This window comes from Cupressus sempervirens, chromosome 10, assembly GCF_028749045.1.
Source record: "Cupressus sempervirens isolate cs-2001-9-10 chromosome 10, ASM2874904v1, whole genome shotgun sequence".
NCBI lineage: Eukaryota > Viridiplantae > Streptophyta > Pinopsida > Cupressales > Cupressaceae > Cupressus > Cupressus sempervirens.
In genome coordinates, this window is record NC_143127.1 from 508,637,631 (window position 1) to 508,709,719 (window position 72,089).

At 35.0% G+C, this 72,089-nt stretch overlaps 1 protein-coding gene across 2 annotated transcripts; it reads right to left on the bottom strand.

The window, feature by feature from the left end:
* Positions 1-38,251: 38,251 nt before the first annotated feature.
* Positions 38,252-57,715, bottom strand: LUG (transcriptional corepressor LEUNIG). 2 transcript variants are annotated; one of them, XM_089807832.1, is made up of 18 exons: positions 57,498-57,715; positions 57,302-57,399; positions 57,105-57,214; positions 55,654-56,013; positions 55,414-55,499; positions 55,095-55,182; positions 54,876-54,987; positions 54,729-54,778; positions 49,815-50,132; positions 42,044-42,292; positions 41,455-41,706; positions 41,055-41,172; positions 40,768-40,877; positions 40,504-40,653; positions 39,917-40,072; positions 39,670-39,786; positions 38,923-39,129; positions 38,252-38,654 (listed from the first exon to the last, which is right to left on the bottom strand). In XM_089807832.1, the coding sequence occupies exons 1-18, from the start codon at positions 57,530-57,532 to the stop codon at positions 38,511-38,513; spliced, it is 2,760 nt and encodes a 919-aa protein (XP_089663958.1). In that variant the 5' UTR covers positions 57,533-57,715; the 3' UTR covers positions 38,252-38,510. The 2 variants fall into 2 exon arrangements, with proteins under 2 accessions (XP_089663958.1, XP_089663959.1); XM_089807833.1 differs by lacking the exon at positions 41,455-41,706.
* Between the last annotated feature and the right edge of the window lie 14,374 nt (positions 57,716-72,089).

Below are 72,089 nucleotides of genomic sequence, written 5' to 3' on the forward strand. Positions count from 1 at the left end.
AGATGTTCTATATAGACCTCTTCTTCTAATATGCCATTCAAAAATGTAGATTTAACATCCATTTGATAAAATTTGAAACCTTTGTGTGCAGAGTAAGCAAGTAGAGTTCTTACTCCTTCCTATCATGCAATAGGGGAAAATGTTTCTCCATGGTCTATCCCTTCTTCTTGTGCATACCCTTTGCAAACTAATCTTGCCTTATTTCTTGTGAATTCACCATTTTCATCTAACTTGTTTTTGTGAATTCACCATTTTCATCTAACTTGTTTCTGTGCACCCACTTGCTTCCAATCACATTATTTTCCTCTGGTCTAGGAACTATAGTCCATGTTTTGTTCTTCTCAATCTATTCAATCTCTTCTTTCATGGCTTTACTCCATTCCACATTCTCTAATGCATCTTTCACTAACTTAGGTTCATGCATGCTTAGAAAACATGTATCATTTCTTAGCTTGTTCCTTGTCATGGGTCTAGCATCTATATCTCCAATAATTTGATCAGCACAATGATGTCTTTCACATACTTTAACAATCTTGGTTCTTCTCTACTTTCCTCATTAGGTATGTCAACTTATGAATCACTGTGTACTTTCTATCAAGTAATTCAACATCTATTTCATGTACACTAATCTTAGTAGTAGAATGCATCTCAACTTCAGTCTACAACTTGGCACTTGACTGTAGCTCGGCTCCTAAATGCAACTCGGTATTCATTGTATGTGACTCAGTAGTCACTAAAACTTGTTGATTTGCAACTCGATTTACAACATCTTCATTAGCAGGCATACCTTCATTTGTATTCCTCTAGTTCCTTTATAGGTTCAGCCTCATGTGCCCCTGTGTATTCATCAAACTTCACATTTGCACTTTCCACAACTTTGTTAGTGTTAGTATTTAAACACTTGTAAGCTTTACTTCTTGTGGAATAACCGAGGAATATACCTTCTTCACTTTTAGCATCTAATTTACCATTCCTAAAATCTTTAAGAATATAGAACTTGTTTCCAAATACTTTAAAATATTTTTCATTGGGTGAGTATCCATACCATAATTCAAAAGGTGTTGAATGAGTACCTTTCTTGACTTGCACACAATTCAAGGTATAGAGAGCTATACTTACAACCTCTCTCTAGTATTTCAAAGCAACATTCTTCTCCATCATGAGTGTCCTAGCATAGTTCATTACAGAGATGCTCCTCCTTTCAGTAATTTTATTTTGTGGAGGGGTCCTAGGTGTAGATGTCTATCTTTTGATTCCTTTATCATTACAAAACATCTTAAACCATTTGATGTAAATTTTCCACCTCTATCAAATCTCAGACATTTTAGGCTTTTACCTATTTCCTTCTTAACTCTTATTAAGTACCACTTAAACATTTGAAAAGCATCATATTTATGTCTCAAAAACATAACTGTCAACATCCTAGAATAATCACCAACAAATAGCATAATGTACTTATCACCCTTGTAGCTTGGCACATTAATTGGTCTACACAAGTCACTACGAACAATCTCTGGAATTCCTTTAGAGGTTGTCTTACTCTTAAAGCTAGACTTTTTCATCTTGCCTAACTGACATTGTTTGCAAATTATATTTTCAGGTTTCTTTAGTTTAGGTAGCCATTTGACTCTTCTCATGTCATTGATACTAAGTAATTTATTAGAATTAACATGAAATAACCTCTTGTTCCATAACCACACATCATCAAATTCTACAAAAAAATAAGTAGCATTATTCATATCAAGATAAAGTAGATTACCTCTAGTTTGATCACCTTTCCTAATTACTTTCCCATCAATGTCATATATCTTAGCTATCTTGTTCTCAAACTCAACCTTGCAACCTGAACTATTTGATTGTGACACACTCAACACATTATAGTTAAGTCCTTCAACATATTAAGCATTGTCACACAAAATAATTGTTGTGAATTTGATAGAACCTTTTCCTTTTATTAGACAAGGTGCATCATCACCAAACCTTGCACTATTTCCATCATAATAATTTAGGGTAATGAACTTACTTTTATCTCCAGTCATGTGATGTGAACACTCACTATCAATGATTCATTTGTCACTCTTATTCACATAAGATACCAGTGCAGTTGCCTCATCCTCATCAGATTCATCCTTCATTGCAACATACACCACTTCATCATCATGATCATTAGATCCATCTTTGGTTTCCTTTTCTACAATATAGCAAGACTTCTTGCCTTTGTCTTTGAAATCTTTTTTGTCCTCATCTCTTCTATCTATGTCTTTTTCACCACTTATATTTTTCTTCTTTTCTAGACATATAGCAATAATATGACCAACCTCATTGCAATTAAAACACGTGATAGGTAACTTACTTTTAAATTTTCCTTTGCCTCTATGAAATCTCCTTGTTAGTAGTGCTTTAAGTTATTCTACATCCTCATCATCTATGTCACTATCACTAGAAACATATTTAACCTTTTTCTTCATCTCCTTAGGTTCCTTTAATGACAACTTATCTTTAAATGTAGATTCAACATTTTTAGGTTTGAAATTATCAAAATTAGAGAGCTCAAAGACAGTGAGCCTACCTAACAGACCTTCAAGAGTTAGATTAGAACCTAGTATACATCTCAATTCTTGTATGGAAAAAACTCTAATAGAAAAGATGGGAACCAATGTTCTTAGTACTTTACTCAAGATAGTATCATCATCAATAATACTAGTAGCTCCTCTTATAGCATTAACAACATCTTTTGTTCTATAGAAATATTGAGCAATATTCTCAGCTTCTTCCATTCCCATATCATCAAACTTACCTCTAAGACTTTCAGATTTGGCTCTTAGAACATTTTTATCTCCTCCATAAATGGTGTGAAGAGAATCCCACATCTTCTTTCTACTATAACAACCCTTGATATCATCGAACTCATAATAAATTAAGGTAGAGGTAGTCTCCAACATTGTTTGATTGTGTTCTTTCTTCTTTTTCAAATCTTCAGCAGTTAGGGCTCCAACAGGATTGACATGGTCAGTGATAATGGTAGGTTATGCATGATCTCCAAGACCTCCTAGGTGTAGCTTCATCAAACTCTTCCATGCAAGGAATTTGTCCTTGTTAAGCTTGCGTACCTCTCTTTTTGACATCTTGATATTTTGCTTCTAGTACCTTCAAACTAGTCCTCTTAAGTAGATGGCTCAAATACCAATTGTTGGAATTCTTTAGAATAACTGAGAGGGGGGGTGAATTAGTTATCCAAGGTCTAGATGTGCAAATAGAACTTTTCACAACTTAGTGAACCCATGTCCATAAAACCTTATTATGCATGCATCCATTAGATCATACAATGCTTGAACTTTGTAGGTTATTGTCCTAGGTCAAAACATCTTTGCAAAAATGTAAACATGAAACATAATAGATTCAATAACACATTTGACACATGGATTTTACATGGAAACCTAATTTGGGAAAAACTACCAGTAACATGCTACTAATTCTCACTCTTCTGAAGTGATTTCTGTAAAATTCCAACCCTGTTAAAAGTTACAATACACATTGTTAAATGTGAACTGGTTAGAGGATTTCAATCACCCTATTAAGAGTGAACCTTGTTAGAGGACTTTAGATCATTCACTTGGAATTTCACCTAGTTAAAGGATTTACAAATGACTGTTAGGTCAACCCTAATCTAAAGGATTTTCCCTAGACTAATACAATGATTAGAAAGTAACAGTAAGGCATGATCTTATAAAAAATTACAACTCACTTGCATATTATAGATTTATGTTTCAATCCTCCATTCTTCTTGGCTTTCACACACTTCAGCTCTAATAGCTTGTTCACCCTTCAAGCATCCATACTCTTAAGCCTTCTTTCTTTTCTTTCCAATAGTAGTCTTTGTTGTTCAACCACTAAATGTAGTAATACCCTAGAATCCTTGTCTTCCTTAGTTCTCGCACATGACAACATTTACTTCTGACTAGTTCTCTCTATTAATAGAGATTTTAGATCTTTTGTCATTCAACTTCAGTTGTCCATTTTAGTGTTAGGTAGGATTAGGTAGGATACAATGAATCTACCCACTTTTCTATTTGGTTCCTCTAGAAACTTCTACCTCAATACTATTTTAATTCGTCTCAAAATAGTTTAGCTCAAATTCTATGCTACCAGCTCATCATAGTTACCTTCCACATGCTTCACACAATTCAAGAAAACAAAGTAGTCAGCTCAGATTCATCAAATCTATGATTTAACATGAATACTAGCACTCGGCATCAATATGATGTTACTTGGCTTCCATATTGTTCTTCCACTCGTCTTCAACTATTTAACTTGGAAAACACTAAAGTTTATTGGTACTCAACATCAACTAAACTTTACATTGCGTAATATAAGTTCACTCAGCATACACTAAAAATTCACTTTGCTCAGCTCCAACTAATTTTCTACTCAGCTTACACTAACATTTCTTGACACCTACTATCCACTTGGTTAATCTTGGTAGACTCAATTCTTCTTATTTGTTCTTCTAGACTTAATTAGTGTATCCAAACTTTGCAGCCTTAAGTAGATAATCAATACACTATATCATCACTATCTTAAATAATCTTTGTACTCCTTTTTCATACCATAACTCAACCTTTCCTCTAAGTGCTCATGTCATCACATTCAATCAAAACCTCTTCATTAATCAAAAAAATGATAGTACTCAAATCAACTAGGTAGTTGTCTTACCAGCAAGAAGTAGGTTTGGCATCAGTGACAAAATAATGATTGAAACGTTACAATCTCATATCAATGCTACTTTGACCTCACCTCCTCCCATGGTATGGTTGAGTCCTACTTGAACTCTAGCTACTCCTAAGATATGGTCGGGTCCAATTTTGACTCTACTCTTCTAGATAGGATGTTGTTGAGTTCTATTAGGACTCTCCTTCCTCTTTTCCATTCTTTCTATCAAGCTATTGCCTATATAAACAACTTTACTTGCATATGTTGAAGTATATTATAGATCATATTCTCCATATTGGAGATATATCAAGCATATTATATTTTCCATATTAGAAATACTTGGATATTTCATATATTAGATTTTTCTCTTGATGTTTAGCATTCACATCAAGTTTATCTAATTGTGTTATTTGATTAATTTTATTTCCAATTCAGTGATTTAAATCTTTTAATTTGATTCTAGTTTTTCTATTTGTTTTAACATGTTCTAAAATGGTATCAAACCATGTTGTGAAAGATTAGATTTAGTAGTCCCTATTTTACATGTATTTTTTTTCTTGATCTAGTTGATTGCAGCAACTTGAAGTATTTGAAGAGTAGTTTATGTTATACCATTGTGTCTAGAAGGCTCGAGAAAGTTGATGAGCATTAGTTAATACATCTTTTATTCCAATTTTCAGTAACCCAAAAGACATCTTTTGAATATTAATATGTGTAAATAAGAAGACTTATATGCATTTATACTTAGATTATTGACTCTTAAAGTTAATTTTGAATTAATGAACTAATGTTGATGTAACGCCTCGCCAAGGGATCCAGAAGAAACAACCTAAAGTTTTACTAAGTTTGCCAAACCATTTTTTTTTTAAACAAGAAAGATAAATCAATCACATCAATCACATAGTAGTGGAAGCAATAACATACAATCAATTGTAAACGTACATAATAGGTTACATTCCATAAGGATCCCATGACGTTGAGTCACTTTTAAATTTAATTAATTCTAAGTCTAACAACTACCACATCCACATGAAAGAATGATGAAAAGTCCAATGTCCATAATATACATTTTGTCTGAATGCCTCTTGGCAAATAAAATCTGGGATGCTCAATCATCCACTGTACATGTCACAAGGTAAGAAAGGCTAAAAGAATATACATATAATGGTAAACCATCATCCTTGAATCCATGATACAAAGTATAATAAAGTAAATGAAACTAATAACATACATGATACATCTATCCATCATAAAGATATAACATCATAAACACAACTAACTAAGTGTGCGGTTCCTCCCAACCGTCAATAGCATCATTAGACCATCGTGGGCCCTAACCATCCCCCACGCATAACATCCCAAGTCACCAAAGAGATCATCGGTACTATAATAATCGGGACGTCACTCCTAAAACATGCTACAACATATGCGTAGAGAGATCTAACATGCTACAATAAAGCATAAGTAAACAACATCCTCTAAACATGATAAAAATTTATACCAAGAAGCTCCAGCCATGATGACTAGGGATGGATCTCAATGGTAAGAGTAAAAAGCACTACCACCCGACTGCGTGGAACCTAAATGGCCCATTCCCACCGCGTTGAGGAGATAGTCTCAAGTCCCAAATAGGAGATCAACTCACATAACACATATACTCTCTAAGTCCAAGAATCCTAAAAGTATACTAAATCAAAGGTTGCAACATAGATCAACATCTAGACCCATAGGCACACAAAGACACGTAGGTATCTACTGTGTAAGTAGGAAAGTGTCATCGCAAAAATCACGTTGGAAGTTACCCGAGCAATCCCTTAGGAATATCAGGTCCCCAGTGATCTCGGCCACTAGTATCCTCTCGTACTGACAAGGCATACCACGAAATGCAATGGCATAACCAAGTGTTCTCTCTACCCCATCCTAGTTTGTACTAGCACTCAAGGCATGGGAGAGAACATACTATTTTCTTGTTAGGTTCATTTTTCTCTCATTTAGTGTAAATGTTTTCACTTATTAAAACAACTTACAATGGGTTTCTCCTGGCAGCCTCTTAGGGCCTTGGCCCCCATTGCAAGCCACTTCTTGACACTACACATATATAACCTACCCTAGGCTCATGAAATCACAAATCAAATAATCATAATAAAATCACCTCAGTCCTATACAAGCAACTGAAAAACATCAAAAGATAAGCCACAATAATCACATCAGTTCTCCACGAGCAACTGAAAAGCATCAAATGATAATCATAGTAATAACAATAGTTCTATATCAGCAATTGAAGGCATCAATGATAAATCACAATATTTCTCAACGAGCAACCGAAAAATATCCCAAAATGAATCACAATACTAATCGAAGACTCCAAAATGGTCAAGTCGAAACATGTCACAACATGACATCATCAAGAACAAATCATCCAAAACATCTCAGTCCTCTCAAAGTGACTGGAAGGCAAATCAAATATAATTGATCAATGACTCAAAAATGGTTATCAAATATAACTGATCAAGACTCAAAAATGGTTAAGTCAGGTATCTCATATACATACACCTCAGCTTCAAACAAGGAAACTGGAAAGCAATAACAACCAGTAAATACAAACATGTCATAGAGCATACTATCACATTACCTTGGTTGGGTTTAAAAGATTGAGACCAAATCATCATAACATCACAATCACATAACCCCCGAGCCTCTGGTAACAACCTAAACTGGTCAAACTAAATCAACCCCAACACCCCAAAACATAGACAGTATATAGAAAACATTATAGTCTCATAGTTTGGATTGATTGATAAAATATTGTTGAGTTAATGAAAGGTCCTAGTTTCCAGTTAACTTATGTTTCAAGTAATTAAGTTTCATAGTTCACCCTTTTCAATTGACCCATTCTTATTTTAAATAGTTTGCGCAATTACCCCTATTTGATTTAAGTAAATTTTCCCCAAGATAACTAGTGAGTAATAGTTTATTAAATAATACCTATCGATTTCTAAATAGAATAATTCACAATTTATTAAGGTCATTCCTTTATTAATTAATCTTAGTTAAATAAAATTTTAACTAAATTAATTAATACTTTCATATCTTAAAAAGAACCATTTTAATATTATTTAACTGATTAAATAATATTAGTGAAAATACTTATTAATTATTTATAAAAATACTAAATTTTAATACAGTTTATTAATAAAATTCATTACTTACAAATTAACTAAATTCAAAACATAATTCAAAAATTTATTTAAAAACTAATTAATAATAAAAAAAAACCATTTATAACAATTAATATTAATTTAAAATAATAATTATAAATTAACATTTAAAAACTATTAACAAAACTAATAATATAAAAACTTTTAATTTAAACTATGCACTTTATTTAATATAGGTCGTCGGCCTTCTTAAAGCAAGTTGCGGCTGTATCAGTCACAGTCACTACGATTACATAGGACAGCCACTGAATCAAGAAAGATACGTGGGGTTGGGAGGTGGGTCAACCCCTCCCCACATGTATTTTATATATATATTTATTTATTATTATATATTTTAATCACACTTTATTAATGTTTAACATTTCCTTTTAAAAATATATTTTATTTTATTTTTATAAAATTTACAATTATGTAAAATTATATTAAACAATCTCTTTTTAAAATTTATTTATTTTATAAAATTTGTAAATAAATAAATTCATTAAAAATTTTACTTTTTTAATTTTATTTTTTTTAAATTGATTTCATATGTATTTTGATGGAGAAAATATTACCAACCATCCAAATTTAGAATTTCATCCTTAGATTCAACCTCTTGCCGATTAAATCCTATGTTCTTTAATTTACAAAACAAGGGTTTTTCAATTTCTTTTCTAATCCCTACGTATACAAAAGTTAATTGACAAGCATCTAATAATTTGCTATATTGAAATGTTTAAACTTTCACCACAGAGAATTCGAATTTACAATCCACAAACACGAACAAGATAGGAAAGGATAATTGTGTAGTTAATCAATAATCAAAGCACAAGACCCTACCTGAGCCTAATGCTAATACGCAATCCTTGAAAACTGTGAGAGAATTCGCTCCTCTTCAAGAACTTCTCTTTGAAAACTTTTCCTAGAATTCTCCTTTTGAAATTCACTTCCAAATTTCGTGTCCAAATTCGTCTCCAAATTCTTCATCCAAAATTCATGTGTTTCAAAAATGAACCCTCAAGTGATAATAAGGAGTTCTCTCCTCAAATCGGGCACTAATTGTGCATTCACTCGAGAGGACTCCTTGCTCACCAGAGTTAACTCTAAAATTATCTTTTATTAATCTTTCTTTATCTTTTCTTTTATCTTTTCATGCACGTTAAGTGAATTATTAAATTACTTTATTTAATTTTCATTTGACTTCTTTTTAATTTATTTATTAACTTTAATCTCATGCACATACTTATGAAATTAAAAATAACATTATTATATTCACTTATTTTATCTTTCAATTAATTTTCTTCTATTTCCAACTCATGCATGCATCATGCGATCTAGAATCTTTTTAATAATTTAATATCTTTTCACTTCTTAATTTATTTTAGAAATTTAATTGATAAAATATTTATTAACTTGAATAACAATAATATTTAGCAATTTATTTAAAAATTAACTCTAAATATATTATTATTAAATTAAATAAATATTATGACATTCTAAATTTAGACTTATAACTTTTATCTCCAATTTTAATTCTTTTTATTTAATTAATTTCTCAATTAATTAAATATAATTAAATATTAAAATGTCATAATAATTTTCTATTAAATTAAATCATTAATTTAATCTTTTAATTAGACTTAATTAATAGAAAATTTATCAAAAACTCATAAAACAACATACAAAAACCCATCATAGCAAAACACATTCTAAATCAAACAAAAGGGTTATAATCACGAATTAACGTCATTCGATGCATTCGGAAGGTACTTGACTCAGATACTTGTCCTAATTTTCAATTAGGACAAATGGCTTAAAGGTTTAGGATTTGGAATTAAGAATTTATCTCCCCTCTCTTACCATTGAGATAATGTGATAGGGTACGCTCATCCTGGCAATTCAGGGAAGTCGATACTCGGTACCTGCAACCTACATAAAATCCATGCATGTACAGACACAATATTCTAAGCTAAATAGGTAATGACAGGAAGTGGTGCATCATGTAGATCCTGACTAGCAGGTGACTACGACTCCCTTCCGTAACCACATCAAAAATGCCATACATAAAGAAAACAAACACGCACATCATACACATGCAAGGAGGGGTAAGTATCCATAAGAAGACACATAATAATTCATCTTACTAATCATCATCAATAACTGAAAACACTAAATAATCATCATACATACATGAAATATAGAGTACCAAGTAATCTCATCATATAATAAAATGAATGTAAAACAATATCTAATAATCTCAAAACAATACTACTAATCATCAAACATAAAACTGGCCTAAAAGCATTTGGCAATGGTAGCATAAATGTAACTTAGGGGCAGGCACTATAGTTGATATTTGAATGATAATTTATATTTTGTTCTTATTGATTTGAATAGATTTCATGAATCTATGACATTATTATGCATTTTACCATGTATGAGATACTCACATATTTGAAGGCAAGATATTTGGAAAGATGCCAAACTTTATGCACAAGAAGTTCCACATAAGTGAAGTTTGAATGAAAAAATTGGAAGAATAATCGGTCAACTAAAGAAGAATTATGCATTGTATGCGTAATTGGTACATATTTGATATACTCGATCCACTTGTTTCTTCTACTTCACTATTGTGAATAACAGAACTCGTAGTTTTCTTTTTTTTTCTTTTGGTCAATCCTAAACATTTGGATTGTTGTTTTCTTTTTAAAATAAGGAATATAATATATATTCCATCAGTGCTCTTTTTTAAGTATGTACAACTATAATGGTCTACTTAGTAATAGGGAGCTAGTTAAAAGTATGATAGTTTAGGAAGCTAGTTGATAGTTTTGTTATTATTTTGCAATCAGCAATTTGTTTTCAAATTCACCATTAAAGCTTGGATAATCGAAGGAATTACTTGGATCTTAATTGTATTTTGAATTCATTGAATATGGAAGTCATTATATTCATATGGATATGGATGTCAAGGTAGATTCTATTGTTGTAATTTTTAGAAAGTTAGTTATTTTCAATTTAAAAAATCATTTCAATTCTTGTTAATTCAAGATGTGTAAAAAGTAGGGATACTATTTATTTGATTAGATATTAATAGATAAAGTCATAGTTAAGAGTTAAAAGAAATTGTTTAGATTAGATTATTTGTTGTATTTTTTTTTTTATCAGTATTTGTTGTATTTGTTAAAGTAGAAGTATTTTCCTTATTAATTAGTTACGTTGTTTTGGATAGATTAAATTGAATTCATGTTGTTATTCTGTAAATTAAAATAGGAAGGGAACATGTTTTAAATCTATTCTAGGATCTTAATTGGGAGTAAGTGAGAACTTTAGAAATTATGTTATATTAGATTATAGATTAGAAGAGTTTCAAATTGCTTTGGATAACCTAAAAATAAACAAGTCAATTACTATTCATAGTGCAAAAAAGCCCCAATCATTGAGTCTCTTTGGATGATCCTTATAGAAAACAGCCTTGTACACACCCTAGTCAACATTTGAATTAAAAACTAAATGATGCAATTTTCCTATTACCAATTTTTACCCCCTTGTACAAATTGGTAGAACTAGTTGACCAGTCTCATGAAGTCAAAGGTGACAGCCACGTCAATGTACATGAATATATTCATAAGTAGATGATACTATAGGGATAGATGAAAATATTGCTTATATGTTTATATCCCTAAGTATTTTGGCCACTTTTCATATTATAATGTCATCTTTTTGAACCATTTAAGTTTTCATGTTGCCAAAATGTTTCATTTGCAACATCGTTCATTTTCTATCACTAACTGCTACAGGGGATGCAAGTGTGTGAAAACAAACATCAAGTGATGTGCACGGGTTCGCAGCTATCAAGGGAAACTATGTAGCTTATGTTGTGATGGAGCAAATTACCTTGGCCGCATGGTTGGGGGTCAATTTATACCTTAAGAAGAACCTCAAAGGGCCCACAATCCTTTTGATTGTCGAATTATAAGAAGATCTATGTCTGTCATTATGTCACTAGCATGAGCTACTTGACCTTTAGTTATGGTGGCATAACCACATGATGCCACGTGTCATGGTGGGCCAAGTTCATGGGGAATGCCTTTTCACATCGCTACAAGGGTCAAGAATATTTCATCGAATGAAATAAAATGAGTTGGATCGATTTAACTCCATCGATGTGCTTCAAAAGTTTAAGTTGCAATCATGTGAAAGTCAAACAACTCAATCAAATCCAATGCTTTTGCATAGTTGCAATGATCAAGGTTAACCCTAGGCTAGGGCATAAAAGTGGCAAGCATCTTTCTTTGCAGCGTCACATGGAGTTAGGGCTAACCTAAGGTTAGGGTGGCCATGGTGCGATTACCTTAGTCGCTCACTCTCAGGGTTAAACATCAAAGTTAAAAGTTAAGTTGTGATGGTGGTTAGCCTGACGATTTTGTAGGGTCACAAACATTTCATAACAGCCAAGATTTAAGTTGTAATAAGATGATAAAGGTAGGATAAGTAGTTTCACATAATCACATGGTTAGAAGACTATTAAGTATAAGTTGTGACAATGGTGTGAAGGGCCAGTTCTCAATGATCACAAGGTTGCAATAGTTAAAAGGATAAAGCAGAAATAAGGTGTGACGCAACGATAGGCATGAAATATAAGGTGGTCATATTTTTTTGAGGTTAGACAATTAATGAAAGAAATAAGTTGTGGAGCTATGAAAGGCAGTCAGCAGTCAACAAGAAGATAGGAAGCTCACTAGGATGGCAGAATGTTGAAAGATTATTAGGTCATGTGGCGAGGTTGATTATTCAAAAGCTTACACAACTTACTTGGCATGGCTGTGAACATGGAAACAAGAAGCTCTTTAATGGTGAGTAGGTCCTTGATTTATTACAGTTGCTTTTTGAGTGTTCTCCATGCTTATGTAATGCAGTTTCATTCCTCTTGTCACTTGGTTCATCTATCTACCCAATCAGAATGGTAATGGTCGTCATCTCTATCATTCAAAACCATATTTGCATGTAAAAGATCAAATATTCTAGTATGGGGATGTACATCTAATCATGATCTTTTCTACTCAGCAGTTATTGCTCCTCTACAATCTCAACTCTACCTGCTTGCATTTGAACCCAATGTAATATCTAAGTTATGCCTAAACTGTATAAAAGGCAGTTGTAAAAGTGTTTTAGGGGTTGGATTTTTTTTGTAAAAAGTAACCCTATTGTGACCTCTTAGGAGTCCTTCATACTTTTCTGCATATTACTTGTAACCATTGGTGGAATGTTGTTGAACTACCTTGGAAGCTAGAAATAAAGGAACTGTTCAAGGCCCTTATTGTGTTCATTTTTGTGGTATAAGCTACTGATCTAATATACTCTTGTGATTTATTTTTTAGTCCCTGAGTTTGTGTCTCAATCTTTATTTGCAAGTGAGGTTTGGAATCTTCATATAGGTTACAAGTTGTGACACTTATGCTTTCCTTTTTCAAGTTTTGTTAAACTGTAAATTTTATCATTCCCTTTAGCATCTTGTCTAAAGTTTGTCCTTCTTGTGAAATATTTATGAATGAATGATTCTAAGATCAATAGTGTGTCACCCTTGACCATTCAGGAAAGCTTCCTCGTGTCTAATCAACAACATTTTCATCTTAATGTTTAGTGCATCACCTTAGCCTTAGGTTTCAATTCTAGTAATTGTTTTATCCATTTCCCTCCCAAGTTTAATTTCATGTTTGAAGAAGCAAATAGGTGAAGAATCATAAGGAACCAACCTATAACCCAGAGATTCACTCCTACCTTTGGTACACCCCCTACCTTAAGAGTGTTTCCATGCTACTCGAAGTGACTAAATCTTAGGATCCAATTGAGGTGCCACTTTTTGCAATAACATTGACAATACAAAGATCTTGCACATCATTTTTGGCATCGTTGATGGAGAATATATGAATAGTTTGAGGGACTTAGTCAATTTAAGATATCAGTGTTTATAGGGATCCTATGTTGAAAAATTATGATGAGACAAAAAAAAATGACCTAGAGATTGATTTGGACAATGTTTGTCCCTTAGACAAAATTTAAGGGAAAAAAACAATCATACATTGAACAAAGAATATCAAGAAGAAATGCAGTTAAGAGAAGTCATTCTCCTCTCAAAAGAAGAGAAAGAAATTAAGGAAGAAAGAAGAATAAGAGATATCATGCATGCTCAGATGCTTGCAAGGGAACAAAAACTTCAACAACAAATTAAAAATTTTGAAAACCAAAATAAGTTGAAGGATGAACAATTGAACACGTTGAAAGAAGGGGTTGCTTTTGTTAAACATGATTGTACATATATCAAATTAGGATAGAAGGATCAAATACAAGAGTTGAGACAAGAATTGCAAACTACTAGGGAATTGATGGATCAACAACCATCTACCTCTACAGCTCTAGCTAGATATAGGCATCAAAATTAGGAATTATAGCAACAATTGGAGAAGACCATTAAAGAAAGGGATGAACTTGAATGTAGGGTAGAACAGGTAATACAAATTGCTTTACATCTAAACCATTTAAAGAAACCTTCAAGAATGTATTATGCCTTTCTCAGAGAGCAATTCCTACTTTGGAAAATTACTCAGATCATCCTAAAAAGGAAACTAGATTGTGAAGATGATTTTGAGTTCATGGTTGACTATACTAACAGTGTTCCAAAAGTTTGCAATAATATGTGTGAATTTTATTTGCATGCATTTTTGTTGGGTCATCATTGGTGTTCTTTTCTCAATTTATATGTTGGTGAGTTAAAACTTTGAGCATTCATTTCTTTTATACAAAATCAGAAAGAATGGGATGATAGAAATGATAAATTTCTTGTAATGCAAGCAAGGATGAGTCTTCTTGTATGGCATGAATACCCAAAAAAATTCCTTTCAAAATGGACTTCAATGAAATTGCACAAATTGGTGATATAGCTAAAATGTATAAGCATAATCTACTACAGTATGTTCGGGATTACAGAGATGCAAACAATCATCTCACACTCCAAGCCCGCAAAATATAAATATAATATTAAATTACTGTGATAATTTTATATGAAATGGAAACTTGTTTATACCAAAAAAAAATTGGTTGATTGCATTTGTTAGGGGGGTCTTTTTAATGGTTTTTATTGTGCAGGAATTTTATATATATAGAGATACATACATACATATATATACATGCATACATACATACATACATATATATATATATATATATATATATATATATATATATATATATATATATATATATATATATATATATATATATATACACACATATATATATATATATATACACATATATATATATATACATATATATATATACACATATATATATATACATATATATATATATACATACATACATACATATATATCGATATATACATATATACATACATACATACATATATATATACACATATACATACATATATATATATATATATATATATATACATACATATATATATATACATACATATATATATACATATACATACATATACATACATATATATATATATACACACATACATACATACATACATACATACATACATACATACATACATATATATATATATATATATATATATATATATATATATATATATATATTGGTGGCCAAGGGCCACCACACCCCACCTCCCTTCTCCTCTTTCTTTCCATTGGCATGGCTACGATGGTAGCCAAGGTTGTCATGCAGTTCTTAACTATCGCGGCAACCAGTTGCACAGAGGCCTAGGGCTGTGTGGCGGCTACCCCACTTTGGGGTTGGTAAGTAATTTTTTTATGGTTTTTTTAACGTATTAAATGTTAATTGTTTTATATATTTATTATTATTATTAATTAATATTATTTTATTAATATATTTTGAAAGTATTTTATTAATAATTTAATATAAAGTATTTTTATGAATAGTTAATTATTATTAAAAATTGTTATTAATTACTTTATTATTTAAAAACATAATTATAAAGTAAATATTAAAAAAATGTATTTCAATTTGGAAAATTGGTGTTTCTTTTTTTAATAAGCTCAAAGTTGTTTTTATGTTTCAATTTATATGAAAATGATTTCTAATACTAAGGAAATCTTATCATTTGAAAACCTTGTAATTTTGATACTTTGGTAATGAAAACTGAAACCCTGGATTGTAATAAAAAAGCCTATCAACTATAATATTTGAAAAATGAAAATGAAAACTTGAAAACCAATAGTTGAAACTGAGCTTTTGTGTTTTCAAAATCTAATGAATTGTGAAAGTTACTTTTGTATGTACTTTATGTGATGTGTGGTTTACTGTTGTGGGTTTGGGGTTGGCTTAGAGTGTTGACCAATCTTGGATGTCTACCAAAGGTCAGGAGTTATTATTTTGGTGATGTCATGTGATGTCATGTATATGATCTTTTATACTTGGCCATGGTGATATGTCACGTATTTTCTATGATGAGTTTGTTTAGATGTTTGTGATGCTTTCCAGTTGCTTGTATAGAACCAAAGTGAATGGTATGTTTTCCTGATGTAACCTTTGAGTTTTCGATCAGATGTCTTTTGGATGTTTTCCAGTTGCTTGCATAGGACTGAGGTGAACATTATGATTTGTTTTTAGGTGCTTTCTAGTTGCTTGTAAAGGACTAAAGTGAATACTATGTTTTATCTATAGGTGCTTTCTAGTTGCTTGTAAAGGACTGAGGTGAAAATTGTGCTTTTATAGTTGTAATTTTTATGAGCCCAGGATAGGTAATCTGTGTGTATGTTGGGAAGTGGCTTATAATGAAAGCCAGAGCCCTAAGTGGCTGCATGGGTAACCCATTGTAAGTTGTTTTAATAAGTGATAACATTTCATTGAATAGGTTTAAAATGAACTAATACAAGTCAATATTTTTCCTCACTCATGCCTTGTGTGCTAGTACAGGCTAGGATGGGATTAGAGAGGATGCTTGGTTCTGACCTTGCTTCATTAGCATGTCTTGTATGTATGAAAGGATATTGGTGCCACATAGCGACACTAGGGGGCTAGAGTCCAGAGTGGCTGTCAGGGTAACCTTAGAGTTGGCTCATGCGATGAAACTTGCCCACTTACATAGTATATTTCCTACATGTCATTTTTTCCTCTGGGATTAGATGATATTTGTGTCTTGGTACTTTTGAGATAGATTGCTTTCAAGTTTTTCTTGACCTAAATGTTGGTTATGACTTTTAGGATTGTTATCCTGTTTGGGACTTGAGACCATCTCCTCAGCATGGTGGGAGTGGACTATTTAGGTTTCATAAGGTCAGGTGGTAGTGCATTTTTCTTGTACCATTGAGATCCGACAACTAGATACCATTGTTGGAAGTGCTTGTGCAGATGTACCTTTCCTTTTGATCTTGTATTTCTATTGGATTATTACATTCTGTAGTACTATACTTGTTTACCAAAGATCTTATGAGATGATGTATTTATTTATGATGTATATTCTTTGAGCTTTTCATACCCTGTGACTTGTACAGTGGATGATTATGCATTTTGGTTATGCCAAGTGGCATCTTTTGTAATTGTATATTATTTAATTGGACTTGTACTTGTGATTATTTCATGATGTGGTTTTGGTTATGTGTTAGATTTAATATTAATAAAACTTAAATGTGATTCAATGTCATGGGACCCTTAAGAGATGTAATTTGTTTATGATGATTGTATGTATGTGAGTTATTTCTTTTGCTATAGTATCTATTGATGTTATTATCTTTTTAAAAAAAATGTTTGGCAAACTTAGTGAAACTTTAGGTTAATTTCTTTTGGGTTCTCTGGTGGGGTGTTACAAGCATAAGAGAGAGGTACAACTCTATTTCACTTAGAATTAGATGAAGAGAACTAATTTCCCCTCATAATTTTATTTGGTCACAAAAAAAAGCGAGGGAGATTCGTAATATTATTGAAGTATAATAGACTAAATGGGTTGAATGCGATTCAGACTTCCTTTGATCATTTGTCTTGCTCCCAGATTTAATTCACCAAACAAGTTAGATGGAGATAGATTGAGAGACTGGAGAAATGATATTATCATAACCAATGGTTATCAACATGCCAGAGCATATCTTGCATATAATTTTGTGGAAATGTGGCTAAGTGGCTATATGGAAGAGGAGAACAGGAACCTATCAGATCCACCATGACAAGGGCATCATCTAGCTCAGGGAGAGGAGAAATGATGAGCATTAGTTAATACATCTTTTATTCATATTTTCAATAACCCAAAAGAAATTTTTTATATATTAATATGTGTAAATAATAAGACTTATATGCATTTATACTTAGATTATTGACTCTTAAAGTTAATTTTGAATTAATGAACTAATGTTGATATTTGAATGATAATGCATATTTTGTTCTTATCCATTTAAATATATTTTTTGAATCTGTAGCATTATTATGCATTTTACCATTTATGAGATACTTACAAATTTGAAGGCAATATATTTGGAAAGATGTCAAACTTTATGCACAAGAAGTTCCATATAAGTGAAGTTTGAATGACAAAACTTGAAGAAATACAATCAGTCGACTAAAGAAGAAGTGTGCATTTCATGCATAACTGGCACGTATTTGATATACTCAATCCACTTGTTTCTTCTACTTCATTGTTGTGAATAACAAAACTCATAATTTTCTTTTCTTTTCTTTTGGTCAATCCTGAACATTTGGATTGTTGTTTTATTTTTCAAATTTCGAATACAATATGTATTCCATCATTGCTATGTTTTGAGTATGCATGACTGTAATGGTCTACTTGGTAATAGGGAGCTAGTTAAAAGTATGATAGTTTAGGAAGCTAGTTGATAGTTTTGTTAGTATTTTACGATCAGCAAGTTGTTTTCAGACTCAGCATTAAAGCTTGGATAAATGAAGGAATTACTTGGATCTTATATGTGGTTTAAATGCATTAAATAAGGAATTCCTTATGCTCATATGGATCTATATGTCAAGATAGATTCTATCACTGTAATTTTTGGAAACTTTGTTATTTTCAATTGAAGAAATTATTTCAATTCTTGTTAATTCAAGATGTGTTAAAAGTAGGGATATTATTTGTTTGAATAGTTTTTAATAGATAAAGTCATAGTTAAGAGTTAAAAGAAACTGTTTAGATTAGATTATTTGTTGCATTTGTTAAAGTGGAAGTATTTTCCTCATTAGCTAGTTAAGTTATACCATCTTTAGTGAAATATTGTTTTGGATAGATTAAATTGAATTCCTATTGTTATTCTCTAAATTATTAAATAGGAAGGGAACATGTCATAAATCTAGTCTATAATCTAAATTGGGAGTAAGTGAGAACTTTAGAAATTCTATTAATTAGATTAGATTAGAAGAGTTTTGGATTGCTCTAGATAACTTCAGAATAACATGTCAAACACTATTCATAGTGCAAACACCCCCCCCCCCCCCCAATCATTGAGTCTCTTTAGATGATCCTTATAGAGGACAACCTTGTACACACCCTGGTTGATATTTGAATTAAAAACTAAATGATGCAATTTGACAATACAACGATCTTGCACATCAAAAGTCAAGATTATCTTTCATTTCATCTATTCAGGAGATCATTTGCATAAGTTATAAACAAGGGTTTGTATCTAATATATAGAGGATAACATGCAAAGAAAGCATTGCTTGGCCTACCAATGGGGCCCACTTCTAGTAGTGCATGCCAATGAGGCTCACCTCTAGCAAGGCCCACCTCCCCTATAAAGGGATTTTTTTTTCAAATGGGCATAATTTTCACTCGAAAAGTATTTTTCTTCAAACAAGATATCATCAAAAAGATGATGATGAGCTTTATGCATTTATGGAGATTTGGATGAGTTTTTTTGCCTTTTTATCCACTTTTTGTGGATTGAAATTTGGCATCACATTTCTCCTCATTTGGCCATAACTTTCACCATGGCGTTCCATTTTTCAAAAATGAGATATCACTAGAAAGTTGGTGAAGAACACTATGCAATTATAGAGATCATTTTTCTAGATTTTATTTTTGGTTCATTTTGTACATGAATTTATAATTTCAGCCATTATGATCCTATTAAGCATTGTAAATAAAAATAGCTTTGTAAACACACTAAACTATAAAGCTCCCAACTTATAATACTTGTGGGAGTGATTTTTTATCTAGTAATGGGGGTGATCTTGTACTATTTTGATTTCATTGGTTTCTCTTTTATTGGTCTTAGTATAGTGGGGAAATTAAAAAATAAACTCATAACTCCATGTAATTGTGAACCATTAGAAAAATCAATGGAATTATTTAAGGGAAAAAGGATACACTTGATATGTACATGAATCTATTCCTATAGCTACTAATATTAATTATTTTCAAGCATGGGAGATCAATTGTAAGAAAGCTCATTGTTACAATTTTTACTAGTCTCTTTTGATATACAAATTCATCTTGAATCATTCAAGACACCTAAAGAGGCTCAAGAGGCTCTTAAAAAAATTATGGTAAAAGTAACAAGATTAAAGGTTATCAATTTGATATGATTGGATGAATCTTGATCCAAATAGTTTCAACAACTTCTAAAACTACATCTCCAAAAAAAACTAAAGGGTTGCAAGATAATTAAGGAAGATATACAAGTGATTTTCAATGTCTTATCCAAGCTTGGTTCTGAGTACTCTATATTTGTTTCTACCTTTCATACCAATAGGATTTATATGGGGTCTGCATATGTCAATCCTACTTTTGATGTATTTTCAAATCTTTTAATTCAAGAGGAAGCATAACTAATCCAAATGGAAGTCGTCCAGATATCCAAGTCACAAATATTGATTGCTAGTGAGCCTCTAGTACAGAAAGAAGCATGGAATCCTAAAAAGAAACAAAGAAGGAAAATAAGAAGGGACATAAAGAATTTGAATCTTCTTCCTAAAATAGGGAATCATTTACAAAAGAGAAGCACACATGTGCATATTTCAAGAAATATGAGCATGATGAACATCATTGATTTTGTTTTTTCAATGGTTAGTTGAAGCATCTTTTGAAACAAAATAAAATTGATTCACTTTCAAAAGATTCACAGTCTTCATCTAATACAAAGAAACAAAAGAAGAAACCACTTCTTGCAACTGCAGATCATAAATCATGGAGATGGATCCTTGGTTCTGGAACTTCAAATCATATGGCTTCATCACATAATATATTCTCTTCATTTGAAACTAATTCATCACCAAATATCCTAATGGATAACAACACATTTATGAGTGCTTAAGATCATTCAATGGCGTCTTCTATGTACCTTCATTGTCAATAAATATTCTTTCAATCTATTAGATCATACATGGTGGGGAATGGAAAAGTATCTAATTGACTCCAAATTCTATAATTATTCAAAATTTACATACTAGAGATGCTATAGTTTTTGGAGAGGTAGATCATCAATCTTGACTAAACACATCCTCATACTTTTCTGATATTGTTCCTTTGGATGATGTACACACTTAAGCATCTAGTGTAGAAACTTTTGAGAAGATTTGATATGGTAAGTGAATATTGACATTCTTTCAACTAAGATTCAAGAGAAATGTAATTGTATTACATCTCCTACATTAACTAGTGTTTCTAATTATTCTAGTACTATGACTCTATTAATTCATTACAACAAGATATTTATTCTCTTCCAGGCATAGCTTCGTTGGATGAGTACTTGACAAATTTTATTGGTCTATTTTGTGATTCCTACATTATAAATTTGGAGGAAACTATTGATGGAATTTGTGTTCTCTTCCTTCTATAGTTGTTGTGATAGAACATTTTGATCCTTATCTTCTTTCTCTACTTGACCATTCTTTCAAGATTGACATAATAGTGGATACTTAGATACAACAGTTGGAAGAGGTCACTTTATCTTCAAAGGAGACACTTGGGTCATTGACACTTTTTCTACATTCATCCTTAGGTGATCCTGACTTGTCTTGTTTAGCAGAGTCGCATAGTGCATATGATTTGGAAGACACCTTTTAGTATTAACATGGGGATAGTTGAGCAAGCTCCATAGATTCCATCCATTTTGAGGCTTCTTTCTATAGATTGGGGATGCTTCATTGATGCACCTTTGGTTTTTATTCTTCCTAAGGGGAGGAATGTTGTTCTATACTTATGGAAAGTTTTCTAAATCAAGCTTAGAGCATCTACTATAAGTGTACATTCTACATTGAGGGGTGATACTTGGTCTATCTTCCTCTTCTTCTCTCCTATATGTTAGAAATGCTTTAGAATAACTGAGAGGGGGGGTGAATCAGTTATTCAAGGCCCTAATGTCCAATTCAAACTTTTTCACTAAGTGCAGTAAGCCCATTCAACTATTCATTCATCCGAGCTTTAACTTTCCTAATCAGCAAGTTATTGTAAATCAACATGCAAGCATGACACATAAAGAATCAACACATAACACAGTGATTTACATGGAAACCCAATTTGGGAAAAACCACCAGTAACATGCTACTCAATTCTCACTCTTTTGAAGTGATGCCTTGTGAAAGGCTTGCCTTGTTAAAGGCTTACAACACACTGTTAAATGTGACCTTGTTAGAGGATTTATCCACCCTATTAAAAGTGGGTCTGGTTAGAGGACTTTAGAACATTCACTTAGAATGCCACCCTATTAAAAGATTTACAAATGGCTATTAAACTAACCTAAGTCCATAGGATTTTCATGTCTAATACAATTGCTAGAGAGTATTAGAAAATCTTTGACCTAATTTCAAAATACAACTTAACTTACAAATCTCATATCACTCTTCAGCTCTTCACATTGTATGGCCTTCAATCTCTGCAACTCTGTCAGCTTGCCCTCCTTTTAAGCTTTGTCTCCTTGAGTCTCCATGCTCAATGTACCAGTGCAATCATCTTTCTCTTACCACTTTATCGAAGCAGACCCTTTGTGCTCTTCCTTCTCCTAGATGCCTTCTCCTTGACACCCTTCTAACCTCTTTGCTATTTTGGCTCACCACCAGTAGCAGCAGCAACTCTTTGCTTCTTGGTCTATGACTCCTTAAATAGAAGTCTTGCAGTTCCTTTCTCACTTGATTCTTCCTTCTTTTAGTTTCAATTCGTATGGATTAGGTCGGATTCATTGAATCTAACCCATATTATGTTTCCTCTAGAAACTTCTTGAATAATCCTTTTGAATTCACTCAAAAATGGTTTACATAAAATTTTGTGCCACCAGATCGTCATCTTTATCCTCCAACTAGTTCACAAAATTCAAGATAACAAATATGTCGGCTCAGATTTGGCAAATCTTTGACATTTCCAATAATGCAATAGCTCAACACTTGAAATACTGGTGCTCGACACATACTGTGTTACTCAACATCAACTACATTTTTCTGATGCTCGGCACCTACTAAGTTTTTTTGATGCTTGCCACCTACTAATTTTTTCTAATGCTCGACACCTGAAGTTCACTTGGCACCTATTACTTTGCTCGGTACTTGAAGATTACTTGGCACACACTAGATTTTTCATTTGCTCGGCTTAAACTAGCTTGCTTGACACCCACTAATGAACTTAGTTTAAGCATTGCAGTCAGCCTTATTACAACTTATTCTTCCAATGTTTCTAAGTGTAGCCAACCTCTATATCTTTGAGTATGTTATCAATATGTATCATTTAACCATTGTCTTAACTGATCCTTGCACTTCATTACAATATCATAACTCAACATTTCCCTTAGGTGCTCTTGTTACATCTTGTTGATTAAATCCTCTTCATCAATCAAGTGATAGTACTTGGATCTTATAAGCAATTGTCATTCCTACAAATAGTAGGGTTGACATCAATGCCAAAACAATTATTGAAAACATTATTTTAACAATAATCTCTCTTTCAATCAATCTTCTTCATCAATGATCTTTTCAATCAGATTTCCAACACTATATGGAGATTATTTTTTGTATGTGCATGATGTATGTCATAATGGGGGAAGTCTTGACCACTCCTTCCATTCATGCATCTTTCTATCCTTGTCATCTGTCTTTTTGGGGGAGGGTTTTTCCTATGAAGTTATCCCTCTTTTCTTCATTTATGAGAGGGTACATTTTAGTTGTACATGGGTACCCAACATGGCTTTTTTTTCAAGACCCATGCAACATTATTGCACTCTCTAAGTTGCACTTGTTGGGGGGCTATTAGAGTAAATGGTTCCTTTCTATTTCACTCTTGACTTAAGCCTACTGAGGTGAACTTATTTATTAGGGGGATATTATTTATTTGGATATTATTTTAGGACAATATTGTTTGGTCCTACTTTGACTCCACCTTCTCCCATGACATGGTTGAGTCTTACTTGAACTCTAGCTCCTCTTAAGATATGGTTTCAAGTCTAACATGGACTCTACTCTTCTAGGGGGTATGTTGTTGAGTTCTTTTAGGATGCTACTTCCTCCAGGTTGAGACATATGTATCAACCTTGTATGTGCTTCCTATCATCTCTTTCCTATATAAATAGGCTAGCTTGCATATATGAAGCATATTAGAGATTGTATTATCCATATTAGAGATATATTCGGCTTATTGTATTTTCCATATTGGGAATACTTGGATATTTCATATATTGGAGTTTTCTCTTGATATTGAGCATTCACATCAAGTTTCTCTAATTGTGTTATTCAATTTATTTTATTTCTAGTACTGTTATCTAACTCTTTCAATTTAATTTTGGCTTTTATATGTATTTTAACAAATTCTAGCAGTGATTTCATCTTTTGTGGGTGATAGCTTATCTCCTCCTTATCATTGTCTCTTATTTCCTTTCCTATGTAAGAAGGCTCATTATGTACATTATTTTCATGCTCGTTAGGTCAATAATATCATTTTTGCATCTTGGTGCAATTGCCAGTCCATTTTCTTATGGAAGTTAGTTTGGTCTTTCTTTTGATCCTGAGGGTATTGTAGATTTGTTTATATAATATGGGATCAATGAAAACTAGATTCAAATATTAAACTCAAGATATTTAATGTAGAAGTTAGCCTATATTTGTAGAAATCTAGGAGAATGAAACCTTGAAGCCTAGTTTTAAAAAAATAAGGATTTGAAAATACTATAAAAAATGGCAATAAGTTGATGAGTTTTTAATCAAATCCAATTGCCCAATAATGTATATGATATCCAACATGTATTAGATGGTCAATTTTGATACGTGTGATCCTTTTATACTTGGTTTTTGTTCAAGCAAATAATTGTTTGCCAATTTAGAGGTTTGAATTTGATTCCCCATTGATTATGTATTGTTGGGTGCTTGAGGGGTCACTGAAATAGTTTGTGTCTAATAACTCAAAAATTGTATTGGATCGCTTTCGAAGCATATTTTTCTTATTCCTATTTTGTTTGAAGTGAAGTAAAAAAATTAAGCTCATCAAACTTTAGTGAAAATCTTGAGGAATGGATTTGGTTGGATGGCACTTCTCAAAATATTATAATAGCTCAAGACCTTAAGTTGCAAGGTTGGTAGAGAAGGTGAGGAACAAACTTTATAGGTTGGGATCACACCACACAAAACTATATCATTTTTATAAAATTATCTTTAAATGGTTATTTTGAATTTGTTAATGACTAACTTTTTACTTCATCGTTACATTTTTCACAAAACTATGACCACTTCCAAAAAATACATGAAGATGGAGTTGAGATCTTTATCTTTCAACAATCAAAATTTTTAAAAAAATATGAATCGATATTAACTAATAGTTTTCTAAATTAGGTGTGTGAGTGGACCGAGAGAGGCATTGATCAATTCTTAAGCTACAAATGGGCTAGAGTCTCATCTGTGACTAGAATGTCTAAAAAATTGTGTTCCCAAGATGGCTAATGAAAATAACTATATACAAACCATATTTCACGAAGATGTAATGTCTCCTTTTTTAAGTCATTTCAACATATTTGGAGACTTCAACTTTCTTGGGAGGATTGCGCTTTTGTGGAAAGGAATCCCAATAGTGTACTCATGAGAACAAAATAGGTCCATTGTTATTTTTTAAATATAACTTTGATATTTTGGATCACTCAAGCTTCTTGGTTGCCATGTGTGAAAAGCTTCAATCTTCATTAAGATAGATAACCTACAAACTTAAAAAGTTATTTTATAGGCAGAACTCATATTGTTCTTTGAAAATCATGCAAAAATATAATAAAAAATATGTATACATCAAAATTCAAATATAAGAACGGATTCAAATTTCTTTATTTTAATTTTTTAATTTTATTTTCTCAAAAAAATTACTTGTAGAAATATGTTTCTATTATAAATGTAGAATTTTAGAAAGTGTACAATTTAATAATTTTTATTTATTTTCTTACATCAAATTTCTATCCATATTTGTTAGTATCTTTGGTGTATTTAATTTTTAATAAATAAAGTCAATTTATAACATAATAAAATATAATTTTCCCATAACCTTATGAAATGATTCAAGTATATGGTATTTCCATAAATTGTTGGGAAGATTAACTGATTCTGGAGAAAGAAGTGCTGCGTTGTCATATCTATTCCAATTTATATTGAATAAAAAGTTAGAGATACAGATTTTAAAGATATTTTTGTTATAAGAAAAATGAAATCTTTCCTTATTGGTTAATGTATTTTATGCTTTTACTATTTCGACAAGTTCTTCCCACTCAGTTTTCTTAACGTAAAATGATGATCGCCACCTTGTTGGAGGACGAAGAGGGTTTAAGCCCTAAAAAAACAATTTTTGAAGGTAAAATCTGCAATTTGATGGATCAAAACAGGCATGCCAGCGCTCAGACTTAATCGAGATTGCAACAGCTACTACAGTTTGACGAGATTTCAGATCCAAGGAATAAAACAAGGCATTTTAGGCCCTAAAAATCCTCTCTGTTAACGCCGCACTGTGGAAACCCTTGTGGCAGGTTTAAAACCCTTATGTCGTTTTTATCAGTGAAAGTCGCAGGAAATTGTAACGGTGTGAGTAAGGAGTGTGTTGAACAAGCAAATCCATGACAGTTGCTAGTGGAACTGTGAGACCATTGCCCTACTGTTTGAGATTAGGGCACGATAAGCTCGGTACCACAGCCTTGTCTGCCAGATCAAAATTAGTGTTTTACGAAAAATCATGTGACCAGTTTGGAGAATTGTAAGCTTATTTCGCAAGAGAATTTTCTGCATGGGAGGTTAGAACTTTATCATTTTGCTTCTACTTAAATTTTTAGATTTTTCATAGAACATTCTGATAACAAAAAAAAATTGAATATGGTTGTCCAGCTCATTATGTTAGCAGTTCCAGATTGCAAACTTTTTTAAAATATATGTAGTGAATCTTGTGACAAGCAACTGCTTAAACACCACTTAGAAGATCCGAACAAGATATATTTGAAATCAACATTATCAAACCGATGACATTTTGTCAAACATTTATCCTATTTTGAGGAAAATTTAGCCAAAAAAGAAATTGAGTATAGAATACAACCGCAACCTCTATGCGGCATATATAATGCACCATTATTAAAGTATGTTATTGCCCCATAACAGATTATTCCCCCCTGCCCTACCATTATTTAGCACGCTCTAGTAGTTTGTTAATCTAACTCCTGGCTTTGACAGTGCAGCATAGAGAATGTCACAGTCAGGAGTCAGGGAATTAACATATTATTAAAGCATGTTTAATAATTATTCAACACATTTAATGGTGCATTATATATGTGCTGTATAGTCATACCACTGACATATTTGATATTCCTTAATACAATATACTTTTGTAATTACAATACACTCTTGTAATTCCATGTTGGAATATTCTAATGTTTCCTCTATTTATAATTAGTTATAATATCAAGTTAATATATTAGTTGATTAAATATGAAGTAGTTGTTTCTTAAAACTAACTAAAAATATTATATGATATTGGAGTCAAAATTTTAATCCAAGAGGGCAATTTACAGTTTTATTAGTTCAGTTTTAAGTTGGGAAGCAATCAATGAAGGAATGATGTCTTAAACAAGATGCTTTAGGTTCATTTAGGTCAAATTTCCAATGTTTAGTGAAGATATCATAAATGACTTTGTTGTCAAGTTGAAGAGCCACATTGATGTGTTGTAGCTGAGAGAAAGTGTGACTAGCACCCATGAATGAGTACATGCATCTACATACATTTTCTAAATTGAGAGAAGAAGACTTGGCAAATGGCAATATTTTGCTTCTTGTGACGGAAGTGGTGATAGTGTATCTTTTGGTAGATGAAAAATAGATCCATTTGCTCATTCCTAACAACATGTTCTCCTATGTTGTGAGAAGTCAACACGATCTACGGAGTTTTTTCTAATTAAAAATAGTGCAAGCAGCAATCCTAGACATTGGGTATTGCTCGACTGGTATGATATGTACCTTGGTTTCAAGAAGACTCTCTTTTGTAGTAGAAGAGATATTAATGTTGGTAGAATATGGTAGAATATATTTCATGACATGTCTAAAGTAATGGGTAGGGTATATGGGACATGTCTTGTAATGGGACATATTAAGATTGAACTTCTAAGTCAAAGTTGTTAAGTAGCAAATCAACTTTAATGACTTCTTGATGGTTATTAGTCACCAAGCCACAAAATTGTATTACTAACAAAACTATTTGTGGAAAAACAATTAAGAAGCTAGAAAGATTTTTAGATGACAATGGCAACCATCTCATATTGTTTGTAACAAAAGTGACAAAGGTCTATAACATGGTTGCATAAAAAATAAAAACTTATTTCTTTTTCTCCTTTGTGTTGTTATTGGATATTTACATCCATTATTACGAATGTTTGTTGAGTAACTCATGCTTGTCCTCAACTATATAAATTGATGATTATAGTTGGATGTGTCCCTCCTAATAATTGTTCTAAGCAAATGTGTCTTAATTCATAATTAAGGTAAAGTAGATGTTTTTGTCTCTACCCACACAGAATATATTACAAGGTAATTGGTAAATACTTGCTTATTAATAACAGAGACCGAAAGGTCAATTTATACAAAAGGAAGAGACGATGTTTCCTTAGGAAACGATCGTAAAGAATAGAAACATTCTATTCCAGAGAAAGCAAAAAATGAAAGCAAAATAAAGCTAAAGATATTTACAAGATAACCATTAACTAATAATAGACGTCTTATCTATTATTGTAATACCCTCCCTTAATGGTTAATCTATCTAACACACCAAGTTGTCCTCTGAATTTGACAAACTTATCAGGACCAAGAGGCTTGGTGAGAATGTCTGCAGTCTGATTTGAGGTAGGAACATACTGCAGATCTATAGTCCCGTCTTCAACCAGCTGTCGTATGTAATGACAATGAACATCCACATGCTTGGTTCGTTCATGGAAGACTGGATTCCGAGCTAACTTGATAACGCCTTCGTTATCAACAAACAGAGTAGTCGGTCCTGCTGGTGACATCTGCATATCCCCAAGCATCTAACAAAGCTAGACAGCTTCACATCCTGCCTTAACAGTCCCTCTGTATTCAGCCTCTGTAGAAGAGAGAGAAACTGCCTGCTGCTTCTTGCTGGTCCATGTGACTGCACCGAATCTCAAACTGAACACATATCCAAATGTTGACTTTTTATCATCAACAGAGCTTGCCCAATCTGAATCTGTGAACCCACTGAGTTTAGGATTAGAACTCCGAGAATACAGAAGTCCATAATCAAAAGTGCCTTTCACATAACGAAGCACACGCTTTGCTGCCATCCAATGATCAGCCTTAGGAGCTGTCATAAAGCGTGAAATATAGCTGACTGCGAAGCTGATATCAGGCCTAGTAGCAGATAGGTAGATGAGGCTGCCTACTAGTTGCCTATACGTAGTATCATCAACGGAAGGAGAATCAGACTTGGCTGATAACTTGAGACCTTTCTCCATAGGTGTAGATGCAGGTTTGCAATCCTGCATTCGGAATTTGTCTAACAAGGCTCTGGCATATTTGGACTGAGAGATGAATATACCAGAAGACTGTTGCCAAACTTCAACACCTAAGCAATAATGCATGAGCCCAAGGTCAGTCATATCAAAAGACTGGCATAAGTGTTGTTTGATTCCCTGAATCAAAGATGCCGAACTGCCAGTGATGATCAGATCATCCACATAGATAACCAGAAGGATGATGTCACTGTCAGTAGTCTTGATGTACAGATTTGAGTCTGAAGAACTCCTCTTGAAGCCTTGATCACTGAGGTACGTATCAATCTTGATGTACCATGCCCGAGGGGCCTGCTTCAAACCATAGAGAGCTTTTACCAATCTGAGAACCTGATGGTCTTTACCAGCAACCTTGAAACCAGGAGGCTGCGTCATGTAGACCTCTTCATGGAGATCACCATTCAGGAAAGCACTCTTTACGTCCATCTGATGGACCTTCCAGCCAAACTGTGCTGCCATGGCTAAGACTAATCTGATGGTGCTCATCTTTGCAGTAGGAGCAAAGGTCTCCTCATAATCAATGCCCTGACACTGAGAAAAGCCCTTTGCCACTAAACGAGCTTTGTACTTATCCAAAGTACCATCTGATTTGTATTTGATTTTGTAGACCCATTTGCAGCTAATGGGTTTCTTCCCTGGGGGAAGATCAGAAAGGACCCAAGTGTTGTTCTTCAGCAGGCTCTAGTGTTCAGATTGCATGGCCTGTTCCCACTCTGGAATTCCTTTAGCCTCGGAATATGTTTGAGGTTCAAACACACTGTGAATGTTGGCCATAAGAGCAAAGTTAACAGAATCTATATTTTTGCTCTTTTTCCGAGTAGTTCTCCCATCAATGAGCTCATCATCATGAAGATCAGCAAGTGTCCTAGCCCACCACTTAGGCCGGAGAGGAGAATGACCAATAGTAGTACTAGGAGATGCTTGATCAGCAGGATCCTGATCAGAAGAATCTAGATCAAACTCAGGTGAAGCATCTTCAAAACGAGGTGATCCTGCAGGAGAAGCCGGAGGTGGCTATACAGGTATCACTGGCAGGACTGGAGCTGTAGGAGCTACTGGAGCCCTCCCATCAGGTGGACCTAATGGAAGCCGAACTCCCAAATCATGAACCTGCATAGGCTGGACTGCTGGATCAAGAACAGGAGAAACAGGCATGAATGGTCCTCGCTGCTCATCAAAGACTACATCGCAGCTGTATATGAGACGAGATGTCTCAACATCAATAAGGCGGTAGGCTTTGTGAAGACTGCTATATCCAGCAAGCATCAGTTTCTGACTCTTGGCATCCAACTTAGTGCGTGAAGCATCAGGGATCCAAACAAAAGCAAGAGAGCCAAAAACCTTCAGGTGGCTGATTCTGGGCTTGCAACCTGACCAGGTCTCTTCTGGAGTTTTACCTTTGACCGCCACTGTGGGTGACCGGTTCAACAGATAAACTGCAATGTTAACTGCTTCTGCCCAAAAACGCTTCGGAACATGTCTGTGTTTGAGCATGGAACGAGCCATCTCGGTGATTGTCCTACTCCGACGTTCAACTACACTATTCTGTTGTGGCGTGTGGGGTGTGGTGAACTGGCGTTGGATGCCATGTGTATCCAAGAAGCTGGAGAAAACATTAGAACAAAATTCCCCCCCATTGTCTGATCTAAGAGTAATAATAGATTTCCCAGACTCTTTTTCAACTAAGGGTTTAAACTTCTGAAATACAATAAATGCATCAGATTTCTTTTTAAGGAAATACACCCACATTTTTCTACTGAAATCATCTACAAACAACAAAAAATACCTATATCCAAGAACAGAAGGAGTGGCCATAGGGCCGCAGATATCAGCATGAACAAGCTGAAGTACTTGAGAAGCTCGCCAAGAATCGCCACTGGGGAAAGGTGTGTGATGTTGCTTCCCAGCCTGACATGCGTCACAAACTCCAAGGTGTTGGGTTTGAATCTCTGGCAAACCAAGAACAAGCTCATCCCGAGCAAGTTGTGAGAGATAATGCACATTTAAGTGCCCATATCGCTGATGCCAAAGTGTGCTGATGGAAGATCGTCGAGCAGCCATAGCTAAGTCGTGAGAATCACCAAAATCAGTAAGTCTGAAAAGACCATGATCCTCAAGACCAACTACAATAGTATACTTAGTCGCCCGATCAGTGATGGTGCACTGATGTGAACTAAAGGTGACTGCCAAGTGTGGAGAATGTCGCAGCAACTGACTGACTGAGAGTAGATTTAGTTCCATCCCTGGAACGTAGTACACATCAAGGAATATGAGCTTCCTCCCAACAGACTGAATTTGAATGTTGCCTTTACCAACAACCGTGTACTCTTCTCCACCACTAAAGATAACAGAATCTGAATAACGCTGGTAGTCAGTAAACCAGTCTCTGCGGTGAGTGAAATGTCGAGAGGCACCTGAATCAATGTACCAGGCAGATGACTGTACATGATCTGCGAGTCTTTTAGCCATGAAGGCGTAAAAGGCAGATTCCACCTGCTCAGTGTGTTGTGCACTGTTCGCTTTGGGTTGCGAACCTGATTGCTTAGACTAGGCAGCTAAGCGTTTCCGACATGCAACCTTCATGTGACCATACTTGTGGCAATAGTTGCATTGAATGTTCTTCTTTTTGGTACCATTGGATGCTGGAGCAGAAGACTTCTATTGAGATGGTTGCTGAAACTTGCCCTTATCCTTCTGAAAGGATTTCACAGCAAAGGCTTGCTCAGTGGAGGTGGAACTGGAGCTGCTACCGAACTGTTGTTTCCACCGATCTTGCTGAAGTAGCAGGGTGCAGAGATCAGTGAACTTTAGATCAACACCAGTAGATGTGATGTTGAGAGTCTCGATAAAATGCTCATAGGAATTTGGTAAACTCCGAAGAGTGATCACCACAATATCCTCTTCCTCCATCTTGCGACCGATGGCAAGTAACTGAACACGGATTTCCTGAATCCGATTCAGGTGTGCCTGGAGCGAGGTGCGCTCATCCATGACAATAGAAAACAGAGTGTTTTTCAGAAAGAAGGCTCTGCTCTTGTCGGAAGTCTCATGAAGACCTTTTAGATGTGTCCAGATTTCGGCCGCTGTCTTGCCAGATGGAATCTGAGAAAGCTGGTCATCAGCTACGGAGAGTTTGAGAAGCATTACTGCCTCTCGATTGTTCAAATCCCATGTATCTTGATTAGGACCCGGAGAAGTCGGACGCTGCTTAACACCCAGAACAAGTTGATCGGTGTTTCGATATTCGAAGATTGCGATGATGCGCTGCTTCCATGTTCCATAATTGCAACCATTGAATTTGGAATTATGCTCGAGCAGAATATTTGTCAGAGATGCCATGGCAGGTTTTTTAATGAAAATCTGTGAAAATCTGTGAAGGCACGTTCTTCGAAGCAAAAATACAGAAGACCCAGAAGAATCAGAGAATGACCCAAAGAGAGCTCGAAAAACCCAGAAGGAATCTGCTGTCGTTTTCTGAATTCGCTGGCTCAAAAATCGAGGCACCCAGAAAAAACGGACTACAACCCAGTTGAGCTCTCGAAAAACCCACCAAAAATCTGCAAACAAAAAAAAAAATTGACCCCAAAAATTAGGGTTTCGAAAAAAACGGCCCTAGCTGAAAAAAGCTTGAAAAAACTTCAGATTTCTTGATGAAAAATGGTCGAATCTGCTTCTCAGAGCACGATGACAGACTGAGACGGCTAAGAGCATGAAGATTTGATATAGAAACATGCAGATTTTCACCCAAAAAATGCGAGTCTCCAAAAAATGGCCACGATTTCCATGCGATTTGCAGACCCGTAATTCGAGAATTTCTCCAAGCAGAAAAACCCTAGGTGGGTTTTGGAGAAATTAGCTGAAATAATTTTGGAAAAATTTAAACAAATAATTTCAAGAAGAAATTATAAATTTTTTCGAAAAAATTTAAGTATTTAGCTCTGATACCATATTACAAGGTAATTGGTAAATACTTGCTTATTAATAACAGAGACCGAAAGGTCAATTTATACAAAAGGAAGAGACGATGTTTCCTTAGGAAACGATCGTAAAGAATAGAAACATTCTATTCCAGAGAAAGCAAAAAATGAAAGCAAACTAAAGCTAAAGATATTTACAAGATAACCATTAACTAATAATAGACGTCTTATCTATTATTGTAATAGAATACACTATTAGAAAATAAGAGGTGGACAACAATTCAAAAGTTTAAAATCAATTGTAAATCGCATCTAATAATGTTTATCAAATGAAAATAAAATCAACAATAACAATAGAAAAAAAAAACATCATACCATGATTATGCAGAGAAATCCCTTTGGGAGAAAACTCCACCAAAAATGAAAGAAATTCGTATTACTTTTCAAAGAACTGCAATACATAAAGATTTCTTCAATCTTGCTTTGAATTGAGCAACATATGTACCTGTAGAACATATTTTGTTGTTTCCAATTCAACTTGCCAAGATCCCATGCATACAAATTTATCTCTTGCATGACACCTAAGCTCTCATGAGAATCCCCAAAAATAGAAGATACTCTTACATGTGTCATAGACTATCAATAGCTTATCTAAGGATTCTCTTACACGTCATAGTATTTCACTCAACTCCATTTTAAGTCCTTATAATTCTCATTGAATTTGTTGTAACATTTTTTTTAAAAGAATTCCATGTTATACCACTCAATGGGCATCTTTGACAACAACTAACTTATTTTCAATGGCATCAAGATGTGGCAAAAATGTCTACTCATAAGATTTGCACCCTTTTAATGGAGCACAATTATTTAATAGCATAAATGTCAAATAACCAACTAAAAGTGAAACAATAAATAACAGATAGTCTAAAATTCATAAGTTTGAAACATCTTAATTTCCAATAGATTTATTAAAACAGAGTCTAAAATTCATAAGTTTGAAACATCTTAATTTCCAATAGATTTATTAAATTGTATCCTTTGATTGAAGTTTAATATAGTCAATCCTACAAAACAAGCGTAATGAGGCTTCTATTATTTATAGGGGTAGAAGCATGTCTTTACTCTCTTTTTTTTAACTATTTAATATTTTTATTTAGTATTGTTGGTCCACCTATCCTTATTTTAAAAATGATAGAACATTATGCTATTTAATTTGTTATAGTTTGTTAAAATATCATATCTAGATTAATATATTTTTTATGTGAATATTTGTCTGTATTAATATATTAATATTTTAGATTAAGGCCAAAAACAAGTTTTGAAGGAACCCGCAGAACCTCAAAATATAATTGTTTATATTCATGTTTTTTATTTTTAAAAAGCCAAAAACTAGGGGGCTGGCCCTTTACATCAGCGGTGGAATGACCATCAAAAACCTATTGGCAACCAACACAAAACCAAATAGTCCCCCTAATGGTTCATATCAAAAACATCATAAATAGTATACAAGAATATAGAGTTACTAGTAATCATACTTTTAAAACCAACCGAGTTGAAGTTAACAAACTGCATGTAAGTGGTCATCGCATCATACCATCTATAGCCCATAAACAAGTTTAGCACAAAAAACAAAACCATCAATAGCAGATGGCGAGAGACCAGAAGAGTACCCAAAAAACAACAAAAACCAGAAAGCTATTAACTAGCCTCTTTTTCTTTCCCTTCCTAGCCATGAGAAACTTGGCCCAGTCTCAGTGAGGGAAGGAGCTTTGTGTCCTTTCCAAGGTTCTCCTCTTCCGAGTTATTAGCCATAGCAGAAGAGTGGTAGCCACCACATGTATCACTTTGAGAGTGAACCTAGAGAAAAGTTTAAATCCCTCTTCCACTGCCATGCAGTTGTCCATCAACTCCTTGTCTTCCTTGCAAGTAAGAGGTTCATTCTCCTTGGTTTTCGGCTTTAGAGTCCTCCTACAATTTTGCTTACCCTGCACATCAAAAATATTAGCATGGCCCTTCAGACTCTCCTGACCTTCTTTTTATAAATTGGGGAGGAAACAGTTTATATTAATGTTATTAAAACAAATAGAATGATTATATATGGTGGTTAGGACAAATAGAATTGAATAAAAATAGAATTGTTTATATTAATGTTATTAAAACAAATAAAATGATTATATATGTTGGTTAGGACACATACAATTGAATAAAAATATTCACAATTTTTTCTATAAAAATTTCTTCGCAGCACTAAAAAGTGTGCCCTACAAAGTGATGAAAAAATCTGATTATAATATGTTAATAGTACATTGCAGAGGACCCTTGTGGTAAACTAGAAGTACGCTTCGATTATTGTGCATTCAACCGCCGAAAGGCATCTATAGTTATTGTTTTGCTTAAAAACTAAATTCTAAATTGATTCAAATAGATGGATTACGTATTGTAATTCAATTTGTTCCAACAGATGTGTCTTGTCATCCTTGTATCAACTTGTGAGGCGGAAAAGCACATGGATGAAACAAAATGACAAATGGATGCAAAAATGGGATATCAACATCCAAGCTTGCCCGGATAACATTAAAGAAATAAAAAAGTTTGTCAATGAAAAATTTCGCAATATTCTGTGGACAAGACACATAGGGAGGAAAAAATCTTATTACATTAAAGAATTTAATCCCACTTCTAGTCATGATGAAAAGGCCTATATAAGGGCACCTATTAATTGGAAAGCAAAAATGTTGATGGCACAAATTAGAACTAGTTCACATCAGCTGCGATGTGAAACTGGTAGATGGCAAGTTCCAAAGGAAGAGTGGGCAGACAGAACATGTTTATTTTGCAATATGGGAACAGTGGAGACAGAGGAACACTTTGTCATGGAATGCTTGGCTTACAACGACATCAGATCTGATTATACAAAAATTTTGCAGAACAAGGACTTCAACTATTTATTTGAGGAAGATCAAGTGAAGAGAACAGCAGAGTTGATTATCAAAATTCAGAGAAGAAGAGACAAGTTAACCAAAACTTTGTAACTGACTAGTTTGGCTCCTGACTCGGGAGGGCGATTGCATGGGTCCCATAGACTACTTTAGTCTCGTGGACGTCATTAAAATCTATCATATCATATCATATCAAAGGTGACTAGTGAGATGTGTCTTGTCATACTTGTATCAAAGGTGACTCGTGATATTCTTATATTGAAGCGGATTATATTGCATTCAATATGCTTGACATATATTGTTTATGTCAACCATAATATTGTATTATGCATGAAAAAAAAGGTGTTTCCATTGAAGGGTTATTAACTTGTTACAATTGAATGCATAGAACTCATACGTTAATACAAATATGCAGAAGATTCAAAAATGAGTTGTCTTCGTTGCCCTCTCTCAAAATAAGCGGAAATTCGTGTATTGCCAACATACTGTGATCATTTCCACTAACATGTAACCTTAAAATATTCATCGAATTATTGCTGCTTACAAATTTGGTGAGTTCTTCAAATTCAGATGCTGCACTAATTAATTAAAAGAAACTAAAGTTAATATTTACTCAACTGTCATGACTCCTGGTGCCCAGGACACATGTTTTAGCGAAAAAAGGGCATTGAATCCGCTAACCTAGTCAAAGCATCCGCAATTCAGACACACCTCACAATAATATGTTTTTTCAGTTTCCTGTGGTGCTCGGCGACAATTTTGACCTCCACACACGTCATATGATGTTCAGGTATATAAGATAAACAATACAAGGCACTGCATGTCGATTTGACGTCTTTTTCCCAGTTTGCTAGTTTCCCATCTTATAAAGGGAAAATATAACTATTAATTAATATTTTGTATGATGTATTTTATGGGAAATATAACTATTAATTAATATTTTGTATGAGGTATTTTATGAGCACTTTATTATTGCCGCGGCCCAAAAAAAATTAATCGATTAAAGAGCGTCACTGCCATTCAGATTCGTATTTGCCATGCACAAGCCAAGATGAACCTATTTATAAGCCTTGGGTTAATTTAAAGAAACTTTAAAACGAAAAATGGTTTATTCAATCGTAGTTATGATTTGACTAGTCAGACCATCCATAGAACGAAACCAAGGATATCCCAATTAGAAAGGTGGAGAGAAGTCAAAAACTATTTACTAAGAAAAATGTCCGTACAAGTAGCCTAATAAAACAAAACTGGAAATATGCCAATCGTCACCTGCAAACAGGACCATGCAAGGCCCGGCAAGCAAATCTATGGTAAAAAAACGAATAAGATAATGTGATTGTTTGTCCGATTGACAAAATGAAAGCAAGACAAGCTACCATTTTTCCGCTTTTTTATTTGTTTTAACTTGTTAGCAGCTACTTCCAAGTTAAAAGAATTGGAAGTAGAATATGCACTAAGTATTGATGAATCCTAAAGATGCAAGAAAGCAACTTAAGTAATGTTTAAGAGACTAAAAATGCCTAAACATATGATGCGAACTTCATTGATAAATACATATTTAAGCACATCAAATGCTCATGAAATGTTAGTGGGCTGTAGAAGCTTCACGTGTCATTCAAGAAAAAAATAGATGCACATGAATCTATAGTTCTTAATTATTGATTTTGACTGGAATAAGTTAAATTGTACAAATAGCTATTGCAAAGCTTGCCACAATTGCAAACAGTCACAGCAATGACAGAAAACCCCGAACTGTCACAATGCAGGGACTAATGTTCACTTCCATAGCTTCACACACTTGTCGTGACTTGCAGATGCAACCATGCCAGTTGCAGGCGAAACTGCCAACGCCGCAATGAGACCATCATGGGCGGGGATAGTCATACTCTTGTTCTCAGCCATATTCCAGAGCTCCAAGGACTGCAGGGCAAAGCAATATAATCAATAAAAAGCCAAAGCCCAGACAAGAAATATAACTTCTGATACTAAAAAGTAAAACCCATATAATTGTTGCATTTGGATCAATGCTGGAAATGGACGAAAGGAAGACCAAAAATTAGTATTACTAAAGGAGAATCAAAGTACACCAATAAGTAGCCAACAACAAACAGAAATTAATATAATTCAGATTCCTAATCAAAAACAAATATTGACAGCGGATATAAAGTCAACTGAAATATTGTCTGACCTGATAGCAGCCAATGACCAAGAGTGATTGATAACTAGGATGAAATACACATGAATGGAATTTATTTCCACTACAAATCAGCTCGTGTACACATTCTCCTTCACTTCCAGCACCGAAGGACCACACTCTTACTGAATCCTCACTAACAGATGCCAAATAGTTTCCAGATTGGTCCCAGCAAAGAGAATGCACAGGCTTTGTATGTCTCTGCACATAAAACACATCATTTTTAATGGCATGCTTTCAAAGAAGCCTGTCATCATCAACTAGATACCGTTCATAAGAGTCCTCAACAATATAGCACCTAGAAAAACACGCATTTATGTAGCAGTACATCAATACACAGAAAAGATCTACTAAACGGATACCTCATCTAACAAGACTAATGGTTACCGTGCAACAAGGGTGCCAATATGTTATCTAGAAGCTGTATAATGGAATAGAAATTGAGTATGCTACTGTACCATACAAGTAGCAACTTCAAATACACAACACCTATTTTGAAGGTTTCATTAAAAACAAAAGGAAATTTGCAGTGCCAAAAACATAAAATGAAACAATTGAAGGTACAACAATTGTGTAGTCCTAAATGCAGGAGCTACACAATTCTGTTATACACTACCACTTGCAATCCCTTCCCTGCTACACTATTACTTGCACATCCCCTATCTGCAATAGTTTAAAGGTAAAGGGAGCATCATGGCAAGAGTGAAATGTGACCAGTGCCAAAGTAGACAATATGCAAACCTGTAAAGAATGCACACAAACTTCACTCTCAACATCGAAGATTGAGACAACACTTTCAGCAGCTGCAGCAAGAAACTTGCCAAACCGAGGTTGGAATCGCATTTGACTCATACCACCCTTCAAAATCCCACATTTCATAGATGAAGATGGAACACAGTTAGCAAACATTCCAACTCCGAAGATCATAGTAAATGGCAGAAAACACCAATTGGCATTGTCCTTGAAAATACATTCAAGAATAAGCTACCTTAAATATTCTTGTGCAAATGCCCTGGGTAACATTCCAGTAGCGGATTTCACTGTCTCCATCACAGGAACAAATGAGATCTTCATTGCTTGGGTGGAAATCAAGTGACATAACAGATGCAGCGTGACCAGTAAATGTACGCAGCGAAAAGTTTGGCTGCAAAATTCAACCAGAATATAACATTATAATTTATCAAATGATAAAAATGGCCCAAAACTCATTATTGGACCATACATAAATCAATGAAAAAATTGGAAGACCACATACATATATACAACAATGCTTATATTCAAAAATCACGATCAATCAGCAATAATCTAGCAGAAGTAAATTGACCTGTTCATTAAACTAGTGCATTCATATCTTAATAGATTCCTGTTGCACACAACAAATATTGAAAAGAGATTTAATCATTTATAGTGCTTATAAGCTGAGGTGAGCTCTGCTGATAATTCTGTTCCCTTTTTCTTGAGAAAAAAATTTAATGATGTTTGCTGCTCTTAACATCATCAGAGCAGTATAATAATTAATTCTATTAATATGTTAATTAAGCTAAGCCGCTAAGATAAGGCATTTGTCTTACTAACATTGTCAGCATCCCAGACCCTGACTGTTCTATCAAAAGATGATGTAGCCAGGCGGGTTGAATTAGGACTGAACCGCACATCAGTGATTAGAAAGTGATGCTCTTCTAGCGAACTTTTAAGTTTCAATGTATCCATGTTCCACAGCACTGCCTACATTTCCAGAGAATGTCAAAAATATTATGGTTTCATCCATGCCTAGATATTAGACATGTTATAAAAGAGAGAGAGAAAACTATCACAGTTTCACATTTATATTCAGATTACCTTCTTCTCATGTCCAGCACTGGCTAACAACTTTCCATCGGAAGAGAAGTGGCAGCAAACAACTTTACTAGTGCTGGCTCGAAGACAGCTAACCTCAGTAAATGAAAATCCTGCAAGTTATTTATCATGTTAACACAAAATTAATTGATTCTAATTTAATTTATATAGAAGTTCAAAGAAAGCCATAAAATTCTAACTATGACAAAGGAGCATCTCTCAGCTAATCTCGTAGAACTGTGAGAGAGGCATTTAAATTTATGATGGATGGCTCTCCTCTATTATCTTACCTTGGTTTTTATCCATACAACGTCCAACTGTATCCCTTGGATCTGTATCATCATGAGACAAAAACGACTCCACATTATCATCCAGAGACCCATCCTCCACAAACCGATCTATATCAGCCTGCAAGTTAACATATATTTATAATACCTTAAAAAAAAAATGCTAGTTGTCGGAAATTGACTTCATAACTGAGAAACACAATACAACCAGTCCAGATTAACATTTATGATCAAACATCAAGATGCATGATCACTAAACTTGCCGCAAATCCAATCATGCATCATTTAAGTTGCCTGGGAAAATTGGGCCAACTTTTTGTTTCACCATGTTATAAGCATCCGAACAATCAATTGGAATGGCAAAGAATTATGTAAGAAATGAAGATCAAAGAAATTTAACTACCAGTGGATTGGATGGTGAGGCAAGGGTCCCAGTGCCATCAGCTCCATACATTATTAATGGCTTTGATGAGCTGCCACTGTGCTGCAATGCACCACCCATGGACATCACATCACCAGGGGTATGAGTTGATGGTGTTGAGGGTGCAGAACTTGGGGAGGGACCAGTAGTATTTGCAGTTCCTGAGCTATTAGCTGGACCAGACGATGACCCAGGCTGCTTTCGTTTTCTTCCATTCTGACCTTTAGAGCCAGCCTTTCACAATCGCAAAAAATCAGAAATAAGATTTCTCAACCAAACTCTACTTAAGACTCACTTGAAGGTTTCCAGCTCAGGTGCATGGGCTTTACATTTTCAGATTTCTCTAAGAACAACTTGTTCTGTTTCATAGGTCCTATAACTGTGTCAATATTCACAGTTTCACAAGAAACGAGGATATCTTTTGCAATTGGAAAAAATTTCTGAAACACAATGTACTGGGCATTAAAGAATGGAATTGCTCAAATTTAAGACACAACATTTAAACATTTTATTTATCTGCATCCAGAATGTTCAATGCAAGATATAGGATCACTACAGTTGCAACAACTACCTGATCATTTCCACGAAGTGAATTTGACATACTCCCATCAACAGTTACAGCAGCAACTCCAATTTTATCCTGCTGCTGTTGTTGATGGTTAGCAACCTGAGATTGCTGACTTGACAAAGATTGCTGTTGAAGCTGTTGTTGGCTATTGTTTTGTTGCTGTTGCTGTTGCTGCTGCTGCTGCTGCAGTTGCTGTTGCTGTTGCTGTTGTTGCTGCTGTTGCTGTTGCTGCTGGAGTTGGGCTATCTTCATCTATAAGTAAATAAATGTCAAAGCTTAAGAAGATGCATAAACAGCTATAATAAACAACATTCTATCTAATAAAAGCACAAATACAATAGTACAAAGATCAAGGTATACCGAAGGCAATAGACTAAAGGCAACCACTCAGTTAAGAAAATAGATTACATGTCTGCAATATGGAAGTCTATCCTCTTAAAACTCAACTGCAAACAGTTGTACAGAATTCTACAACAAATTGAGCTTCAGACATATTTGAACTAGTGATGCCAAGGTATTATCAGTTTCACATTCAAAAGACACCCAGCCAATAATGTGGAAATTTGTGATCATACACAAAATTTGAACCTGTTCAAGGGTTTGGGTTTGAGCCAATGTTGAAAATTAATTAAAAAGGTACTCCTCACTGTAGGTATATCAAATTTATTGTATATTGATATTAATATTTTACTTAATATGCGTAACAGCTAATTCAATTCAAAAACCTCAACAGAGTTTCCCCAAAAGCCTATTTTCATAGTTAATTGTATGGTCTAGCATACTGTAGATTTATTTGAAATTTGGCTAGGTATACCTGGAGTTACGGGTATTCATACACAGAGGTTAGAGTAAAGTAATTACCATCACACTGCAGGCTAGTCAAAACTTAAACCATGACTGGTAAAATATAAATCCAAGATAGCTAAGAAACAATTCTTTTAGTCCTACAGGTCCATCGTACAAGCAAAGGACGTGAAGCTTCATCACTAACTCACCTTGGATCTTCCTGAAATCATCAGCCGTGTACATGCCATCTTCTCTCTCATTTGTGTTATCTTCTCATGAAACCCATGCACTTGTTCAAGAATAAAAATAAAATCATCCACCACCCAATTCTAATGATAATGGAACATCAGATATGCAGATACCAAAATACTTAGAAATGGCTCACTGTTTTACTACTATGTTGTCCTGTCTAGAGCGTATGAGGAGAAAGGTGAAGTCTTCCAGGTCAGTGTCAAATGAAAATCCCTTATAGAAGCTCACAATGGTATTGTTTGCCTATTACCTTATATGTCATTAAAACCTCATGACCATGCTTGATAGTAAACTTTGCAAATACACCTACACCCAGAGGACATAAAAAACAACCATTGGACAGCATTGGATAGTCTGGGGTTTTGCTGTCTTAAACAGCGAGAAGCCCACACTTAGACCAAAAACATTATAAAAAGTTTTAAAGAGTGTTTTAGAATTTAGAGTTCATATCCACCAGGCCTCTTACTATCAGAGCTACAACATTTGGATTCTTTGCCATCTCTTCTGAATATGTTGTTGTATCTTCCAACTGATAAAATAATATTTTCATTCCTCTCATGCCCAACTTCATGTTTATTAAATTATTTACAGTATATGAACTTCCTAATAGAGCCACAAGACGCTGGAAGGGTGATTCCTGGTTATGATATTTATTCAAAAATCAAGTTAATTTGCATTGTAAGATTCAAAAGAGTCAAAAAATCAAATGAAAAATTCTGAGCAGACCTAACGATGCACAAGGAATTCAGGTTGAGGATGAAATCCAAGGTACGATTCAAGGAGACGAGGAAATTGAATCAGAAAGCAATGGCAAAAAAGCTGATAGTGAGGCTGAAAAAGAAGATTAGTCATAAAGATAGTAGCCAATAATGCACAAGAAAATCATAGAATAATATTATATTAAGCTCTCAAAAAACAAACCACAAACATATTGGGAAGTACAAATTTAAGACATTAAAGATACACCAGGACCAAAAATAGGTACATAAAGAAAGTAGCCAGTAATACACAAGAAAATCATATAATAATATTATATTAAGCTCTCAAAAACAAAACCACAAACATATTGGGAAGTACAAATTAAAAACATTGAAGACACATCATGACCAAAAATAGGCAAGAATAAGAACAAGCAAACATGATGCAAGTCATAAAAGAGGGAATTTCTAAGAGGAAACTAAGAGAAAAAATGCTTAAGTTGAGCATAGGGATAATCTTGAGCTTCAACTTTGTTATAATCAGGGCAGCCTACAAAAGATGCATCTTTTAATGGTCATCAAACCCATTGTTCATGATGAAGAAGAAGCTCAGGATCAATTCAATGCCTACATAGAGGGTGCATATCCAGATGGTTTAAATTATCATGTTTCAATTTTAGTCATTGTAAACCACGTGACAACACAAAACATTTTCCAAAGCTTAATTTGCTACAATCTCTATCTCAAAAATGCCTTTGGGTTATGTAAAACCTTCACAAACCGGAGCTCCTAAAGGAATCATCCTTGGTCCAGGAAAGATATCCATAAACGGCCTTTTGTTCTTCGAAGGATGTTGCTTGCATGGATATTCCTAAACAAAAAGATGTTTGGTACTCTAATATCAGTTTGTATCTTGAATCTACAAAGAGAATCTTCCATTCTAATAGTCATTGGGTACTCTCTTCATCTCTCCTCACTAAGGTGTGATCATTAAATCTGCCGAGAAAAGGGACCATTATTAGCAACACATTAAGACCTCTTTCCCTTTCTCTTTCGCTTCTCGGCACCAATGTGGATGACTGTGCTTAGTTCTTTTAGGTTGATGGTAGAACCATCACCATTTACAACTATCTCCAAAAAAATATGGTAGAATGGCCCAAGGAATTCCCTTGATCAAATGAGAGTTTGTCCCAGCCAGTTAGGAGTTAAGACATACCAGCTTTTATCCCACAAGGAAATCGAGTTTCTCATCTTTGTTTTCTCCATACACTAAATATTATTGAAGACCAAAAAAATAGTACTTTCAAATGCCTCATCACCATTAGATCCAACACAGATATCATTGATTATACTGTCTCAAGAGCCTCCCTAGCCATCTCCTTGCTCTGATAAGTCTTGCTGTATTTATAGATAAAGAGACCTTATCTAAAAGGAGCAATCTTTGCTTCATAACAAAGCAATTTAAAATTTCTTATAAGAAAACCATCTATAGTGATCTCAGAATGTTACGTTTGCCAACTGTAATCAAAATAGAGTTATTTCTAGAATAAAGTTCGTTTCTTAAATCGTCTTCTTTCACATCTCAAGAATTTAGACTTCAGAATTTTACAGACAAATTTTTATTTCATAATGCTGCAATTTCAGTCCAGATTTATCCAGCTCATAACAGTGGTCATCAAAGAGACAATTTCACAAGCCTGTGAATTGATATAGGTATATCAATAATAGTATCCATTCAACTACTAGTGTACAACTGACCAGAGATGTTAAAAAAATATGACCCAAACAATACAACTACTACCATACAACATGACTAAAGATTTAAGAAAAATGGCCCAAACCATACATTTACAACTGTGCAACATGGCCAAAATGAATAGACATACTTCACACAATTTCACACACAGGCCTAAAATATCACATAGCTGTCAGACTGGGTTCTACAAGAGACCCTTTGATCGAGTAGTCAGACTTTCCATTTCCTAATAAATGAATACAAGAAGAGTAGCATGTTAACTTTCAGACTGTACTAAGCAGATTCTGCACTCCAAAAATTAACTGTAACTGCAAAGTGACTAAAAATGAAATACTACAAAGAAAACAGTACGTTTGAGTATGCTAATCTACAAACATGTATCAACTGAAACTACTAACAGCCAATACTCATATATGTAGACCCTGCTACATTTAACCTATATTTAAACAGAAAATATTACTGCACTAGCTCAATAATTAAAAGTCAAAGATGCTCTCTATATGTTTTAATGGCATGCCCCAGGTCTCCTTATAGAACAAGAGAACTATTGGGTTTCTATTGAGAAATCCTTGTCTTGGTGAAGCATGTACGTTAGCAAAGAGAAACTTTATCCTAACCCTAGACCAGAAAAAGGTATTTTTTTCTAAAATGAACAGCTGTTAACTGACATAACTTGATCTAAAAATAAGAAAAGTAATTCCATGCCTTCAACAATGCGAGATGTTTTAACAAGGACCCTACCAGAAGGTTAGTGAGAGCACATAGGACCAAAGGATGATAACTTCATATTAGAGCAAATGGATTTCCACAATCCATAATATATTTAATGTTGTTTCTCGATTCAATTGTGAGAGCATTTTCCCATCAAATTTTGGATCACTCTGATCCATCATCAAGATGATACAGAGCATAAGGAAAAAAATGCACACAATTTAATCCAGAAACAACATTTAGAACTTCATATTCTATTATGAATTCAGGCATACACTGATATTGGAAAGTTGATGGACGTTGCCCCTAACTAGAAAAATAACCAGGTGTGGATCCATAAGTTTGTTCATTTTTTAGTTTAGCATGCATTTGACTACTATTGGGGAAAATTCAGTTTACATCATTACATTGGGAGGGGATTGCATGTTATTGGTGGCATCATCATGACTTGGATATTCCAGCTGCTCTCAAGGATGAGACCCTTAACAAGTATGATTCATCTTCTCTTTTCTTCTCTACATAGGGTTGAGAAATATAGACTAAAACATGCAAAAGTCTGTTGATAATTATGATCAAAATTTAATAATTTATCAATAGAGATTTTGGAAGATGCTGCATGTGTGTTCATGGATTCTAAACAGCTAGGTAATCTTACATGCTTGCAGATGGTCTGAAAGACAATTGAAGAAATGTGTTGTCTTTTAAACCAGCTGACTTGGATCATATAAAAAACTACTCAAAAGCAAGACCAAATGCAAGAAAAAATACAGAATTCCTAATAACTATCTGACCACATACAACATCTAATATCAATACAAATGGGCACCTCAAGTTGGTTTTAAGCCTATATTAATAAAGCACCTAAGATGGCCATTATTTCTTCGGCAAGAAGTGAGTTCTAGACCACAGATGTTGGTTGTGGATGGTGGATGCTACCACCTTGACTTGCAAGGATTACGTTGCCTGTGGATATTGTTGATAAGACCAATACAACTTAAGAAATTAAAGCATGAACACTGAACTGAGTATTAGTTCAGTGACCTCTGATCTTGAGATTACCTTTGGACAATACTAATATTACACACACAATGGCTTCATAGATTCTGTTAAGTCTGAAAGGAGTTGAAAGAATTGTACTTGAAACAAGTGATAAAGATATTAAGATGCTAGCCAAGTTGTACAGAAAATTATTTTCCTTGGGTGTGGTGTGTGTGTATATATATACCAAATAAATTAAAATATTCAGAATTGCAAAAACTAAATACATTTGACAGTGTGACAATCCCAAATGACAAAATGGTAGTGATAAATATAAATAATATCAAATGCCATAATGATGTTTGTATTGAGCAGATTGATGCTTTTAGGGTTGTCTCAGAGTTTTTGTATACAAATAAATATTGAAAAATGTTTTATTTTTCCACTTATTGGTGCTGAGCGCCTTTGTGTACACCTACAGTGTTCCCCGGACGCCCCAGTTTCCCTGTGGATACATGGGTGTGCACCCACAGGAAACCCAGGGCATCCAGGGCATACGTGGGCAATCCCATACTAGGATGCACCCACAATGGGTACAGAACCGGTTCTGGGCATACCCATTAACATAGGGCTTCAGCCACTTAAATGTTTCATCATATCAGCCTGTAAAATGCAAATCAGTAAAAAAGTAACCCATCTCATATTGGACGCAAACAAAGGATAGTTATTTTTAAATGTACATTGATTACCATGACTTAAATAAGAAGGCTAAAAATGATCAATTTCTTGTCTCTAGAGTTGAATAGTCAATTGATGAGTTGCATGTAGCTTCTCCAAAATTGACCTAATATCTGATTATGATCAGATCACAATGAGACCTGAGAATAGAGACAAAAAGCTATTTAGACACATTTTTGTGGTTATGAATTATTTACCATGCTTCTCTGTCTACTTCCAGACAAACTCAGTTATTTAGACCTATAAGGTATCTCGTCCGATAAGTTATTTTATCCTATAAATGTTATATAGACCTACCTATAAAGTAATTTGTCATCACCTCAGGAAAATGAATGATAGCACTTAAAGAACCATGAGATTATGCTCAATAGCATGAAGATTAACAATTTATTTACCACCAAAAAAAAGTACTTTTTGGCTAGCACATGAACTCCTATATCTGGGAAATGATATCTCTAGAGTTTGAATTATTGTTGGATGAATCAGGATTAAAGTTGTGTTGGTCGTTTCTATGACCTATATGCATTGTAGACTTTAAGTTATTTCTCTATTTGCGTAGTTCAAAAATTTCATTTTCATAATGTAATTGTGAACAGTTCAATGATGATCCACAAGATTGGTTGATCAAATTCTTTTAGTTGCTACTGCCACCCCTAGTCATCTTTTAGCATGCATCCCTTTGAATGAATGCTCTTTCCTCTTTACATGCATATCTGCTAGTTGCTTTCTTCTAAATTTTAGTAAAGAATCTTTCCACCTTTATCATTCCATTCTTATATCTAAATGTTAGCAATGTAGAATATTATTTTTTAGTTCCTACTGCCACCCCAGTCCTTTGAATGAATGCTCTTCTTCTTGACATGCATATTTGCTAGTTGCTTTCTTCTAATATAACTAAAGAATATTTCTCTATCCTTTCATTCTTATATCTAAATGCTAGCAATGTACAATGTTCAGGCTCGTATCATTTGAAGGATTCTTGAATGCCTTAACAGGGAAACAAAGCATCCACATTAAAACATTTTTGTCCAGGGGCTTAAAAAATCAATCTTGGTTACACCGAGAATCTAAGAACTCCAAGAAAGATAAGCCTTAATCCATGAATTTGCAAGGCAAACGAAGTAGAGCCTTTTCATCTTTCTAAGACTTAAATTCTGTGAAAGAAGAATATACTACAAATTGACAGTTTTAAGATGAGGATAGACACTTTAAATGGAAGAAGATGGCAGCTTTTATTCAGACATTGCAAAATAACAAAAATTTATATTATTCATTTGGAATACAACAAATATGCCATAAAGTGAATTGATTGAAATATGATGACAACCACGAGATGTTAACTAAACTTCTTGGCAGTACATCATTCATTCCAACACTCAAACTTACGACAAATCAAAGCCCTGAAGAGTTCTGTAATGCTACCAATCATCAAATGTCCTTATGACACTAACAGCATGCTTGAAGCATTAGGAACAAACTGCAACATGCAATTTGCACCATACGGAGAAACAACAGGGTGCAAAATGCCATTAGAAACTGCATGAGTAACAAAACCTTTAAAAACCACTGCAAGTTTTATCAAATGTTTTAAAAGAACTGACAACAGCTAAAATTCATAAGTGCATAGAGTTTTTCAATTAATAAGCTTTAAAAGGGGTCCACACAAAACTTACTGGAACTCATAAAGACTGTACCTCCTAGAAAAAGAAAATTTAAGAGAAAATAAGATGATTTGTAGTCTATTGAAATCTCATTCTAGATGTCATAAAAGCAGCTTATGGTCGAGCGAATATGGAAGACTAAGGAAATCACTAAGCAACAGCAAGTCTTTCCAAATACACAACACTGCATATACCTTCAACAGCATGTCAGCTTCAGGTCGTGTAGATTGCAATGGAGATCCAGCATTCTGGGTCATATCACCAACAGCATTCGGTTGACCATCCTTGCCTGCAACAGGATTCCTACTACTCAGAAGCATCCGAAGTCTTCTGCTTTCCACGTCATTAACATTTGAACCTGAAGGTGATGTCAGATTTCCTTGTGCTTGTGCTTGCAGTAACAGTTGTTGTTGCTGTGGAGTCAACATTTGAAGTTGGTGGTATTGCTGCTGTGGAGAATGAATAAATGATTTTTGTGTCTGTAGAAGACCTGGCCGAAGTTGGTCAAGACCCTGGATATAAACACAGTGGAAAAATAATGAAAGTCAAAAAATGTGCTTAAGACAGGATCTACAGAGAAAATATTTGCCAGTGAAGCAACAAACAGCATAAGAACATGAGAATTGAAGTACTGTCTAACAACCATCATATAAAATAGCCATTCAGCTTTCCAGTAACAATCTACCAAACATCATATATAATAGTAAATGATCCATTAATGGAGTCTCCATTACAAATTAGTGTGATTATATGCATATATGAAATGAAGAAGACTAACTCTCAAAGGGATTAATTAAATGACCCATTAATGGAGTCTCCATTACTAATTATTGTGATTGTATGCATACATGAAATGAAGAAGATTAACACTCAAAGGGGTCCAGTATAAGACAAAAAATCAGCTGGAAGAAAGTGAATACGAGATATCTTGGGTCTATGACAGAAAGAAAAGGATTAGTGCTCATAGAAGCTGACTTGCATTCACTTCTTCTGAATAACAACATAAGAGAGTAAATATAGGTGGTTTTTCAAATATATATAAATGGGTTCTATCAAGCAGCCCCAGCAATACTGTATCAAGAACAACAGCTAGAGGATATAAAAATAAATCAAAAACTATATAGCATATAAAAACCTTTTCAACAAAAACAGTAATAGAAACTCTAAACAAAAAATTGCTTCTACATACACCTAACCATCCAGTCAGCATACAATCAATGAGAACCATATTGCACAAACATAATCCTCCAACAATACAACAGAAAAATAACAAAAAGAATTGATAATCCTTCAGACACCACTAAGAAACGCCAACCAGACTAAACTGGCTTGCATGGCCAATTTCAGGAGGCACTGTTTTCCAGCATTCTAATACACAAGTAGCATATACACAGTTTCCAGAAACAGATGTAATTTCAAACACCAGAGCAAACAACCTTGAAGCAAGCACTGCAACATGCACCTTCATTTATTTAATTATCTTTACACTCTATACACCACCCGAGTCAACAAAAGAAGCAGCATCATAGAACCAAGGATTAACTTCAAGGTCCATAAAGAAAAGAAATGACCATGTACCACATAGACAAACAAAGATTCTAACAAAATATCTCCTAAACCTTATTATCCGCCCCTAAATCATGTACTTCTTGCAGCTGAGAAGTGAAAGCTTCATCCTAAACAAAAAGGTTGCCTATGCTTCCTACCTGGAATCTATTGCAGCTTCCCCTCAAAAATATCACCATCCTTGATTATTTTCTCTTCATTCCCTTGAGAACGGGCTCCACCAGACGTTCCTTCACATTCTCACTCACTAGAAACTTACATAGATTCTTCTTGCGTTCAGCTATTATCATAGCACACAACCAAAAGCATCCAGTGTCAACCAAATACTCAAGCCCCAAGGTGGCCTTTTACCAACAGCATTAGCTCCAAATCATCACAGTTAAAAATCTTCTATAGTCAAAGGTCCAGAACTGGTCTTTGGTGGTCTCAGGAAGACCCACCCCACTCATCATCTTAACAGAAAGCAAACTAGCACAGCCACAAGACACCGGCTACTAACCAGACTTCCCCCAAAGAACCAGCTGCATCATTTGGGCATTTGCAACACAAACAAGCAAAAGAAACCACCAGGCATAATTGTCTTACGCTTCCCCAAACTTCTTCTGCAATTTGCCACATACAAATTGCCCCACACAATTAGAGCTTTACACTTACCTAGTACACCACAATTTGACATAATAACTCACCAAGGTCTTGATAAATATTAATCAAATGCTTTTCATTAATAGAGTTCAAATTATCCCAATCATTTATAGCTTTACTCTCCGCCATATTTAGGACCTCTAAATTTGTCAATTTGCCATATAATCCACCACCTTATTTTGATTCCCAATGCAATGTGCTATCTTGAAGGAAAGGAATTTCTCATGCCAACCTCATGTGGAATCAGCTTAAACTTCCAAATACATCAAGCACCATTTTCATACTGCATTTATCACTATTTGAGAATCACCCTCCACTTCAATCACCCTATTCCCAGCCATGAATATATCCTTAGTACTTGCTAAGAAAGCTGCCCATTACACATATTACCCAGCTTGCTCCATGAACAAAAAGCCTCCCAAGACAAAGCCACCATCTTGGTTGCAAAGCACATCGTGAGCAATTCCAACCTTGCCTATATTCCCTTTGGCAGCCTCATCAAAGCTCAACTTTTAACAGGTAGTTAGCACCATGTAATAGACCAATAACATTAATTCTAAGGAATAAGCAAGATGTTGACAATGCTCGGCACCAAGAGAAAAAACACACCTTTGTTAAATGAACAGAACAGTTTGCTGGCAAAACTAGATAACATAAAACAAAAGTTTGAATGCCGAAACAAAGAGTGCAAAGCTTGATCAGGGCATAATTAAGCTCTTTTTGCAAAGCCTTAAGATTTTTTCATAGGGGAATCACCCTAGATGAGAGCAGCAATGGTAAAAATTAATTGAATGAGCATGCCTTGTGCAGCTCCAGAATATGGACTGCAGCTCAGCACGTTTTCTATTATCACCACTCACAAGCTGAAATTATCCTTCAAAGTGTAGGTATAGCAAATATCATAGACAACTTCAGCGAAGAAGCAAAGGTTGAAGTTCAAAATCAATCAAATCAAATGAAGTGCAGCAATAAGTGAATTACTTAAGTGGTCAATAGGCAAGGAGTCGAAGATAATAGTGAATCTTAATGTTCACCGTTAAGACCTAAACCTTGCACAATCTATAGTATACAAAAAACATAAGTTTCAAGAATAATTACAGCCAAGAAGATTACTCCCTGCATCCAACAAAAAGTATGGAATAATTACAGCCAAGAAGATTACTGCCTGCATCCAACAGAAAGTCGATACTATGGATCCTAAGGCTTTTCAACCTTTCAACAGGGCATATCCATCAAAATTGAAAGATTCTTATGAAGTGCAAATATTAATTCAGTTTTCATCCCATTAAATAAAATTGGATGCATGATGTAATCCACCAAAGAGCCTCTTAATTGAAAATAAGGTTGCTGGGTTAACCAGATTCATTGTCTGGCATCTGCATAGAAAATCGTACATTGGAGAGACAAGAAGATCCTTTCAATAAAAGATTGACGAATATAGTTCAGGTGGCTATCAAGATCAATGTTATTTTTTGGGAAAAGGAATTATTCTGGCCAACAGAAGATCATGATCTGAGAAGAAAGCTATGAGAAATCATCGAATTTGACAAACATCCAAACAAAACCAACAGAGATGAAGGGCAAAAATTGAGTGTTTCATGGAAACATATAATTCAGTTACTCCAAGAAAAATAATTATTCATAAGATTTATTTGGTCATACATATAGACAACTACTTGAGTGTCCTGATCATAATAAAAAATTGATCTCCACCCCTTATTTTGTACCGGTTCATCTCTGTAAGAAGCCCTTTGAGTATAATCATATCAGTCATCCTGAGAGTATAGCCCAAAAAGTTGTGAGCTGATGTGTTGATTTCTATACTTTGCTCACACTTATTACAAAGATTTATCTTCTTAAGGTTACCATTTGTTAGTTCAGTTATAATATTTAGAAACAATATTTCAAGTTATCAGAATAATCTTTCCTAACACAAACTACCCTAATATAACAGAATTTATTCTCTTTGCATATTTGTTAGGTTCTATGGGTATGCATACCCACCACCATGGGACACATATCCAAGTACCTGGGAAAGCATCATAGCTAAGGAACTTGATTAAGATTTTTTACTTTTGTTTGTGTATCACCCTATTGTTTATCAAGCTTAATTCAATACGTAATCAGTTTGATACAATACTGCATAACAGTAAACAATATCACTGTTCAAGTTAGAAGTTTATCATTTGCAACATATCATTGTTATATTATTATTACAAACATACTGCAAATCTGAAACTAAAAACAATAAATTACATCTGCAAACTTTATCACTGTTCTTGTTTTGAAAAACCATTGTCATGACTTGTATTTTCAGATTTTCTATTAAAAAAAAAAATTGATGCACCCAAGTACCCCCGTCCCCTATTCTGCAAAATAGCCATACCCAGACCCTGACCCTGAGCCTCAAAACCAAGTACCCCCATCCCCATGCAAACTTGCATTTTTGAAGTACTTCCACATATACCCTAATTTGAAGTACTTCCACATATACCCTAAGATAACAGAATTCATTATCTCTTTACATTTTTTTTGTGCTTCCACATATATTTTCCCAATTTATTAGTCAACAAAAGAAACTTTTCAAGACAGAAAGAATGCAATTAAAAAAAGGTTGCAAAGCATGATAAGATACTACTAGACAGAGAGTACATACAATACCTCAGACAGATATCTCAATATAAAGCAATCACTGGAATGTTATCTTAGAATATTAAGTAAAAGCATTTTAGTAGTATTCCTAATGTGACTCTCTTTAAATATCATTAGACATTGAAATTGGGGTGGTTGTTATCATTAATAGTGGACTCAGTATGTGAGGATTACAGCATTCTGCCTACCAATACCAAAAAAAAAAAATTATATGCTACAATTACAAGGCAAAATAACAAGGAACTTACACCCAGAGGCCAGCCTTTCAAAGGTAAATTGTTTCCTCCTTGATTAGAACCTGACAAAAGATTTTGGAATACAAGTTAAGCCATTTCTGGTCATTTTAAAAACTTGCTGGACTTGTCTTTTGGATCTAAATTTGAAAGACATCAAACCTGGGCTTAGCAAGCTCGTTTTTGAGTGACCCGCTCCTGGTACCCCAAACAATGAAGCTTCTGAGGCACCAGATCTCTGACCAAGTACTGCATTCATCTCAGTTTTGATGTCCTGTGCCATTGTATATCCTCCAATACATCAGTATCCTTGCAAAAGGGACTAATTATATAATTATATATAAAAGTTAACAGGATTGAACAAGAAAAGCATTTACACACCTGTGGGGCTACGGGCAGCTGCTGATTACGCACTTGGACCTGCTGGAGAGCAGCGGACATATTACCTCCAGTGCTATGTAAAACTTGCCTATACATGCAACATGCAAAATAACAAGGAACTAAGGCCATATATACACGGTAAGAAATACAATTTGGAAAGAAAACTCTAATCCAAATGTATAATCATCAAGCAAAAGTTTCAGCTCAAATGAAAAACCATTATACTAGAACCAAATACTAAAATTCAATTCACACTTTCCAGTTGTAAATACATGAATTAGTGTAAGTTTGACATAGGAGTTTGCTGAGAATTTAATACCCTGAAGGCTGCCCAGGCGTGTTTGCTGCCTTTAGCATCGTTGTCTGGTTTGCATCCAATAACTGACCAACATTATCTCCAAATCTCTGTGAAATCAATGTACCAGCAACCATACAACTGTCTGTTAATGATGATTTACAAAATGAAGTCACACATTTTATGTTTTTAAATTAGTACCATTGTTCATACTACGCACTAGTTTGATAAGTAATCAAATGGGTGCATAACCTAATCAAACACCTTAAGGGATCCATCATCCATGGAATCTCTCGAATGAGGTAGCTTTAGTCGTTCCTCGTACATTTTTGTTGCAATGGCATTTGCTGTCCCTGGGTTCTGCCGGAGGAGAGGATCATTACCGACCAACCCATTAGCAGAGCCATTTAACAAACCTTCTCTGCGTTGTTGTTGTTGCTGTGCTTGCCTCTGCAACATTTGCAGCTGCTGCATTTGTAGCTGTTGATGTTGCTGCTGTTGCTGTTGCTGCTGTTGTTGTTGTTGCTGCTGCTGCTGTTGCTGTTGCTGCTGAAGTTGTGGCTGTTGCTGCTGCTGCTGATGTTGTTGTTGCTGCTGCTGCTCCCGTGCCTTCAACAGCTGTGTCTGGATCAAGCACAAGCAAAGTAACCATAAGAAAATGCCTTCTATACGTCTACTGAAAAAAAAATAGTGTCAAAATGTATGATAAGAAGTACCCCAGGAACCTTATCTTGAGATGATAACTCGGTGAAGGAAACATCATGGGATGACAAAAGAACAACTACCTTTATACGATTCCAAAAGAGCTCAAAAAATAATTTGCAAGGCAAACGTTTACACATATACGATATTAACAGGTGTAAAAAATTCGAAAAGGTTGGCAAGTGCTGGGCAAAGTGGCCATTTTAGACTTGTATGTACTTACACATTGGCGTCAGAAGCGGCAAGAATTTAAAGTCTTGTCATGATTAGAGAACAGGAGGACTCTGCCGCTGAATCAAGTATCATAGTGTATTTTATCCTCATTAGTCTACGTTATATATAACTATGTAGGCATCACTAAGGATATGATCCAATGGTTCAATGACATTGTCGTTATTGCCACCAAGGATCAAACACCCACCAGCCTCTGAGCTCGGAGAATTTGCACCCCTTGCTGGGACTCTGAGTTCACAAGTTTGGATCATTCGTGTTAATGCTCGTGATGAGGTCAGCCGTTTGAAGCCTTGACAGGCTCGGGCCGGACTAAAACCTCTTGAGGTACCAAGCAAATAAAAACTAATTTGAGCATCAAATACCATTTACTATTGGCGAGTTCACCAGTCCACAGTGAAAGGGCATCCTGGCATTGCATGAGGTATCTTGTGGTACAAAATCTATCCGTAGGGCCAGATGCCTAATTTGGCATGGAAACCAGCTAATCAAACATACGGGAAGCCAACAGCAGAGCTCTATAGGGAGACTGGTTTTTAATAATTGTTGAATGAATGGTAACGACCCGATTGATAAAGAATGATTAAGGATACCACCAAGGTGTCAAATTTATTGAGGAATCATGGGTACAACCTTAAGCTGGGACCGACAATTTGTAAGCCATCTTTGCCTAGCACTGAACCATGGTGATTTACCCCAAACATTTACGTGGGCGAGAAAGGAAAGCCTCCATAGCTGTAGGAAGGAAGAAATGAGTGAGCAGAGAGAGAGAGAGTGGAGACCTCAATGTAGGAAGCAGCAACTTCGGAGTGCTTCTCGTTGGTCCTCGCAATGAAGATGTCCCAAAATACAGACCACCACTCAAACAAGAACCCCCCGGGGGCGTCTATCGCTGCAGGGTGCACGTCACCATCGTCAAATATACAACCAAAAGCAGAGGGGATAAAGCATAAGATACGAGAAAAACACAAGAGCTTACCGACTGGCTCGGAAGAGACCTTGCCCTCTGCCTGAAATGCCTTGGCCGAGGCCTGCAAATTCCTCTTCACCAAGTAATCATAAATGTACACGTCCAGCCTACAATCGCCCAAACCCCATTAACTCGGCTCATCAGAATCCAAAGTTAAAACAGTGAAGAAATTCAAAAAGCTCAAGTTTTGCATCTTGGTCCTTACATTTTGTCCGCCTCCCAGTTGTTGTTCTGCGACATAGCGGTGGAAATGGTGATCCACAGCAGAACAGAAACGTCCTGGTTCTCCCTGGCCCCTCACCTCATTCCTCGCATATCATCTGATGAATCAATCGTTGAGCAGACACGCCAAACGAATTGAGATCTACGTGGATGCAGAGCAGCTCAAGGCGTGGGCAAAATGCTTCCTCCGTCTCTCACCTCGGATTCCACCCATTTCAAAACTAGATTTGATGAAGAATTGAAGATCGTTGACGCCAGCGAATGGGGAAATCCAAAGCTAAATCCCACCCTGCCCCTCTCTAAAGCTGCTTTCGCACGTGTTCGACGTTTCGCACCTCTGCCTCGGATGCTGCCGAACCTACCAGCCCCGGGGAATTTGCATACCCACAATCGGATAACTTCTGTACGGGACGGCGTGGATGCCTTCCACCAACTGTGGAATGAATCTCGACCTTGACTGGTCCGGTTAACTCAGCTTTTCCTCCCATTCCGCTCCCCTCTTTGGGTTTTCCCAAATTGCACTCAATTGGAAGGGAAGCGTCCAATTGGTAGAATACCCACGGTTTTGTTTATTTCTTTATTTTCTCATTTTCAAGTGAAAAAGATGTTCCGCCCCTCTCGAAGTGCACCTCATCATTCCTAGGCAAGGGGGAAATTTTCATGCCCTTGCATTTTCCCATGTGTTTTGGACCACCCTCCTTTATTCTTTAGATTAATTCGAGGAGAATGATGTGAGTGGGATTTTTATTATATACAAAGAGATTGGTAGATAGTTTGAATCTTAATTAATTCTAATTTATATGGTTGAATGATTAGAGGTAGATGGTTTGTATCTTCATTAAATTTAGTTTACGAGGTAGAGATGAGATGATAGTTTGAATTGTATAGATTTTTAAAAATATTTTAGCTAGTTTAAAAGTTTGCTAAGTTTGAATCTTCGATTTTAATTAATTGATTAAGGAGTAAGGGTAGTTTATGTTGGAGGTTATAGAGATCATGTAATGAAGATCTTGGAGGACAAGTCTTGGTTAGTACAAATTCTTTTGTTTATAACGAAAACATAATACATAATTTACTTCTTTACTATTACGACTTGAATTAACATAATTTACTTATTTAATATTATGACTTGAATTAACTATTGTACATTTGATCTTTGAAATTGGTCATTGTTTTTATAATTAGTCATTGTTGGAGCAAACTTTTCCCCTTTTTTTTCGAATTAGTCATTGTTTGCTAGTTTATGCATGAAATGTTTAAATTTGTGAAGTAGAGTATTGCATAAAAGGGGGGGGGGCGGGTTTGGTGGGGTACATTACATCAATAGAGAAAGCATGAAATCAAAATACTTTTGTCCTATGTATATTACATGATTATTTGACATGTTTTTAGTCTTCTTCAAACTGTTGATTCAAAATCCAAGGGCTTGATGTAATAAGGAGATAACCATTTCAATGCATGGGGTTCATTCTTACTAGTGCAGATTTGAATCAAAGTTAAACATGGTGGATTTCTAGTTTGGTGGTGTCTTTTAATAGTGGCGAATAGCAAGACATGTCACCAAGCAATATCTACCAATAACTATTTTGTATTAAATATAGATCTACCTGTATTTGCATGTTTACTTTTATACATGTCTATAATTGTGTTTTGGTAGCACGAGTCAACTCTGGCTTAACAATTTGAGGTTATCTATTCACTCGTACTTATTTAAGGTTATTTATCTTAGAATATTAATTTATATATTTTTTGTAGATGCCTAAAATTATTCAACGTTTTCAATAAATATTTTCTAATATTCTTCTTAATTAATTGAATATCTTATGTATTAAAAAAAATTGGTCGAAGGTTTGGAGAGCCTCTTCCACTAAGAACCAAGGGATTAAAGGATTGAAGGGTATCCATCCGCCAATGCCAAAATTTACCTAGGGTACAATCCTGACCTAATCCCTTATGGTGTTAGAGACATCCACTCAATAAAATTTGATCGCTAGCTCATTCAAAACTAATCAACTTCACTAGTAGACAAAGGACGCGTTGACATCTTATGTATTTAATTATTTCTAAATCAAATTTGAAAATCAATATTTCCATCCCTTCTTATAATCAAATAATTTTAAAAGATTTAATGTTACTTAAATATTTGATTAGTTAATTAATTTATATCTTGCATTTTAATAGAATAGGTAGACAATAAAAATTGTCTCATTGCCCATGCGTGACATTTTTTACTATCTCTCATCTTAATTAATTCAATAATTTTATTATTTAATTAATCTGTTTCATGCTTTCAATTCATAGTTCAAAATTGTCATTGCCTCCAATATCCCATAATTGAATAAGTTTAATATTCAACATTCATTAAATACTTGTCTATTATTTTGAAAAAGGGGTAAAAATTTATTCAAATAAATTCAAGTTACAAAGCAAAGGCCAAAGTCCCACAATAGCATTACATATGCCTATCTTCCAATAACAGTTGATCAATAATCCCACAATATTCAGAAGGTAATTCATCCCTTCTACTAATTTCCCAACTATCCACATTCTCTGAAGCCCACTTCGCCAAACAATCTGCCACTCTATTCCATTCGTGAGGGATATAATGAAACGAAACAAAATCCAAGGAACTACGTAGACTTAAAATTTGTCTTGCCAAAGGGGCTAATTTCCAATTAACTTTCTCCAAACTCTGGTTATTCAACATATCAACAATAATCTGAGAGTCAAACTCACATATAATCTTTTTCCAGCCTAAAGAGCATCCTCTCTCAACAACAATCTTAATAGCAAGGGCCTCCATCAAATTATTAGAATGTTGACCCTTATAGATAGAGAAAACAAAAACCACCCCACCATCATTACTTCTACCTATAGCATTAATACCAGCATGACCAGGATTCCCTCGAGAAGAGCCATCTGTATTGATCTTCAAGATTCCAGCTGGGGGAGGAGTCCACCTCCCAACCCTACATGCTCGTTGCTTACCATAACAATGCCTTATTCCAAGAGTGTGTCCCTAGTTATTACCATCCAAGTTCAAATTGCTCACAATAGCTTGATCACCAGGATCTATACTTTTAGACATATCACATTTTGCAAAAATAGTCTCCTAAAGCCTACTAAGAATCTTCCTCCACAACTGAAGGCAATCTAACTTGGAGTCACAAAAGATTTTTTGATTCCTTTCCAACCAAAGGTTCCAGAGAATAAAAATTAGTCCAACCATCTAGGCAACCTGCAAGAAAGAAGCCTTCGTTGGAGGTCTACCCAAGCTATCCCAAAAGTCAATGAGAGAAGTGGCATGGACACAACCATGGCTCCAAGCCTCCCACCATCTATGCCATATTTCCCTCGAAAAAGGGTAGAGAAAAAACAAGTCAGAGATACATTCTTCATTGTGCGCACATAAGAAGCAAATAGGTCCCTAGAAGCCTCTTTTGAGAAGATTCTCCCAAGTGAGACATTTCTTTTGAGCTAACAACCACAAGAAAAAATTACATTTGGGCCAAGAAAAATTATTACAAACCTTCTTCCACTAGTGAACTTCAACTGGACCATTTAGGTTCCTGTCAAGTATAGCATAACCCTGAGCCACAGAAAATTTGCCCTTTGGACTAGGACTCCAAGCCAAAACATCCCTCCCATTGAGGGAGCTACAAAACCTATCCTTCAGCACATGAGAAAGAAGAGTGTGATCCTCTTCAGAGCCCCCAATAAGCCACTCTTGATAATCCTTCCAGCAAGTCACCTCCACTTGACCCAAATGCTTGATAGTTTTAAAGTGCTCCACCTTGAACTAGCCAGCATTAGTAAAAGTGTGACAAAGAGGTTGAAGCTAGGGATAGCTAGAGATGATGGGCGGGTGCCCATCCCAAGAGTCATGCCAAAATAGAGCATCCAATCCGTTGTTACAAATCCAAAACAGACCCTTCTTAATCAGATGGGCTCCCTTCTTAAGGGTATTCCATACACAAGAACCTTTCCCCACCAAAGCAAGATGCGACAAATTTGAGCTATCAACACTAGGAAAATACTTGTGAGTAAGAATCCTGGCCCAATCCAAATGCTAATTGTTGCACCATCTCTAATACAACTTAGCAACCAGGGCCATGACAACAAGTGCCATAGACCTAAGACCAAGGCCACCAGCATGTTTTGGCCTGCATACATACTCCTACTTAACCAAGCTCCACTTTGATGAGAGAAGGGTACCCGACCAAAGAAACTATCAAGAAAGAGCATCAAAATCCTTCACAAAGGTGGAAGGGGGAACTTGCGCACAACACCTATAAATAGGGAGAGACTGCACCACAGTCTTTAGAAGAACCACTCTCCTAGCAGAAGAAAGCCACTTGTAAGTCCAATGGCTGACTTCGCTTCGAAACTTATCCAAGATCCCTTGCCAATACACCCTATATTGAGATCCTAGAGCCAAAGGGACCCTGAGGTATATTAGGGGAAGAGAACTAATCTGAAATCAAGGATCCCAGCAATCTTGTTTTGAATAGACTGAGGGGTATTGAAGAAGTAAATGGAAGATTTGTCATCATTGATACACTGTCCTGAAGCCTTCAAATAGATTTCTAGGGCCCGCCTAAAGTTCATAGCTTCACTAACTTTGGCAATGCCCATCAACACCGTATCATCCACAAACTAAAGGTGAGAATAGGAAGGGATAGAGTTGTCCCAACTCCAAGCTTGAATAAGACCCCGCTCCACTTAAGACTTAATAAATCTTCCAAGACCCTCAACCATGATATTGAATAAATAAGGAGATAAAGGGTACCCTTGCCGAAGTCCTCGAGAGGCACTAAACAAATCTGACGGTTCCCCATTTACAAGAACTGAATAGGAAGAAGAGGTCGCACAACTAAGAATCCAATTCACCCATTCCTCAGCAAAACCAAACACCAAGAGAATGTTTTGTAAGAATTCCCAGCTCACCCGATCATAAGCTTTAGCCATGTTAAGCTTCATAAACATAGCCCTCTCCTTAGAATTAGCCATAGAATGAATAACTTCCATTGCAACCACAACACCATCCAAAATTTATCTTCCTTCAACAAAACCCCCCATGCTCCGGAGAAATCAGAGAACTGAGAAGAGGCTCAAGTCTCTCAGCAATCAGCTTAGTGATGATCTTATAAACAACATTACATAGTGCAATAGGTCTAAATTGATTCAGCTGATTAGCCCCCTCCTGTTTCGGTATGAGAGCCAAAAAAGTAGAATTCATGGACCTGAGCATCTATTTGTTCCTATGTGATTCTTGAACCACCTCAAGAAGATCAAACTTTATTATTTGCCAAAACTCCTAAAAGAACTCAATCGGAAACCCATCCGGGCTGGGAGCCTTACCTTTCTTCATGTTAAACACCACTTTCTCCAATTCAGATAGCAAAATAGGACATAAGAGAGCATCATTCATCTTCGCAAAAACTAGGTGAGGTATGCAATCCAAGATTACCCTCTCCTCCTCCCTAGCATCAAGATCCTCCTTAGAAAAGAGATCTGAAAAATAGTTGACCGTAGCCCTAGAAATATCAATATTGGAAGAAAGATGAGCCCCTTCAGGCGTGATCAAAGAGGAGAAGGAATTCCCCTGTCTCCGAGCCTTGACCAAGTTATGAAAGAACATACTGTTCCTATCCCCCTCTTGAAGCCAGTCAACACAATATTTTTGCTTCCAAAAGATCTCCTCCTGAAGCTCCCACTCTTATAATCCTTTAAGGGCCAATGACATGGCTTCACTTAAATCAAGGGTCCTCCCTTGATCCCGAATCAATCGAGTAATGTTGTTTAGCTTAGACTGAGCAACAATCCCCTAAGCCTGTAAGTTCCCAAAACATTGTTTATTCCACTTCTTAAGCCTGTACTTAACATGTTGGAGCCTCTTACAGAAGGTATACATTGTCGTCCCATGGGCAGGCATCTCGTCATACCACCAATCCACCATAAGGTCCTGCAAAGACTGATCTCTTAACCACATTAACTAAAACTTAAAAGAAGGGTTTTTGGTGATTCCATAAGCAGTAACCGAGGGCTTGATAGGCCAATGATTGGAGCCTCTCCAATCAAGAATTTTTGAGCTAGTGATCCACTTGCTATTCATCCAATAACAGGAAACCAAAAATCTATCAAGTCTTTCTGAAATAGCCTCAGCACCACATCTCCTATTATTCCATGTAAAGACAACATTATTTGGCTTCACATCAATGAGTTGCAAGGAATCTATCATATCTCTAAAAAGATTTGTAGAATGGTCCAGCCTGGTAATCCCACCACGTTTTTCATCTAAACTAGTAATAGAGTTAAAATCACCAACCAAAATCCATGGGAGAAATGGGTCTAAGGCTCAGATGCTTCTAATACGAGCTCAAAGATTTGACTTGCTCGAAATATCAGTAGGAGCATAAATATTGGATAGAAGGCACCTTTTTCTAGTATCCAAACAAGATGCAACCAAAGAGATAGAGGATCGACTAGAAATCCACTATAAGGGAAGAACTTTTCTCAGGTTCCAAAAGCAAGCAACCCCCCCTGAACTGTTTCAAGCTCCCACCCCTTGCCAATTGCCCTAGGGCCAGATGTGCGAAGCACAATTAGCTAAGTCATCAACTATAAGTTTAATTTCCTGGATAAAAACCACATCAGGTAATTGAGATTCAATTAATCTACAAACAACCTTTTATTTAGGGATGTTGTTCAACCCCCTAACATTCCATGATAGAACAATCATTTATTGGGGTGAGAGAAATGGGAATCAATGGGTCTCATAGACCTAGACTCAACCAAAGTATCTCCCATAATCTTAACCTTCTCTTGATCTGTGTTCTTGCCACTCCTTGACGGTTTATCAAGAGGCCCCTTTTTAAAGGATTCCTACTGTAAGCCTAATGTAGGATGGGCTTTATTGCCCTTAGCCGAATCTAAAGCCCCCTTAGGAGCAGGGGGATCTGGAACCACCGCAATCGAACTCATTAGAGCCTGTGACCCCTGGGGGTCCCTTGTATTTTGAATCTAAGGATGTGAATCCATATCAATCTGTACATTCTAAAGGTCCTTTGAAGATAGTAGCTGATCCTCTTTCTTTTCCCCTTCTTCCCGAACTTCATGTAGACCCTTATCTCTAGAAGAAAGCTCAACTAGAATACCTTCCTCTTGAACCAGGTCTTCAAGAACATCAAATCTATTAAAAGTACCATCATTGTGTCTATCCAGCCAGGTTCTCTTCTTACCTTTGCCTTTGTTATGAGATTTAACTTGAGTAAAGCCCTCATTATCCACAGGTTCAATTCCCCTTGTCCCCCTTAAGAGGTCCGGAAACATCTGAAGGAGCAGGCTTAAATCTGGGGCATTTGCAGAGTAAATGGCCATATTGATGGTAATTTTGACATCTAAAAGGGAGGGTCTTGTAATCTAGCTGTTGAATCCAAGAAGAGGGTCCCAAGCATATTTCCATAGAATCTGGTAGTGGATTAGTTAAATCAACTTCTACACAAATACGAGCATAAGAGATTACCTTACGATCTTGAGTTTGTGTAGTCGCTTCCACAGGCTTTCCAAGAAGTAATGAGATTGAGTGAAGGATGTCTTCCCTACAAAACTCTAGCAAAAGTCTCGGCAAAGGAACCCACATAGGTACCCGCGAGGGGATCTCCTCAGTTGAATTGAAGCCCATGTGCCAAGGCTTGATGAAAAGCTCCACATGGTTAAAGAAATAAGGGCCTCCTTCAAATGCCCTGTTCCTATCCGACATGCATGAGAAGATAACTAGAAAATAATTATTCACAGCCAGAATAATCTCCATATCACCTTTGGGATTCCAAACTCGACGAACCCAAGAATCCAACACAGGTAAGGAGAGATGAAGGCCCAAAAATTTGCAAATAAGGGCATGATTCTGCCAATATTCAACATCCTCTGAAATCTACTTAGGTTGGATGACTAAAACATGTCAATCTTCAGATCTTTCCAAACATCCATTAACTTTTTTAATTCAAGATACTCCTTTTGAGGATGAGACTCCATCTTCCAATGTAGGTTTACTCATCTGATCTTCACCATTGGCCTATGTTGAAGAAGATAGAATAGTCATCTCCATGTCCTTAGAAGCAATCTGAGATAATACTAAACCTCGATTCACCATAGGGCAAGCCCAACAACCCACCAGTAAAGGAAAATGTGATGGGAAACCCACGGTCTCCAATCCCACCAAAACCCCCGACCAAAAAACCTACTGTTACACCAATTTGCAGAATTATCCAAACCCTCGCAGCTAATCAAACGACCCCACACCCATTTGTACCCTATGAATCCGCCAGAAAAGAACCCCTTTTGTGCATCTAAATGACACCCCTACTGTCGAGCATAGAAGCTGGAGTAGAGGCTAGGGCACGCAGGCCCTAGCGCTCAATGCAAACCGGCACAGTGCCATCCCCCTAAACTTCCCAAATACTTGTCTATTATTCTCAAAATTAAATTAATTAAATTTATTAATTACCTAATTATTCTTCTAAAAAATTACCTTAACTATTAATTATTATTATTTGATTCCCTTTTCAAATTTTAATGAAATTATTTCTATTGTTTAATGAAATTAACATCCTTCTTATTTTTGTCACCCCAATTAAATAATTATTTTAATTACTTAAAAACTAAAGATTCCTTCTTTAATTGAATTTAAGAAATTATTTATTTAATTATACCTTTTTCCAATGCTAACAAAATCTTCATATATATATATATATATATATATGGTACTTTTTATTTATTCCTTTTCATGCATAATTAAATATTTTTAAAATTGTTTAGTGCTAATTAAATTCTTTTTTTCTACCCTTTCAACTTGCACTCACTAATCTAGTTTCAGGTCCTAGTGAAACTTGGTGGGACTTTCATCTTGATAATCTAGTTTTTTTGGTTTTTGTATGGGGTTTCGGGTCCCCTCAAGACCTATTTTTACCGTAATCCAAAAAAATTGCACTCACTAATACTTCATCTTTCAATCATATCAATTTTCTAATTAATGTAATTAGTTAAGCATTCAATCTTTAATTATGTAGTCAATTCTCAGTCAATCAACTAAGTTACCTCTTCAATTTATTTATATTGTATCATGCAGTCAATCAACTTTTAATTAGCTATATTAGTCCAATCTAATCACTTACAATTAATCTTTACCATTCATTGTTAGTCAATGTACCTTAATCTAAACCATCTATTGAAGTATAAAATTTTATAAAATGAGGGTAAATCGCTACAATTTCTTTAACCACAATTCTCAAATTTCCATGTTGTGAATCTAGGAGAAAATTTGACATGCCACATTACATTAAAAAAGAGAGAAATAAGGGAGACTGTTGATAAATTATGTGCAATTTGATTTATGCTTGAATATTATTATGAATTGTGCATGACTTGATTTGTTTAATCTCTCTTCAATAGGTGTGGGATTCTAGCAACTAGATTGGATCTTTGTGGTTAAATCTTAATGATCTTTTTGTACGTTTACAAATTATATAATTTTATCCTTATATATTTCAAGTCATCCTAATGTGAAGATATTTAATTTTCTATTATAGTTATAGATCCTTTCGATGCAATTAAATGATTAGAAGCCACATTCACTTAATTTGGATACTATATATATATATATATATATATATATATATATTGGTAAATGGCCGAAGCCTATATTAATTATTGTTATTTGTTGTAATTAATTATTTTTATATGTTAAGTGAATTTGAACCCAAGACCTCCCACATGAGAGGCTCACAAGTTACTGTTGTGTTGTAGGCTCTTGCCTAATTTGGATACATAGTATTTGAGTGTGTGCTTTATTTTCTATTTATTTTGTTGAAGATTAATGCAACTGCAGACAAAGCAATGCAATCACTATATTGTTGTATGTGGTTGTAATATTGAGAGACACATGTGTTGATTTAAAGTTGCAATTGCCAAATGAACAATGCAATTGGTAGGTATCTAAAAGTATTAGATATTTTTATTTTTTCTAAAAAATTTGTCTTTTAAATTTGGTTTCTAGTTTTTTTGTATTTAGATTAGGATTTTGGTTATTTATCTTGAGTTAAATCTTGTGGCATGGGCATTAAGAGAGTTCTATAAAGGAAAATATATAAACTTGCATGTCTTTCTCACATTCTTTATTTGGTAGAGTTAAACTAACCGTTGTTCTTAAGTGTTCGACATACTTGTGCAATTTTGTAGGTGGGCCTACCGTGGCAACAAAAGGTGACCACAATACACAAATTTTAATTTTTAGAGGGTTTCCCTTTGGGGAAAAATTAATCACCCAAAGCAATAACAAACTTCTTTTGGATCATTATATAAGAAGAGTGGTTATGATTAAAGTAATAATTGACAAGTGTGAATGTGTCATACAAATAAAAGTCTCACTCGGTGTACATGTGATACACAAAAGTCCTTTATTTCAATATGCAAAAATTCTTGCTCTAAAGGTTTGGGAGGCCCCTAACTATGTGAACTATCACACTTATGATCATTTTGAACGGATGCCCTTAATTGAAACCACTTTTTTGTAGCACCCCCATATTTGTTGGTATAGAAGGTCAAACCTTCCAAGTTGTCCCTTAAGTACCCTCATATATTGTTGAAACATATACTCCTTGGTTCTTAAGATCTTCGAATCTTTGACATAAGAGGTTTAATTGATTGGCATTGTTAGAGTGAATAATTATTATTTACACTTTACTTAAGTTTACTTAGGATAAATGCATTATTTTATTATTTATTAGTTGGACACATAGGAGTATGCCTACTCATATGAGTTTTCATGTTGACAACACAAGAGTTAGCAACTCTATTTTAGCACATGGTGTCTACAACACTAGAATTTGCATAATCAATTGAGTTTTCATGTAGACAACACAATTCTTCGCACTCTAATTAAGCACATGGTGTCTACAACATAATTTTACATAATACACCTATGCAAGCTTATCCTCTCATCATCACACTAACTCTTATGCTCAATGGAGGATAATCCACTCTTGGTGGACATGTGCTTAGTTGTGAGGCTTATCATTTTGCTAACTCCTAGTCATTTTGGAGGCCTTTATATACAAGCACTTCTAGTGTACTTGTACATTAATTCATTCTCATATTGTTATTATGTTCATACATCATTTGATCCATATTGTGCTGTGTTCTTGAGCTTCTTGATCTTGGCATCATTTTGCCCTAAGGCAAATTCTTACATGGTCTTAGAGCTATACCAAATTCTTACATGGTATCAGAACCATAGGAGCATCATTTCATAGCCTTTGGAGACCATTTTTTGCTTCACCTCTCGAAGGACCTCGATTCAAATCCAGAGTATCCGCAGTTATTGGGAGCATCTAGAGCCAAAGCAGACCTAACCATTGCATTCACAGTGTCGATTTAATGGAATTTGACTATAAATTTGCCTATCCTAGGCCATAGTCAAAATTGAGGTAATTTATTTTGCAAACTGACACCTAAAGGCTCGATTTGCAGAATTTGGTATGATCTTTCAGATCTATTCATTTGATTTTTGGATCTATATTTATTTTATTTCCGTCTCTATTTCTCTGCAATTTTCAAAAAAAATCAAATTTTTTTTTGCTTATCAGGCTTGTAAAGAGCAATTTTTTGCAGGAACCAGGTGGTCAAATCGTGGCCCACATGGCAAATTCCTTCCCCGCTTGCATATTCCACAATCGGCAGACTTCATTCACATTTTTGGTAGCTTATACATCAACCACACACTAAACTGGCAGTTACTACATTCCGATCGACCAAACATAACCTAAAAACCTGACAACATAACAACCAACATTCAAATAACTCAGTAGCCTCACAGCCAAGTTAAAGTCTGTAGGTTTGTTCTTTTAAAAACCCTGCTTCCCCTTCACTTTGTGAATGTGGGATTAATACAGTCCACCGTCGGCCGCATATTCTATCACTAGTGACCACTCTGCCAACATCGACTACTGACTACTCTACCAGCGTCCACTGATGCACTAACACATTAGTCACCCACGTGGATCCCACTCATCGGTGCCACGCAGCATTCTTAGATGCCTAGTCCATGTCGACTAACACAATCACTAAGAGAGCTCAGTGCCCACCACATATGTAACAATTGACATGTCGATAGTATGCCTCGACACAATCTGCAGGCACGTCAGGTGACATGTAGGCAGATCCATGTCACCTTCGTATGCCTAGTCACTACTGACATCAGCAGTATGGTCTGCCACATCATATCCAAGTCAATAATACCATACAATTTCATATAGTATGACCAACCACATCATCCAGCAAACCCCATTTTTTTGTTGACATAAGCATTTGACTGTCTTAAAATTGACAACCATTTGATCATCATTAGTAGGCTAGATTGCATTGTCACGATGACCATTTGGATGTCAAATTTAACACATCATTTTGCTTATCATACTCCTCACCATATTCAATTTTGATTTGATAGTTCAACTTCGGGAGGCTATATTTCAGTCATCTGGACTCCAAATCAGGTGTAATTTTTTTTTTTTTTTGGCTAAAATTTCTTGAACTTTTTAGTGGTGCTATTATTTTTTGGTTTTGGTCCACAAATTTGTTAGAAATTTCAATTTTTGGTGACTGTACCTGTCCAATCCTGCATCTTGCAACTTCAAACTCTCCGTACGGGCTCATTTGGACACATTTTTAGGTTTTATTTTTTTTAAGTGCTTAATTTTTTGTCTACTTTCTAAATCTGCAATCAAATTATAGGCTTATGTGGAAAAAAATACCACTTTCAGAAATAGGTCCTTTTTTGCATTGTATTGCTTTTGATCAAGCTTCAAAATTGTTGTGCATTTGAGCTACAATGCTTAGTACCAGATTTGAACTCCAAGAGGAGGTTGTAAATAGAAAAATTAGAAGACCACTAAGGCCAAAATTGGCAAGTGGCTATTATAAATGCACTAAGTATAAAGTGCCAAAATCTTTCATTTGGGGTTTTTTTTTGATTGAGTGAAAAGCGGGGGTGTCTCTTGGTGTTGTGTTCCTCTATTTTATTTTTTGTTATCTTTCATTTCTTATATCATGAGAAATTTTAAGATTCCCAAATTAACACTGCATAACTATGCCACATGGTCAGTTAAAAAATGGTGTGAATTGATGAATGAAGAAGTTTCTCAATATGCAGATGGTTTTTTGCCTAAACCAATAGGTGATCAAGTATCTCAAAGTGATATAAATGCTTGGCAAATGGCAGATAGGAAAGCCCTAAGTATTCTTAGGTTAGGGGTTGAAGACAAGATCCTCTATTATATCATGAAGTATAATACATCTAAGGAAACTTGGGATGCTCTTAAAAACCTATATGTGAAAGTAGCTGAGGAGGATGTCTACAAGATTGAAGATGAGCTTATCTCCCTAGATCCCAAGAGTTTTGATTCTATTTAGGATTTTATTATTAAGGTGAATGAGTTGAGAACAAAATTTACTGATTGTGATAGTCCTATTAAAGATGATAGGTTGGTTTATCTAATTCACAATAAGCTGCCATCTGTGTCATTTATCTCTTCTTTCAACACCACAAAGGGTACTCTAGGGTCTTCTTATTATAAACTCACTTTTGATGATTATGCTTAGTTGTTAGAGGATGAACAAGCTAAGTTGATAACAATGAGGATTCTCAAGCTTTCAAAGTTTAAGGCATTGGTGGCTACTAGTGAGGGTTCTAAAAATTTAGCCGGTGAAAGTTCAAACAAAGGAAAGGGCAAAAAGAAGAAGTGGAAAGATAAAAAACAAGGGGACACAAAAAATTCATCAAATCAACAACAAGGCAAGTCTTCTCCTAATACCAACAAAAAGGGGGACACTAATTAGGAAAAGAAGTGTGTCTATTGCAAGAAAATTGGTCATGATGAACATCAGTGTTATCATAACAAGATTGATGAATTGAAGAACATCATGAAGAAACAAAGCCTAATGCTTATAAGGAGAAAGGGTCTTCATTTTCTGATTCTAGCAGCAAAGGGAAAGCTTTACTCCCAAACACTATTAGTCGAGGAGAATGGATTATTGACTCAAGTGTCACACATCATATGGGTGCGTCAAAGAGAGATTTTTCTTCCATGACACATTCAGAGGTACCTCACATCTTTGTAGGGGATGATACTAAAGTGGAAGTTGAAGGAAAAGGTGAAGTTGAGATGGACAATGGAGTGCTCAAGGGTGTTCTCTATGTTCCTAATCTTACCTCCAACCTTCTTTCAGTTTACCAAATCACTCACTATGGAGGTGGAAATAATTTTGAATTTCTTCTAGATTTAGTGGTAGTGAAAAGCATCAAGGATGACTCTATGGTTGCAACAGGAGAAGCCAATCATGATTCAAGGCTTTACACTTTCTCTTCCTTTGTGCCTAAATCTAATGCATAAGCCTTGTTAATGCATTCAAATATAGAAAGAAAACTGTGGCATGAGAGCTTTGGACATCTCAACTATAGGTATCTTCAACAACTTAGCAGCAAGAACATGATTCATGGTCTACCTTAGGTCCAATTTTTAGA

What these genes read in the sequence shown, in the direction of transcription:
- LUG (XM_089807832.1), bottom strand. Translation starts at nt 57,532, where the DNA reads ATGTCGCAGAACAACAACTGGGAGGCGGACAAAAT. An exon ending in AGCTGCCCGTAGCCCCACAG is followed by an intron (nt 54,988 to 55,094) that starts GTGTGTAAATGC and finishes ACAATGGCACAG; the next exon opens with GACATCAAAACTGAGATGAA. An exon ending in GGGTCTGGGATGCTGACAAT is followed by an intron (nt 40,073 to 40,503) that starts GTTAGTAAGACA and finishes TGAATTTTGCAG; the next exon opens with CCAAACTTTTCGCTGCGTAC.